General features: G+C 39.0%; 3 protein-coding genes across 5 annotated transcripts; all 3 read right to left on the reverse strand.

Moving 5' to 3' along the window:
* Positions 1-10,290: 10,290 nt before the first annotated feature.
* LOC104231418 (adenylate isopentenyltransferase 3, chloroplastic) lies at positions 10,291-11,434 on the reverse strand. The gene has a single exon (XM_009784416.2). It carries the CDS (start codon positions 11,295-11,297, stop codon positions 10,329-10,331), a length of 969 nt encoding a protein of 322 aa, XP_009782718.1. The 5' UTR covers positions 11,298-11,434; the 3' UTR covers positions 10,291-10,328.
* Positions 11,435-21,975: 10,541 nt separating this feature from the next.
* LOC104244120 (bHLH transcription factor RHL1-like) lies at positions 21,976-37,653 on the reverse strand. Of its 3 annotated transcripts, XM_070155844.1 has the most exons (9): positions 37,412-37,629; positions 34,532-34,847; positions 34,276-34,353; positions 34,055-34,174; positions 26,393-26,458; positions 26,020-26,085; positions 24,638-24,697; positions 24,346-24,523; positions 21,976-22,492 (listed from the first exon to the last, which is right to left on the reverse strand). In XM_070155844.1, exons 2-8 carry the CDS (start codon positions 34,829-34,831, stop codon positions 24,359-24,361), a joined length of 855 nt encoding a protein of 284 aa, XP_070011945.1. In that variant the 5' UTR covers positions 34,832-34,847; positions 37,412-37,629; the 3' UTR covers positions 21,976-22,492; positions 24,346-24,358. The 3 variants fall into 3 exon arrangements, with proteins under 3 accessions (XP_070011945.1, XP_070011943.1, XP_070011946.1); XM_070155842.1 differs by lacking the exon at positions 21,976-22,492 and having other exon boundaries at positions 24,162-24,523; positions 37,412-37,653; XM_070155845.1 differs by lacking the exon at positions 21,976-22,492 and having other exon boundaries at positions 24,162-24,523; positions 34,532-34,850.
* Positions 31,512-34,041, reverse strand: LOC138876846 (uncharacterized). Its single transcript, XM_070155841.1, has 2 exons — positions 32,474-34,041; positions 31,512-32,162 (listed from the first exon to the last, which is right to left on the reverse strand). Exons 1-2 carry the CDS (start codon positions 33,354-33,356, stop codon positions 32,134-32,136), a joined length of 912 nt encoding a protein of 303 aa, XP_070011942.1. The 5' UTR covers positions 33,357-34,041; the 3' UTR covers positions 31,512-32,133.
* Positions 37,654-72,089: the final 34,436 nt, after the last annotated feature.

A 72,089-nucleotide genomic window follows, 5' to 3' on the forward strand; every position in this document is an offset into this window, starting at 1 on the left:
ATATTGTGTATGTCGAGCAGTACTTTTAAACGTTGTTATATCACTTTATTTCTGTTTTAAATTGTTTGTATTCCGCAAATTGGTTTATCTTCCGCAATTTAGGGTTACCTAGTCGTAGAGACTAGGTGCCATCACGATGGTTCACGGAGGGCGAATCGGGGTCGTGATAAGTTGGTATCAGAGCTCTAGGTTCATAGGAGTCATGAATCACAAGCTAGTTTATTAGAGTCTCGCTGATCGGTACGGAGACATCTGTACTTATCTATAAGAGGTTATGTAACCGTTACGAAAATTCCACTTCATTTGATTTCCCTGTCATGCGAGATTTTTGACATCACGAATCCTAAACCTCTGTCTTCCATTCTCTCACATATGGTGAGGACACGTGCTATAAGAGATGATCAGACACCCATACCCCCTACGAGAGCCGTTAGAGATCGGGGCCGGGGTAGAGGCCAAGGACGCGCACGTAGTGCATCCAGAGCACTCGCGCGAGCTGCCATCGAGGAGCCACCAGCAGTTCCAGCCAGAGCCCAGGAACCAGATGCGCCTACTGCTACTACTACTCCAGCACTTCAAGAGACATAAGCATAGTTCCTGAGCATGTTTGGTACATTAGTTTAGGCAGGGTTGATTCAGGTTGTACCAACTACTTCACAGATTGGGGAAGGGACCCAGACTTCCGCCACCCCCACTCTAGAGCAGCGAGTTCTCATTGGTCGGGTTCCAGGCATCATAGTGAAACAGCCTGTGGTCCCAATTCAGCGGGTGGTAAGGACCTCTTGCCAAGTAGAGGACAGGTGGGTCCAGGAGAGAAAGGACAGACGAGGTCAGGAGGGAGAGTATAGGGGAGTGAGTAGACCTCATAGACTGGAGAGACCCACTGGTCCTTATTTTGGAGGAAGAGTATGGCATGGTAGAGGCTTTGTGGGTCAGCCAACTCAGTTTGCATCTCAGATTTCATGCAGTGTTTTAGGTGTTCAGGGGTCTTAGAGTACCCGTACCGCATAGTTCCCACTGCCACGTTCTCCCAGAGCTTGTTTGGAGTGTGGTGACACACGACATGTGGTGAGGGATTGCCCTAGACTTGGGAGGAGTGAACCTCCACAGACTTCTCAGCCACAGCGCGCTCCGTAGAGTTCTCACGCTATGATCACAGCACCAGTTGCTACCCCACCTACTCAGCCAGCTAGAGGGGAAGGCCAGGCCAGATATTATGCCCTTCCTACCCATACCGAGGTTGTCACCTCTGATCATGTCATCACAAGTATTGTCCTGGTTTGTCATAGAGATGCATCGATTTTATTCGATCTAGGCTCCACCTATCCTTATGTGTCTTCTTATTTTGCTCTGCATTTGGGTGTACCTCGGGATTTTTTTGAGCTCCCCTGTTTATATTTCTACTCCTGTGGGAGATTCTCTTGTTGTGGACCATATTTATCAGTCGTGTTTGGTTTCTCTTAGTGGTTTTGAGAGCAGAGCCGATTCATTGTTGCTCAGCATGGTAGATTTGATATTATCTTGGACATGGACTGGCTGTCTCCCTATTTTGCTATTCTTGATTGTCATGCCAAAACCGTGACGCTGGCTATGCCAGGTGTACCGTGTGTTGAGTAGAGGGGTACTTTAGATCACACTCCTATTAGAGTTATTTCTTTTCTTAAAGCTCAGCGTATGGTTGAGAAGGGGCGTGACGCATATTTAACCTATGTGAGAGATGTCAGTATTGATACCCCTTCAGTTGATTCAGTTCCAGTAGTACTGAAATTTTCCGATGTATTTCCAACGAATCTTCTGGGCATGCCGCCTGATAGAGATATTGATTTTGGAATTGATCTGTTGCCGAACACTCAGCCCATTTCTATTCCTCCGTATCGTATGGCTCCTCTTGAGTTGAAGGATCAGTTACAGGAATTGCTTGATAAGGGTTTTATTCAGCCAAGTGTATCACCTTGGGGTGCTCCTATCTTGTTTGTGAAGAAAAAAGATGGTTCTATGCGTGTGTGTATTGATTATCGCCAGTTGAACAAGGTTACATTGAAGAACCGCTATCTTGATGATCTGTTTGACCAGCTTCAGGGCGCACGGGTGTTCTCTAAGATTGACTTGCGCTCAGGTTACCATCAGTTGAAGATTCGGGAGCCAAATATCCCGAAGACTGCTTTCAGAACTCGGTATGATCATTACGAGTTCCTTGTTATGTCATTTGGGCTGACCAATGCCCCAACAGCCTTTATGCGTTTGATGCACAGTGTGTTCTGGCCGTATCTTGACTCGTTCGTCATCGTCTTTATTGATGATATTATGGTGTATTCCCGGAGTTGGGAAGATCATGAGCAGCACCTGAGGACTGTGCTTCAGACTCTGAGAGAGAAGAAATTATATGCTAAGTTCTCGAAATGTGAGTTTTGGTTGGATTCTATAGCATTCCTAGGCCACGTGGTATCGAGTGAGGGTATTCAGGTGGATCCGAAGAAAATAGAGGTCATGCAGAGTTGGCCCAGACCATCCTTAGCTACAGAGATCCGCAGTTTCCTTGGCTTGGCGGGTTACTACCGTCATTTCGTGGAGGGGTTTTCATCGATTGCAGCCCCTATGACTAGGTTGACCCAGAAGGGTGCTCCGTTCCAATGGACGGAAGAGTGTGAGGCGAGCTTTCAGAAGCTCAAGACAGCTTTGACTACAACCCCAATTTTGATATTGCCTACAGGTTCGGGGTCTTATACAGTTTATTGTGATGCCTCGAGGATTGGCCTCGGAGCGGTATTGATGCAGGATGGTAGGGTGATTGCCTACGCGTCCAAACATTTGAAGGTACATGAGAAGAATTACCCTGTCCGCGACCTTGAGTTAGTTGCCATTGTTCACACCCTAAAGATCTGGCGTCATTATTTCTATGGTGTTCTCTATGAGATTTATACTGACCATCGGAGCTTGAAGCACCTGTTCAAGAAAAAGGATCTAAATTTGTGCCAGAGGAGATGGTTAGAGTTGTTGAAGGACTATGATATCACTATTCTGTATCACTCGGGCAAGGACAATGTGGTGGCCGATGCTTTGAGTCTTCGGGCAGAGAGTTTGGGGGGTTTGGCTTATTTACCAGCATCAGAGAGGCCTATGGCGATAGATGTTCAGGCCTTAGCCAGCCAGTTTGTGAGATTGGATCTTTCGGAGCCCAGTCAGGTTCTAGCTTGCGTGGGTTCTTGGTCTTCCTTATTTGATCGTATTAGGAAGCATCAATATGATGACCCTCATTTGCTTGTCCTCAAGGATAAGGTTCAGCATGGTGATGCCAGAGATGTGACTATTGGTGATGACGGTGTATTGAGGATGCAGGGTCGGATTTGTGTACCCAATTTTGATGGGCTTCAGGAGTTGATTCTGGAGGAGGCCCATAGTTCGCGGTATTCCATTCATCCGGGTGCCGCAAAGATGTATCAGGATTTGAGACAGCGCTACTGGTGGAGGCGGATGAAGAAAGATATAATTGGATTTGTAGCTCGGTTCCTCAACTGTCACCAGGTGAAGTATGAGCACCAGAGACCGGGTGGATTGCTTCAGCAGATAAAGGTTCCGGAGTGGAAGTGGGAGCGGATCATCATGAACTTTGTAGTTGGGCTCCCACGGACTTTAAGAAAGTTCGATGCTATTTGGGTGATTGTGGATCGGCTGACCAAGTCCGCTCACTTTGTCATGTATGTACTACTTATTCTTCAGAGCGGTTGGCATGGATCTATATCTGGGAGATTATTCATCTGCATGGTATTCCAATTTTCATCATTTCAGATAGAGGTACTCAGTTCACATCACGATTCTGGAGAGCCGTTCAACATGAGTTAGGTACTCGGGTGTAATTGGGCACAACATTTCACCCTTAGACGGATGGACAGTCCGAGCACACTATTCAAATTCTTGAGGATATGCTCTGTGCGTGTGTGATTGAGTTTGGATAGTCTTGGGATCAATTTCCTGCCATTTACGGAGTTTGCTTACAGCAATAGCTATCAGTCCAGCATTTAGATGGCACCGTATGAGGCTTTATATGAGAGACGATGTAGATCCCCAGTGGGTTGGTTTGAGCCGGATGAGGCTAGATTGTTGGGCACAGACTTGGTTCAGGATGCTTTAGAGAAGGTTAAGGTGATTCAGGATAGACTCCGTACAACCCAGTCCAGATAGAAGAGTTACGCAGACTGGAAGGTTCGTGATGTTTCCTATATGGTTGGACAGCGGGTTCTGCTTTGGGTTTCGCCTATAAAGGGCGTTATAAGATTTGAAAAGAAGGGAAAGTTGAGTCCGAGGTTTATTGGTCGGGCGTGTTGGGGAGGTTGCTTATGAGCTCTCCTTACCTCCCAGCTTGGCGAGAGTGCATCCGATATTTTATGTTTTGATGCTCCGGAGGTATCACGGTGATCCGTCACACGTGTTGGATTTCAGTTCAGTCCAGTCGGACAAGGATCTATCTTATGTTGAGGAGCCAGTGGCAATATTGGACAGACAGATTAGAAAGTTGAGGCCAAAGAACATTGCATTCGTGAAGGTTCAGTGGCGGGGTCAGCCGGTCGAGGAGGCGGCCTGGGAGACCGAGCAGGATATGCGCATCCGTTACCCTAATCTTTTCACTACTTCATGTATGTCTCTAAGCTCGTTCGAGGACGAACGAATGTTTAAGTGTAGGAGGATGTGACGACCCGGCCGGTCGTCTTAAGAATTAATGCCCCGATCCCCTATTAACTGCTTCCCCCGTGTTTATTTTTGCTATTTTGATTTGCCGGGATGTTCGGTTTTGAGTTCCAGAGAGTTTTGGGATACTTAGTCCCTAAATGAGAGTTTAAGTTCTAGAAATTGGACCATAGTCGAAGCAGTGTGAAGATGGCATCGGAATGGAATTCTGTCAGTTCTGTTAGCTCCGTTGAGTGATTTCGGGCTTAGGAGCGTGATCGGATTGTGTTTTGGAGGTCCGTAGCTAATATAGGCTTGGAATGCTGAAAGTTGAATTTTTGAAGTTTCCGGTTCGATAGTGAGATTTTGGTCCGAGGGTCGGAATGGAATTTCGGAAGTTGGAGTAGTTCCATAATGTAATGTGATGTGTGTGCAAAATTTCAGGTCATTTGGACGAGGTTTGATAGACTTTTTCATGGAAAGCGTATTTTTAGAGTTTTGGGATTTTTAGGCTTGAATCTGTGGTTGATCGTCGTTTAGATGTTGTTTTAGGTGTTTTAAGTATTGGTATAAGTTTGGACAGTGGTATTAGACTTGTTGGTGCCTTTGGTTGAGGTCCCGGGGGCCTCGGGATGATTTCGGATGGTTGACGGAAGGATTTTAGAGTTTGGAGCTGCAACTTCAGCTACTGGTTTTCTGTCATAACCGCACCTGCGAGTGTGGGACCTCAAGTGCGGCACCGCAGAGCGGCTCAGCGGTCGCAGAAGCGAAAATAAAGGAGGGGTCCAGGAACCGTAGAAGCGACATAAGTACCGCACCTGCGTGACAGCAGATGCAGATTTTGGGTCGCAGGTGTGAGATAGAGCTTTTAAGTGAGAACCACAGAAGCGGTTCCCGAACGCAGAAGCGGTATCGCAGACGCGATTGTTGGACCGTAGATGCAGGAATTCTGGGCAGAAAATAGAAAATTTTAAAGGTTTAGTTTCAAAAGTTGGAAATTCGATTTGGAGCTCGGGAGAGGGCGATTTTGAGAGGCAATTGAAGAGGAGACCATTGGGTAACAATTCTTTAACCCTTTCTAGTTATATTCCATCAATCTATAATTAGTTTCATCATTTAATTTCGTATTGGAGATGAAAATTGGGGAAAAGTTGGAAGAAAGTTCTTAGACCTAGAATTCGACTTTTGATTGGGAATTTGACCTTAGATTTGGATAATTGTTTTATGCATGAACTCGTGAGAGTATGAGGATTCTGAAAATATAAATTTTACCCGATTCCGAGACGTGGGCCCGAGGGGCGTTTTGGTCATTTATCTAATTTCGCGTATTAGCTTAGAATTTCTTTGTAGAGTAATTTACTTGAAGTGTTATTTAAATTATGCAATTGAATTGAATATATTTGGGCCATTTGGAGTCGAGTACTCGTGGCAAGAGCATGGTTTCGGGTTGATTATTGAGCCGGTTCGAGGTAAGTGGCTTGTCTAACCTTGTGTGGGGGACCTTCCCCTTAGGATTTGGTATTATTGTTAATTGAAATGCCTTGTACGTGAGGTGATGAGTGCGTACTTGTGCTAATTGTTGAAAATCCGGTTTTCATTAATTAATTACTAGTATGTTTTCCTTCCTTGTTTATATTACTTGCACTTTAAGCCTATTGTTAGCTTTGGAAAGAATGTCTAAGTGATTTAATTGTTTTATTTGCTCAAACTGTTTTACCTGAATTCTGTGCAGCATGCTAGACTAGAATTACTTGTTTGCTTTAATATGAAATTGACATTTGCTTAATATTTTTCTGTTGCTGTTGTGTATTTACATTGGGACTACAGATGTGGGATTCCGGTAGATCCCTCTTGTCTGTTCAATTGAGACTACGGATATGGGATTCCGGTAGATCCCCCTGCATAGTTATATGGAACTACGGGACTGCACCCGGTCGATTCCCCTAATACTAGGTATTTATATTTGGGACTACGGATCGGGATTTCGATAGATCCCCGCGCACTGATAGTTGGACTACGGGATGGATCCCGTGAGATCCTTCGGATATATATATATGATGGACTACGGGACGGTATCCCGGGAGATCCACTGGATAGTTGTAATTGGGACTACAGGACGGTATCCTGGAAGGTGCCCCGGTTGTTATCTCTGTGTTGAGCGGTATTTCTTTCCCGTGATTTATTTTGTCTCTGTTCTAGTTGTTGTTGTTCTTTCAATTCTATGTTATTCCTTATTGTTACACTTATTTATACTGTTTTATTTCACACTACTAACCCTTATATTTTATTTAACCTCAGTAGGGCCCTAACTTTCCTCGTCACTACCCGACCGAGGTTAGGCTTGGCACTTACTGAGTACCATTGTGGTATACTCATGCCCTTTCTGCGCATGTTTTTCATGTGCAGATCCAGGTACTTTCACTCTGTCTTATCATCCTTGAGGCGAGGCACTTCTGTAGAGACTTCGAGGTATATTTGCCGCGTCCGCAGACTGAGGAGTCCCTTTCTATCTTTCTGTAATAGTATAGCCCTTCAGTATTCCCCTTTTGTTAGACATTTCTGGAGTCAGAGCTTCTTATGTATCTCTTAGCTTGTGATTCATAGGTTTTGGAAAAATGTATTAGTTTCGAGAATTTATATTGTGTATGCCGAGCGGAACTTTTAAACGTTGTTATATCACTCTATTTCTGTTTTAAATTGTTTGTATTTCGCAAATTGGTTTATCTTTCGCAATTTAAGCTTACCTAATCGTAGAAACTAGGTGCCGTCACGATGGTTCACGAAACACAAACCGGGGTCGTGATAAAATCCATCTAAAGCAAAGGAAGAATGGAAGACAGTCACATTCAACAAAAAGAAGAAGAATCCTTCAATGAATGGGAGCTCAGAAACATCAAAGGCCGCATGTATTAATGCCAGCATTTTTTATGCCACCACAGGTAAGTTTCTTAGCTCATAAAACTTTAACTATAAATCTCGTTCTAGACAGAATACTCCTAGTGAAAATGGTTCTGGGAAAGCTCCCAATAAAGGTGACCTCTTCACAAGCAAAGACAATATTCAAACAAAAAATCACTTTACAACTCTAATGGAGCCGGTTTTGGAAAAACCACAAACCAGCCATCAGAAAAACTACTAAAAATAATTCAAAAACTAATAAGACACACAATATTGACAACTCAATTGGGTACATGTCAAACAAATCAGACTACTCTACCCAAATACATAATAATACTGCTAACAAAAGCTATCAAAATACTTCTAATCACGCCAATTCCGCAAATCACCCAACTAATCCTAATAATTATAATATGCATGCCACAAATGATAAATTATACTTGTCACGCCAACAACCTCCTTCTTTCCAAATGACCAATGCCATGCAACACGTAAACCAAGCTCATTCTACCCCCACCTTCAATAAATTCTATACGCTATCCCCCCCCCCCAAATGCCATGCAAACTGAGCGAACAATCATTGACAAAGATCCTGCAAAAATACAAGGATCCACTACTCTCCCAAATCCTTCTATAAGTACTAACCCCTTAACAATCAATGCCAAGACTATTCATTCCCAGCAGAAGGCGTTATCGTCTCATCTAAATCCTACGCCAACAGCAACCTCTGAACATGGCAAACCAATCACCTCCTCACTCACAAACAATGAACACCCCTATAATCTTCATCCAACCTCCACTGCCGGAGAACCACCAACCATTATCTTGGGTGGAGTTAGGCCTAATGGGCTATGCCATCTCCTTCAACATAATGTTGAATGGAAGAGAGACAATGATCGTGTTACAAAAACTTTCACTACCTAGCCCAGTTAATCTCGGAGGAAATCCGGATGTCGATGAACAACTTTATGAATCATGTTTGGGTGAACAACATATTCCACACCATAGAACCAAACACAACACCCAACATAACCCAGATGATGATGGGGTAGTGGAGTTTGCCACCACACTTTGTCCCGATACAAAATGCAAACCCACTGATGGAGCTCCCATTCTTCACTCTTGAAGTGATGACCAACATCAACCCAATATTTACACATTGGGATGCACATGCAAACCAAGGCCAAGCTCCAAATGCTCAGCATGCACCCCAATTTAATCCCAGAATGAATAATCGAGGATTCAAATCTCGACGAGGTAAAAGTGTTTATCTTCATGGAGACGCAAGAGCAGAGGCAAGTACTCAATTGTCCGATGGCACTTTACAAGTGCACAATGGAGTCCACCGGCAGTTTTAACAGTAGGGCAACATGCAATGATCTTGGTTCCCTTTCATAGAAGGAATCCAATACAGCACCAAGAGTGCTGGAGAATGGGGATCTACACAACTGGAATATCAACATGAATAGAGCTATCTCATTCATTATATGGAACATTCAAGGTGGGAACAATGATAACTTTAGATTAAATTTTAGGAAAATGATTAACAACCATCTACCTTACATGGTCACTCTCTTGGAAACAAGAATGGACAATCATATGCCTCTTCTAAACCCATTTGGTTTTTCTGATATGATTGAAATTCCGGCTCAAGGTCAATCGGGTGGAATGGTCATCTTGTGGGATCATACCCTTGTCAACGTCCACAACTTTGTGTGTAGAAATCATGAAATCAGTGTCGTCGTTGAGGTCATTAATGCACCAGGTGAGGGGCCTTCTACTATGATATAATTTCAGGCAAGGGAATGCAGTAGTTGATGCACTAGCCAAAAACAAAACAAACAATCAATTACTACCTATCTCTCTATGTAATATGCTTAGATCTCTAGGAAATCAAAATATTGTGAGTGACAATAGTTGTTTGTCCAAGGGAATACACATCCCAATGTCACTTTGGCATGTAATATGCAAAACTCTATCTAGTACGTAATATATAAATCTTATTTACTACTCAAAAGGGGGGGGGGGGAGCTTCCCTATCAGAGATTTAAAAGGCATAAACCCGGGACCTCTAATTAAGGGTGAACTGATCTCATCCATCTATCACACTCCTTGATGGTGTATAGAATGATAATAGTTATTATTCCTTCAATTATATTTTATATGATAATTCTCTTCTTTTGGTCTGTTCGAGAAAATGACTAAAAAGAAGAATGTGCAAATTTTTTTTTTTTTTTTGTGTTTCTTAACTTTCACCCGTAGTCAAATACCATTATATAAAATGAAACGAAGAAATAATAAATGTCTGTCAATCCCCACCATCTTTTGTGGTTTTATTTAAAAAATTTGAATAAATAAATTAACTTTACACGACTTAGAAATTTGTGATTAACACAAAAATGATCATAAACTATTCTTGAAGTCTTAACAGAGAAGAACTATATATCGTTCATCCTTCGTTGCAACAATTAACATACAAATTCAGCAGCAACAGCCATTAGAACTTTGTCACTCTTTTTGTCCATGAAAAGAACTAGCACTCTTATTGTCTCTGTCAATTATTTTATGTTCCATAGATCAGAAAGGGTTACACTCTTTATGTAGTTACAATGGTTTAAATTAAAACTCGAAAGTGATTAGTGAAAAACAAAATAAAAAAAACTATTATGCTAAAAGTGGACATATATGAATGTTATCCTCCAAAACTGGCGATCGATTACGCGACTAAGGTACAAAAAAAAGCTCTTCAGATTAATGCACAACTTGCTCTAATATTGAGCTATGGCCGACGCTGCTGCTCTCTTAATGGCTGTCACATCATTTCTGTAAACCATTTTGCTCCGATTATTTTCGCATAAAAATTTACCCACAATCTTTATGCTCTGTCCCATCACCATATTCTTCCAAATTTCCTCGGCTTCTTCCTCTGCATTTCTCTGTTTCCTCCTAAAAACTTCTGTTGCATCTAATCTTTGAATTTTCCATCCCTTAACATTTATGAGTCTCTTTATTTTCTCTAGTTGCTTACTTGCTAGTATACAGTTATTGATCTTCACTTCATTAATAGCTTCTTTTAGTAGCCTCTCGCGCGTCTCCACGTCAACAGAATTTGATAATTCAGCTCGAAAATAACTATCGAATTCTGGTACGCCAATTGCTTTACGTATGCCTTTGGTATAATCTGTGTTTTTTGGATTGAACATGCTTCTTACTTCGTCAGTCATACCTTGCTCCATCATTTTGTCCACTCGTTCGTACAAAAATGAATTTAGTACGTTCATGGACACATCGACCCATAGGAAACAACAATCATACCTCGTACGAAAATTATGAGAGTTGTCGTGGACAAGCGCCTCGATAAACGAATTGGAACCTCCAACGATGATCGGAAGTTTACCGCGGTCGGTTATAGAGTTAACTGCAAGTGAAGCCATGTTGCAGAAGTTTTTGGTGGTGAATTCTTTGTAAGGATCAATTACGCCTAGGAGATGGTGTGGTACACCACAACGTTCTTCTTGTGTGATTTTGTTAGTGGCAATATCAAGACCTTTGTACACTTGTATTTTGTCGGAGTTCACTATTTCTCCTCTGAATTGAGTGGCTAAGTCTATTGACAGTCTTGATTTTCCGGCGCCGGTGACTCCCATCACAAACACAACCTTGTCCTTTTGAGGCAAATTTCGCAAAGTTGGCCATACTTGTTTGCACATTAGTGAAGAGTTTCTCATCCCAATCATACTAGGACGATACCAATTGTGCTTCAATCTCAAACAAGTTCGTCGTAAAATGGGTACGGATGGGAAGTACCTTATAGATGGAAATGCGGCAACTTGACAATGTGTTTGTTATAAGCGCGTTTTGGAGAAAGAAAAGGTTCTTTGAGGCTTTGGGTGGTAATTAATGGTTTGTCAGCCTTATATAATGGCTCTGAGCTTCAAAAAGCTAAATGGAATACTACAAAAAATCACCATACAATGATATACCAAATGATTGATTGATATAAAAAAAAAAAAAGTGTCAATGGTAGGACCCATTGGTTGAAAGTGGGTTTAAAGTAGTCTTTCTGAAAAAATAATAATGTAAAAGAAGAATTATCTTAACTAGTGTCCTCCCAATTGCTTAAATTAAAAAAATAATTGACGTGGGCGAAGTGCACAAACAATCATTTTTAAGGTTGTTATTTAGGAACTGATATTTATGTCCCGAAAATTTAAACTGAAATTCAGAATGAATTGGCTAATTCTTAAAGAGCAGTCCTTTCAGAGTGACTACTTGGTGCAATTTCCACTATATAATCTAGGGGTGTTCATAAAAATCCGAAAACCCGAACCAAACCGAAAACCAAACCAAACCGACTAAAAAAATAGATATTTTTTGGCTTGGTTTGGTTTTGGTTTTGAAATTTAAAAACTGATCAAATTTGGTTTGGTTTTGGTTTTAATTAAAAAAACTCGAACCAAACCGAATATAGGAGTAGCTATTTTAAATTTATTATTACACCTATATGTATGTATACTTTTATACAAAGTTTTAAATTTTTTATAGTAAATATTAATCGTTTGCACTTTTAGTACAGTTCTTTACCTTTACATTCTAGTTTAATTGGTAGTTTTCTTTTGTTAAGTATAAGAATCTATTTCATGTTAAAAATAATATATTTTTAATTGAGTCTTTAAATTATTCATCACTATTCGATTCAATTATCATCAATATATCTTGGTAAATAATAGATTTCTCAAAGGGCAATTAATTTGATAGTGTTACGTTGAAAATGTGGTCGCCGAAATGTGTGTTTGGTAGTGTATGTCTTATATTTAAGAAAAAACCGACAAATAACCGAAAAAATCGAAAAACCGACATAAACCAAATCGAGAAAACCGACTTAATTTGTTTGATTTGGTTCTAATATTTGAAAAATCGACTTATTTGGTTTGGTTTCTTTTTATGGAAAAATCGATCTAAACCGAACCATGAACACCTTAATCTATGTATACTAACAAAGGAAAAGTGAACAGATCCAACCAGCTATTTGTATAAAGATTCCAAAATAAAACTTTTTCACAAATTTATTTTTTAAAATTAAACTAAAATCAAATTCAAACGCCACCCTAGTGTTTCTGCCTTTTCAATTACTACCTTTTTTTCTTTGGCTTTTCGTATTTGAGTTTTTCTTGTAAGAGGCCTTTTTTGGACACTGTGGACGGTGATACAGTAGGTACCTTTATTCTTATACCAAATAAATATTACGAATTTCATATGTAAGCTATTTTAGCCGTGAGTTATGAAAGGTGATATAAAATTAAGTTTGATAATAAATAATTAGTTCTACTTGGAATAAATAATTGTGGAGTAACTAATAGTTGTTGGCAGTAGTAGAATCTATGAAACGCGTAATTTATATGGTTTGAAGGAGTTCAATTAAATTAAGAAAAAAAGAGTCACGCTAAAACTCAATCACCTTATATGTTGGATATTTTGGTTTGATACTGTACTTTTTTACTCGGAACGATTATGATTGAATCCGCCTTGTTTACCTTGGGAAATTGGGCAGAAAACTATTCCAATGCAAAAAATGATCACGATGTTCAGTAGCTTTACGATGGCTTCCCTTGCATTACCATGTATGAGTGATTTTATTGCCGAATTGATAGTATTTTGTTGGAATAATTTAATAGCATCACTAGTTACTGTGATATTGCCATAGATACAACGCCGGCTGAAGGGTAACGCAGCCCAAGCAGTGGTTTAAGCCCCCAAATTTTGGGGGCCCCATTTTTATTAATTTTTATATAAAAAATTGATTATCTTAAAGTTAAAAAGTATAGCTTTTTTTTTTTTTACAAAAAGGAAAAGAAAATTTTGATTTGTTATTGATATTGACCGTTGAGTTTGAATAATTCGAAACATATAAAAAATTCTTTAATTTTTTATTTAGTGAGTAAAAATTGAGATCACCAGATGATAAAAATCTGAAAAAAAATATTGACTTAGTCTTGATTAAAACATAATAGCCACTTTGACATGATAGTTTAGACTTATTTTTTAAATTATATAGCGTTAAAGGAAAGATTACAAGTAGAAGATAAAACTTTAATTGATATACTTAATGAGATAACAAAACTTTTTTTTCTCAATGCTTATATTCCTTATAGAATAAAATGTACTGGGGAAAGAAGTGTTTTCCAAATTAAAATTGATAAAATCTTGTATAGAATCAATAATGTCTCATGAGAAGCTAATTGGATCAGATTAGTAGTATTACCAGTTGAAAAAGAATTATTAGAATAACTCGATTATAAAAAAATTATTAATAATTTACATCTAAAAAAGTTAGAAAAATATACTTCAAATAAAAATAGTATATACTTTTAATTAAAAAAAAAAGGCCTCTCATCAAAATTTTACTTTAGACCACCAATAATATTGAGCCCCTGCATAGATATATATCACATCATGTACGGATCAAGTGAAGGATGCCATAGTGATTTTTACGACTAATTTAAAGGTCATTGACGATAAGTATGGTTACTATAAATAGTCGCAAGGACATATTGTAATCCTTTTCCCACATCCACTCTTTTCCAGATTCTTTCATTATTATCAATTAGTTCACTGATTTAGACATTGAAGTATAAATTCTGGAAGCATCTTTAGAAAACTTACTTAAAATTTCTTGGAACCTACTCAATTTACCAACATAGTCTATGTTATAACGAATAAAAGGAAAAAAAAAAAAAAGAGAGAGAGAGGAGAAAATTAAGAATATTGTTCGAGGTGTGTTGTATAGTTTTTTATGGTGAGAAACTGACAATACAATCAAATGGAAAGGGGAATATGAATTTTTTGTCCTCGATTTTATTGGAACAGGTCACTACTCACCTTTTGGGGCTAAATTTTTTTTACTTAAGATAACTTAAACAATTTTCTTGGAAATTATTTTAATGATAGGTCCAACGGTACGCATGATTCTAAATCATCAAATGGGAGATAAATATTTTATCGTATAACTACTACTACTAGTAAATTCGTACTACTACTAATACTACTAATAATAAGTAGTAATATATTATATGGGAATACATCCACTTAGCTTTTGGTTTAATGAGAAGTCAATTTACTAAATTGGGTATTGTCCTTTTTGTAATAATAAACATAGAACGTGTGGGGGATAATCATAGATAATTACTGCTAATGGAAGTCGAATCATACCTTTTTTGTATTTTTATTTTCAACCTTAAAGTTGACCATAGATTTATCCATGAGATGAGAATTGTGAAAAGACGGATTCGTACGGTCCATTTATATAAGCATTGTCCTTTCTCAATTCAAATCTGATTCCTCAGGCAAGTGGAAAGGTTAATTTAGTCTTTTTAACTATGTAAAAGCAGTCAACTAGTGGAAAGCCTTTACAACATTACATGATAAGTGAATCTACTTTAGTCTTTTTACAGCAATTCAACTTGTGGAGACCTTACATTGCATGATAATGAATCTACTTATCGCTTCATTAAAAAAATATCAAAAGATTCTATGCCTATTTGTTAGTGTATGGTTTTTACTTTAATATATTAACAATGTGAAAAAACATATTATATTATCATAATACTCTTTAAAGCAAATTACAAGTGATTTTATAGTAAATATTGATCGATAACTTGAAAAATAAAATTACTAACCTGTTAAAATTAGCTAAACTATGTTGTTTATGCATATAATTTAGATTCAATTGGATAGCAAGTCATTAGAATCTAGACCCGCAACATTATAATTTAAATTGCGAGTTGTGAGTCTTTGATCGAAATATCAAACGCATAATTTAACATTCTTTTTGAGGTAGATGAAGTCATTTTAGTAGCACTCTATTTTTTTTCAATAAAATTTTGGAGGGGTTATAACCTCTTAATCAAAAGATGAGAATCAAGTTGTATGTGCAATCAAGTCGATAGTCGTATCAAATGAAAGCGTGGGATGGAAATTGGAATAAAACAATGAATGATGAAGTAAGTAATTGTGGATACCAATCCAAGAAGGAAAGGCTATGAATTAGGCCTCGTACCATCAAAAGCTTAAAAAAAAGGTTTTTCACTTAACTAGGCTGTGGTTGGTCCACAAGCCCATTAGTGGAAAATGGGCCCACCATTACATCATCTTTGATGAGTAAAGGATCAATTTGATTTGCATTTTTCTTTCTTTTGCCCTTTTGGTAGTGCCTCAGTGGATCTATCTGTCTTGTTATACCCAAGAATAAAAAGGTTTATAGCTACTTTTTCTGTTTGCTTGGATAGACTAGTGCAGTTGCGTTCAGTATGGTACGGAGAAGGGCCGCATCCTAAGGGTTTATGATGTAGGTAATCTACCCTGATGTAAGTATTAGTGGCTGATTCCAAGGCTCGAACCATGACCTATAGATCACACGGAGATAACTTTACTGTTGCTCCAAGTTTCCCCTTCTTAGATGGACTAGTGCATTGTAAGAAAAGTTAAGAGGAAGAAGCGAAAACACTCTAGTTTTATGAAATCCCTCGGAAAGGAATGAAACGATAGAAAGAAGATTAACATGGCCTTTATGCAAGGATGATAGAGAAGATTAGCATCGCTTTTGTGCAAGAATGACACGCACAAATCAAGAAATGATTTCATGAAAGAATAAGAAAGACTTTTAGTTAGGTCCAGAGCTGCATATTCTAAAGGGGTTCAATTAAATTTCAATAATAGAAAATTATAATGTGCAAACGATTGAATTCTCTCGACAAAAAGAAAGTTTATGGTGTAGCAACAAAGTAGTTCAAAAATTATTTTAAATCACAAATTCAAATATTACAAATGGCATTTTTCTATTTTCTCAATCTTTAATTAAAATTTCTAGCTTGATCACTATTCTCATTGGAAAATCTTTAACCTGATATATTTTCAATCCCAATAGGGTTGCAATCATTTTTACAGTGGTTCTTGAAAAGTTTAGAAGGGAAAACGAAAGTCAGTTTAACAATCATTAGAAATTAAAGTAGTACTATAACAAACAATTTAGATGTCAGCTTATTCATTAATGAGTTGATGGCTCTCCTTCCCGTCATTTATATTCGTGTATCTTTTCAATTCATCAAACCATTAGTGACTAATGATGGTTTATATGAAGAATAAATAATGACTGTTCAAAAAGCAGATGCACTTTTTTTTTCCTTCTTTTTTCTTTGAACGATGGAGGACTGATTTAGCCATCATTTCAGCAGAAACCTAAGTCACGCTAAGAATCAAATAGCCTTTGTTTTCTATGCAACAGATGAGACGCACATTGCACAGTAAATATGTTATGTCATCATATATATGTAGATAGGACTAATTACAGGTGCCTAAAGCTCCGATACATACAATTATTCAGGTCTTAATATATATACACACACGCACACATAGTTCAATGCCTAGAACAATAGGTTTTGTCAATTCCTAAGAACTCGCCCTAAATTCGCCTCTGATTAATTAAGCTTTTCAACTTGGTGTTATTTGATGTTGTATTAGACCTTAGTTGATTAAACTAGATGTATTGTTTAGATACATTTAGAAGTACTTTCAGTTGTCATTAGGTATGATTGATGAGTTTGATATTCAAGCTTAGACAAACAATTGCAATCTATTAAACTTTGCACATTTTTATTAGAAAACTATTGTAGCATAAAATGGGAATCTGGAAATTAAGTCTTTAAGGCAGTCTTTTTCTCTGTAAGTTTGATTTTACGCTCCACCTATTATGGTGTGTAAATACTAAATAGGTTTAGTAAAAGAATTACAATAAGTATAACATACCTAGTGTATTTCCACAGGTGGGGTCGGCGAGGGTAGTGTATACACATACATTACCTTTACCTTATGAAGGTAGAGAAATTATTTCCAATAGACCCTCTGCTCAAAAAAAGCACTATATTTCAAAGCAGGTGGCTTAGCAAAGGAATTAAGTTATATAAATTGATAATGTAAGACCACCTCCAACCCTAACACCAAATTTCATACCAAAATGGTGTAACACAAAATTTACTTCAACCATTACACCATTTTTTACACCAAAAAATAATATTTCTTCTCTCTTCTATATTATATTATTATCTTCTATTTAAATTTCATTTTTTATTTCCTTCAAACAAATACTATTTTTTTCTTTTTTCCATATTCATTATATATAATTCACATTCACCACTTCTATAATCATTTATTACAAAATTATTTTAAAGGATAAATCAACTAAAAGTGAAATCATTGATAAAAGATAATTAAATAAATAATACATCATAATCAAATTTAATTTAAGTACCACATATATATTTAACTTTCGCCTCTATTCTCCCATAAGTGCTCGACTAATGCATTACGAAGTGCGAAATGCGCATCTTTATCCTTAATTCGAGCTAAAAATTGTTCAAATCGGTGACGAACTTGAATTCCATTGACGATCCAAATCTTCGTGAATTTTTGAGACAAGAACAAAAACGAATAATCGATAAAAGAAGTCAACAATTTCAACAACCATAAGCACCACAATCTTCTACCCCGTTCTCTCAGTATTTTGGTAATTTTGGTGCACCTAGAAATGACATAGTGGATTACCAAACTTATGTTTTATGTTTTTAATGTAATTCTATTTTAATGTATCCTCATTTGATGTACTTTAATTATAATATATTTTTATTTTATGTATTGTTAATTTTCGTTTTTAAATTTTAGTTTTCACTTTTCAATTTTAGCAACATTAGATATCTTACATTTGCATTTTTTATTTTTAAATAATGGTTATATTTCTTTTTATACAATTATAATAATAATAAAATTAACTTATAATTTTATATAAATATAATATATACAAAAATTAATATATCAAAAAAATAGGATATAAAATTAAAATTATAAAGATCTTAATATAAAAATTAATTATATACACAATATATGATAAATTAAAAGTCCAAAAAATAAAAAGATGAATAAAATAATAATAAACCAAATTTGGTGTGATGAATAGTGTTGCACTAAATTTGGTGCAACCCTGTTCATGCTCTATAATGGTGCAAGATTCGGTGTTCCATTGGAGCAAAAAAAAATACCAAATTTTGCACCAAATTTGAATTTGGTGCAAAAATTGGTGCAGCCTTGGAGATGGCCTAAAGATAGTTCACATTGCCGATGTAGTTTAACATGTGATAGTAGGTGAATTGACATTTTAACTTGGTTATTTATTAATATGTATTATAGAGATTTACCTATAATGATTTTATTGCGTAAATAATTTTTACACTATCAGTACATAAAACTTAAACTGGTTAGAACATATCCTTTTGAATAGAATGAGGTTCATTTCTGAATTGTGCACACTTGTGAGCATTCAAAGGTGGAATTAGTAGACCGCAAAATTCCTCAAAAAAAAAATAAAAAATAGAAGAATCGTGACTAATGCCCATCACCATCTAAATGTGGAAATGGATTTGGAAGCATGGCTTTACGTACCTAGATACGGCTTAGATGTTTGTTTCATTGGGTCCTACGTAGGGGTAGGGGTGTACATATGTCGGATCGGTTCAGATTTTATAATTACTAAACCAAATTAATTGTGTCGGGTTATTAAATCTAAAAACCAAACCAAACCAATAAAACTTCGGGTTTTTCGCTCTCGGTTTTTCTCGGATTTTCGGATTTTTTTCCGGTAAAATCTTCGTAGAACAAAACATATGAATTGTGCTCAAAGTATTTCTTTAGTCCTAGTAAGATACAACTATATAAAATATTTTCCAAGAAAATAATACAAAATATGTGATATGTCATGGCGTTATCCTAAAATATTCAACAATAAAGACAATAAAATTATGTAATATAAATATTGCTAGTTAAAAAGCCATAATAAAAATAAACATAATCTAAAAGTACTAAGTCATGCTAAAATAAATAGGTTATGCATTTTTATCTAAATTATTACAAAACAAAAAATAGATATTCAGTCCATTCCCGTTCGTAGTATTGGATTGAATGTTTTTTGTTAGCATTAGTATTGATTTAAATTTGGTTTGGGCTTTTGTTAACACTATTTAATTTACTAATGTTAATGCTTATAAAACTTATTGGAACATTCAAAAGTTCTAAGTCCAACCTTGAAATAATACCTCAAAAGATAAAATTATGAAATCTTTTAAGAAATATTTATAAATTACATCACAATAAGTATATTTATATATTAAATATATCTAAAAATTCTATATACGTAATGTCGGGTTGGTTTGGTTTCGGTTTGACTTTCTTTAGTTAAAACCAAACCAAACCAATTATGGTCGGATTTTTTTTTTCCAACACCAAACCAAATCAAACCAAACCATAATCGGGTTTTTTTTTCCTCAGTTTGACTCGGATTATCAGGTTGGTGCGGTTTGTCGGTTTCCTTTGTACACCCCTAGGTCCTAGCGCGCAAATGTGCAAGACAAGTGCAAGAATATAATAGACATGATTCTTATTGCTTTGGACCATTTAAGATTTTGATCTTTTATCCGATTCCTAATTGATAAGATCAATCAATTATGCCTCAATTTCAAAAAGTAATTAACCTTACCCCTACCAATGGTTAAGGTGTACAAACAGCGCGCTTTGACAGACCTCTATCAAGTTCAATATGACAAATGAAATCAGCTGCGCGTGCACTTATAGATAGAATAACTAAAACAAACAATTCCGCAGCCAAGTGTGTTCAGGCTGAGATAAGGTTCCCAGAGTTGAATTTCCCGGAAGAAGATTCACCCAACGAAGAATAAGCGGTAAATATTACTTCTCGAAAGTGAGTGAATCGCTCTTTCTTTATAACTCTTTCTTCCCTTTGCTTTGGTTGTGTTTAACCGCTTAGCTAATAGTAATAGTTAGAGCCAGTATCAGTCTAAAAGCGAACGAGCTAACTAATATATAAGTATATAGAGCTGAGCGAGTAAGCAAGAACTTAATTACATCCAAGGAGTCTTCCTCTTTTTTTTTTTTTTTTTTGGGGCGTTTAACTTAGTAAAATATAGCCTATTTAGGATAGGACATAACGGTTTGATTTAAATTCAAACTAATAATGTTTTCGGGGGTAGTTAACCTCTAACATTTCATTAGTTATGGATTTAATATTAGTGCAGAAAAATAAATTAAAAAAAAAAAGAAATACTAGTTCCTCGAACTTATTCGCAACTAGCGGCGAATTGTTATATTTATGTATCGACCCTAAGGAAGTTTAGTATATTCAAAGCACTTTTCGACTAGCTGGTGCGCATTTGCTTATAAACTCACTAAATGTCCTCTTAGGAATCAACGTGGGACAAAGTCCCAAATTCATACTGAACACAACCTAATTGTTAAGCAGATTACCTCATTATATAAAGTATTTTTTCCACACATACTGTAGTAAAGAAGAGGCGAAAGGTGTTTTCTGTTCTCCTGAGCCGAGGGATGCTCGTGGGACTTGGGTGAGGGTGTCCTACGACGAAACAAGGCAATGAAAGGTTGCTCGCTTTGAAATAGTTGACATGAAATATTTTCCTGTAAGAAAATAGATTGTGGGCTTAATTGAGCAACCTCAAACGTTAACTTATGAGATGACGATTGTCCAAAATCATACAAGGAGTCGGGAGACCAAATAACCCTTTAAAGGTTCTTTGATGGTGACATATATAATAGACATGCAGGCAATTCCCACAATAGACTTGCAACCTTTATCTTGACCAAGATACGGTCTGAGCTAGAGTTGTCTGTTTCATTTGGTCCTAGAAATGTGCGAGACAACTGCAATACAATTGATCCTTCTTTGCAATATTTGAACCTTTCCAGATATTGTCTGATTCTTAGATATGACTTTGGACCACCCCCTCCTTTGAACTGATCCTCCTTGACTCACTATTTCTTTAGCTCCATAACCCTTGCCTCTTTTTTTTTCTCACTATATATATAAAGTAGAGAAGACAAAAGGAGAGAAATATGCATCAAACAAAAAGGTCAACCCCTATCTGGATCTAATTCTGATTAGGACACTTGTTCGGTTCCTATATATTTTTTGGTTTTATATGCTTTTATGTAATATACTTCCTTTATACAGTAGAAAGCTGAAACGGCTAAATTCGACGCCGCTTTCACTCGACATCTTTTTAGCAAATAATGGCAGCAATCAAATTGATATGCAATTATAGCAAATGTAAACCCAAAAGTGGAGTGATAAGTATTCCTCCATCTTTAATTAGAAGATATGAATTCAAGCTATAAGGATTAAGTCGCTTTTGATAGGGAGCGCTTTACCCCCAAATGAGACTTTTCAACGCGAATTCAGCTTAATCGGGCCCTAAAGTAGATACAGGACACCGGGTGAAAATATATAAATGAAAATAAACCCAACACCACGCCATTGCCACAGCTTTGACATAGGCAAATACAAATTTATATGTCAGTTGCCATTCAGTGTACAAAGCATTTTGCATTCACGCAGGATCCGAGAAACGCCGCATCCAAGGGCATAATGTAGGTAGTCTATCTTCCTATGCAAGTGTCAGTGACTGATTGCACAGTTCGAACCCGTGACTTATAGATCATACCGTTATTTATGTGTCAGTTAATACAAAATGACGCTGCATCTACTCTAACCTTGTTGAAGTGCGAACCTTGTAGAAGTGGGCGTGAAATTAGAAATATACGTTCTTTAAAATACTTTCTACTATATATATACGGTTCAAGTTGAAGACAGTGGATAACGGCCATACCTGCTATCCAAATACTACATTTTTCAATGGGCAGCAATAATTGTCACCCCAAGATTGAAAGAGTTGGAGAACATTTCTCACGATCCCGACATTTCCCCTTGGTCTAAAAATTCAAAGCATCCTCTAAAGTTGGCACTAGTGCTCAACTATGTTGACTGATTGCACTTACGACAGCAATTCTCTTCATTGAACTGGACAAAGATATAAGAATCTGGTAAAAAAAATATTCATTCCATTTCCATGTTCACGAATTTTGTGTACGAAAAGTTAAAAAAGAAAAAGAAAAAGTAGAACTCATTGCTGCTTTCATTTTCGATGTTATCACTCGCATATGATATGATTAAAACACAACAGTAGCAGACCTTTCGTCCTTTCTTGTCCTTCATTTGGACCTGATAAAACACAAGATGCTGTTTTGTCAATTTCACAAATGACCCTCTTTTTGTTATTTGGCCACTTACTTTTCTTTAGTCGCTGATCAAGTTGTCATTCTTAGGTCACAGCATAGAGTAACTTTAATCAGGAGTGGCAAGGCGCAGAATGAAGTAATCAAGAAGGAAGCACAACATGACTTCCCAAATCCATGTTAAGGAGAATCTGCTTTCTTATCACAACTTAAGATGGAAAGAAAAGCATACTTCCAATTGAACGAGGAGTTTAAATCACAATCTTTGACATGCAAGTCAAATATCTACAACATAGCAAAATTATCCTTTTAGCTGAATGGTGGTGAGAGTTTCACATGTCTTTTCATTTAAATAAGCGGTGAGGGTCCCAACAAATCATGTCATTAAGGGTAAAATGGAGATACGACAATATATTGTTCTCTTTGGGAAAAAATAGGAAGGAAAGTGATAGATAAATTGGGACATAGAAAGTACTATTAGTAGTAGTAGAAAGAAGAATTTCTTTAAATTTAAGTTCACATTTTACACTTTATCTCTCAAAGGTACCTATCTGCTTCTGGTGCACAGAGGGGTTGAAAAGATGGGTTTAAGGGTAAGGACAGCTGTTTGCACTACTGCCAAATCATGTACATCAATCAATAAGCATCACAATCCCAAAAGTATTTGGGTGCCAAAAGAGAAAAGGTAAGGAAATGTCCCCAAATAAGCTGTTTTCTCTTCGACTACACGACGTTAGGAAAGTGAAGCATCTTATACTCAGCCACATATCAACATGGTTTAGTCAGTCAGTACAGTAGAGAACTTTCCTGGACATTAATTTGACTTTCGTTGTTTAAACTAATGCCAATGTCCACTAAGATCTAAATCTAGCACAAATCAAGTGTGTCCAGTGGTGCCTGGGCAGGAGTTGCAGTCTCCTGGAGAGTAGCAAGGAAGAAGACGGGGGGTGGGGTGGGGTACATCAGTACAATGGGAGCTGAGAGAGAAAGAACGAAAAGAAGAAACAGTAAAGAAGGCTTATATAAGGAACTCTTTTCTTGGACCTCGATTAAACAGATACAATAGATCCTAATGCAGAGGGTTAAAACAGCAAGAGTAGAAAAAAAAAAGGGGGTGGCGGTTGAAGGTGTAATGTGCCAAAGGGACTGAGATTTAAGTAATTCAGTTGTACTCTCTCAATTTCATTTTATACCTCATATTTCTTTTTTAGTTTGTGTTCAAGAAAGAATGCCAACTTTCTATACTGGAAACTCTTCAACTTTAAACTTCTCATTTACCCTTATTACATGCTCTTATGACCATAGAAATGTCATGGTATATTTAAAACCATATGTTCTGAAGGCAATTGGTTGTGCCAAAAGTCCTTTCTTTCTTAGACTCCGCGCCTGAAACAAAGAGAATACCTTCTTTTTTTTTTAATAAATTCGATTGTCCTTTACCTTTGACAAACAAATAAAGCAGAAAATGAGCACCTAATTGATAGTGAAAGTTGGAACAAGCAACCAGCCAGAGAGAAGATATGTACAAAGACAAATCCTCTTGAGCTTTGCTTATACAAAAGCATACCATATTTTTCTTGCCTAATTACCACTTCAGATTTCTCTGCCATAAGAAAACATGAAAAGTTATATGTTGACCTGTTCTCAGTTTCTACTCATGATTATGCATTCCTTCTGCCAGAGCCACAGGCATAAAAAATAGGCCCTTATTCTCCAGCAGTTGAGTTGCCATTGAGGGATTCACTTCCAGCAACTTGCGCAATGTCTCTTCCAGAGGTTCAATCAGTTGTTCATCAAGAATGTAATGTCCACAACCCTGCAAATCAGTCAGAAACTATTACGTTCTCCAAAAATTAGTTTTTGTATGAAGAAAGAGTCCAAAAGTTTGATTAGTAATGTAATTGTTATATATTGGAATCATGAATGGTACCTCAACGAATAAAAATGGGATAGAAGAAGGTTCACCTCCCAATCTGCTCCTACTGAGATCCTGCACAGTCAGGATTGAGTTAATTACAGAATGCTGTTAAGGAAATAAAAAACTACAACGGTTCTTGATGACCTGAAAGATGATACAAAGTAAAGAAAAGAAGTAAAAAGGCAGCTATTCGTCCGTGATACATCAAGATTAATAGCACCAACATTAACATGAAGATCGATCACTTTGAGGCACGGAAATAGGTCACCAGTTAAACCATTATCCAAATAATTGAACTACTGGTTTTAAAAATTGTACTGACACAGTAAGAAACCATAGCTCCTGAGGAAAAAAACTGTAAACTTATAAATATACTAAAACTACTCTAGAGAATGTACAACTATACAAGAAACCACACTCTATACAGTCTTATATATCTATGAGCGACAAGTATAACATTAAATAAGAATCATTATTTTATGCTTGCTTAAAAAACAAAGCAATTTAGGAGCCTAATATGTTCAAACCTAAATGAGAAGGAAGATGATAGTGGAGTTTAAAGGTCTATATAATTCTTTGGAATGATCTTCCAAAGAGGATTTGGCTGGAAAATGAATATAGTATGCACAACAGTGTTCCAGTCGAAGGAAAGTTATAGGCTAGCAGTATGTCTTCGGTTCCATACTAACTGGACAGGCACTTTTTTTTTTTTTTATACACAGCATTCCAGTAGAAGGAAAGTTATGGGCTAGCACTATGGCTTCGGTTCCATACTTACTGGACAGGCACAGTTTTTTTTTTCTTTTTTTCTGCTTTGCTCTAGGCTGTAAACGGCCTACGTTGATGGTTACTGGAGACAAGCCAATTCTTCCTTTTTCAAATGGTTGAACAATTGAGCTAGACTTGCTATGCATCCGGTTTACCAGGTTAACTGGTTGTTTCCTCCTTTCTTAGCTTGAGTTTGTAATGTCAAACAAAAAGAAGCTCCCTTAAACACATCATCACACAATAACGTTCAGCAATATTGATCTTAATTCATCTTCTTTGAAGAAAATTGAGGGATTCACGGTAATAGAAGGCTTCAAGCTCTTATAGCCAAAATTTTCTAGTAATATTAGGAGTGGCATAACTACTACATGGTGTGGCTGTTTGGTGCTTAGTTTGCAATTTTGCGTATGGCTCAATTAGTTAAAATCCTTGTAGGCAGAGAAGCAGTATCAAAGTCAAACACACAACAAATTTATTGTTGCACTAATATGTTTAAAAAGCCAAATCAGAAAATGTTCAGGCATTCGGATGGTTCATCGCTTTAAGAACAGGAAAGTTCTTTGTCCACAGTGAATGCAGATGAGCTTATTTTATTTGAAGGACATTAAATAAGAACATCTATGTACCTTTATCTGGAACTGCAGATTTTTGATGTAGTCGATAACTTCATCCATCAGAGATGCTCTTCCACCCTGCAAAACCACAACTTATCAATTCTTTAATTCATTGTAGCAATCATGCCATTCCTTTTATGGTCTTTTAGTTTATAAGCATGGAGCAAATTGGCATGAAACCAGAACATAAAACTACTGCTTCACCCATTCCTTAGGGAGCAGAAGACCCTATAATGCATAGATGATTCCAGTAACTAATTCTTTGTATTCTCCTGCTTTCTGCGTGAAAAGCTTCACGTGCACAGCTTTTAAAAGATCTGAATATCCTGCATTTTGAATAGCTATGCAATATACATAAAGGTCAAATGCCAAAAGGATGTGTTACCTGTTTAGAGCATGGAAACAATTCTCGGAATGCGTCTATTCTTTCAGCAATTCTCATCTTGCGACGCTGAATACAAAACCAGCTATAATTAGGTATCAGCTAAATGAGATTTTGATGAAGTAAATTAGATTCATTAAAGGGCATCAAGAAGATGCAAAGAGTACAAAAGAGATAGGATAATTAGCTCCATTTACAAAAGCCTATGCTACTATCAGGGAGCTAATGAAATCCACAAAAGTATCAGCACTATTAACAGGGGTGAGATAGCGCCAGCTAAATAAGTTAACTAAACACGCAGCCTTGAGGGAGTAGAGTGGAGTTGATATGCCATCAAAACATCTTCGATTCCTTTCTTTCCAAATACACTAAAAACTTGCAGCCGGCACCATTTTCCAGATTTTTCTAATGGATTTGTCAACTCTCCAAAAATACCAACTTTCAAAAGCTTGCTTTGTTGATTGTGGTATAAACCATTTCAAACCAAAGATAGTGTAGAAGAAGTTCCAAATTTCTTTTGCGACTAAGCAGTGGAGGAATAGGTGGTTTACACTTTCTGACCGTTGTAGCATCTATTAACTAGTGTGATGCTCCTCTTGATTAAGTTGTCTTGAGTGAGACAGGCCCATTTAGAGACAACCATGTGAAGCAAGTCACCTTGGTAAGCACTTTAGTTCTCCAGATGTGTTTCCACGCCAGTTATCTATTATTGGATTCTGATCACAGAAGTGAATGTATCCTTCTTTGACTGTGTACTTGCCTCTCTTAGAATTTCCCCAAATAAGTTTGTCAGGCTGTTGATCTTCGATGTCGTGACCTTCTAGGGAGCTTAACATTGTGAATTTGTGAGTAGGCTGTTGACCTCCCAATCCTGCAAATTTCTTCGGAAAAGTGGGCACCAGCCACCAAGTGCCATTGTCTCTATTTTGAGCAACAGTTTTGTTCAAGGCAATTTGATACATACTGGGAAACATGTCTTTCAAAGGTGTATTTCGAACCATCTATCCTTCCAAAACTTAATACGAGTTCCATTCCCAACTTTGAAAGTTGCATTTTGGAAGCATTCATCCCAGTGGTTGCTGATGTTCTTCCACAGACCAACTCCATGAGGAGTGTTTGTTTTCTTGGAACACCAGTGGTTGTGTGCTCCATATTTAGCAACTATGATGTCCTTCCATAGTCTAGATTCCTCCTGTCCATATCTCCAGAGCCATTTTAAGAGCATAGCTTTGTTGTGTGCTTGTAGATCCCTGATGCCCAAGCCTCCTTTGAATTTTGGTTTTGTTACCTTGAGCCATTTCACTAGTGGAAATTTGTGTGTTTTGCTGCATCCTTCCCATAAGATCTTCCTTCTGAGTTTGTCCATCTGCTTTAGGACTGAGGTTGGAATTGGGAACAAAGACATGTGGTATGTGGGAAGACTGTCCAGTACACTATTGATTAAAGTTAACCTGCCACCCATGGAGAGGTATTGCATTTGCCAAGTCGCAAGCCTCTTTTCAAACTTCTCTAGGACTCCATTCCAAACTTCTCAGCTAAATGATATTACAATTTGATTACTGTAAAGCTTAAGCTTCACCAAAATTATGACAATCTCGTAAATGCAACGGTGGGAGCAGAAAATTTTCTTTGCGGGGCAGTGTCTGGGAGTATCAGCCGTACAAACTTATTAATTCTGATCATATATTCTGTATGCTAAGAATTATATACAACATACTGTAGTGCACATTCAAACATTTACAACAACAATAACAACAAACCCAGTGTAGTTCCACAAGTGGGGTTTGGGGAGGGTAGAGTGTACCCAGACCTTACTCCTGCCTTGAAAATACAGAGAGATTGTTTCCGGTAGACCCTCGGCTCAGACATTTACAATTTAGGGGAATTACTTTGACCTCTCCTTTAGTACTGCTAAATTAACCTGACTTCCCTTCTACTTTGAGAAATACCAAGGACTTCTTCTCGGCTTTGATGTTTCATTACGAAGACCTCCCTTGCCGTTAACGTCCATTAGTAAGAACGTTTAACAGCTATATCAGCTCAAACATCAGGTCTGTTGTAATTTTACCTTCAAACTAATGTAGGAAAAGATTCACTTCAGACCATTCTCCCAACCACCAAGCTCTACCCTCACAGCCTCTCCCCTGCCTAGCTGGGCCAGCCCTTCTCCTAACTACCCCCTATCCCCCCCCCCCCAATCACACTGCTCCTTGTTGTCCCCTACCCATACATATACATATTGTGTTACATGTGTAACATAGTGGATGATAGCTTCAAAATTGCATCTGCTGGTTTATGCTGTTTGTCAGTGGATGTCAAATTAATTCATCCCAAACTATTAAGAAAATTAAGAAAAAGTCATAATTAGAGAGAGTATCTAAACTTCCAAGTAAAGACTCTGTAGTACAAAATGGGATACACGTTTTGACAAATAAATATTCCATAAACAAATGCTGAAGCTCAATATTGTGTTACGCCATACAAAGTACTAACTGTTAATTACAACTCATGATGACTAATTTGTCTGTTTACTAATGGAAAGAGCCTTAGAAATGCACCAACTATTACAAAAACCTAGAGAACACATCTTGATATACAGTTCTAGATGACCTGATAATCATGAATATTTACAAATGTTAGAAACCAAAGAAGTTCTATATTTCATATCTAGAAGAGAAGATTACAAGGCCTATTTATAATACTAATTCACCTAATCTATTAGTTGCCATACACCTAATTACACCTACTATACAATTAATATACATGTGCTAGCTATGATGTAGTACATGTGTATACATGTGCTACACAACTTGTATTACACCTACTATACAACTCATATACATGTGCTAGCTATGATGTAGTACATGTGTATACATGTGCTAGACAACTTGTATGTCAACACTCCCCCTCAAGTTGGAGCATATATATTGATCATGCCCAACTTGTTACAGATATATTCAACTCGAGCTCCATTCAAAGCTTTTGTGAAAATGTCTCCCAATTGATCTCCAGTTCTAACATGACCTGTAGAGATGAGCTTTTGTTGAATCTTTTCACGAACAAAGTGACAATCTATTTCAATGTGCTTAGTCCTTTCGTGAAATACAGGATTAGAGGAGATATGAAGAGCAGCTTGATTATCACACCACAACTTTGCTGGCAATGTAGTTTGGAAGCCAACTTCACTTAATAGTTGATGTACCCATACAACCTCACACACAGATTGTGCCATAGCTCTGTATTCTGCTTCCGCACTAGATCGAGATACGACATTTTGTTTCTTACTCTTCCACGAAATCAAGTTTCCACCAACAAAAACGCAATATCCTGTCGTGGATCTCCTATCGGCTTTTGACCCTGCCCAATCTGCATCTGTGAAACACTCAATGTTAGTGTGTTCATTATTCTTATATACTAGACCCCGTCCTGGAGATCCCTTTAGATAACAAAGAATCTGCTCCAGAGCCGCCCAATGCCTGACTGTTGGGGAAGACATAAACTGACTCACAATGCTGACAGAGTATGCGATATCGGGACGAGTTACTGTAAGATAGTTCAGTTTCCCAACCAATCTCCTATATTTCTCTGGATCTTCGAATAACTCACCGTCTTCTTTCACGAGTTGTGTGTTAGGAACCATTGGCATGCTGCATGGTTTAGATCCCAACTTTCCAGTTTCAGCTAACAAGTCAAGAGTATATTTCCTTTGGGACAAGAAGATGCCTTTCTTGCTCCGTGTAACTTCAACTCCCAAAAAATACTTTAGTTGCCCTAAATCTTTCGTCTGAAATTGAGTGTGAAGGAAAGACTTTAGAGTTGAAATTCCTGTAATATCACTTCCAGTAATAACGATGTCATCAACATATACTACCAATAAAAGAATACCATCATCAGACTTTTTATAAAACACCGTATGATCGCAATTGCTTTTCTTCATCCCATATTCTAGAACAGCCTCACTAAATCTGCCAAACCAAGCACGGGGACTCTGTTTCAGCCCATAAAGAGATTTTCGAAGACGACATACCTTTCCACACTCCCCCTGAGCAACAAACCCAGGTGGTTGCTCCATATATACTTCTTCCTGAAGATCTCCATGTAGAAAAGCATTCTTTATATCAAGCTGATGCAGAGGCCAATCATAAGTAGCTGCCATGGAAATGAATAATCGAACAGAAGCTAACTTGGCGACCGGGGAAAAAGTATCCAAATAGTCGACTCCATAGGTCTGTGCATACCCTTTTGCAACAAGGCGTGCCTTAAGGCGAGCTACTGTCCCATCGGAGTTAAACTTAACAGCAAATACCCACTTGCACCCAATAGCCTTTTTGTTAGTGGGCAGATCGGCCAACTCCCAAGTACCATTCTCATCTAAAGTCATCATCTCTTCTATCATTGCATCATGCCAACCTGGGTGGGACAATGCTTCACGAACAGTTTTAGGTATCCTAGCAGAATCTAATGATGCAATAAACGAGCTAGAAGAAGTAGACAAATGGTCATAAGACACATAAGAAGAAATAGGATAAGTACATTGTTGTGTACCTTTGCGAATGGCAATAGGAAGATCCAAACTAGGATCTGAAACACAGGAGGTTGGATCTACCGACGAAGCAGAAGTAGGTAAAGGATCGGGTTCTGAGGTTTGTTGTCGCCTGGTATACACACGAAGAACAGGTGGCTGCTCGGATGGTCGATCGAGGGAAACGGGTGACTGAGGAAGAGGTGTTGGAGAACTAACTGGATGTGTGACAGTGTAGACCAAAGTATCATCTTCTTCCTCAGGACTGTTATAAACATATGAAGAAAAGAACGGATAATTTTCATGGAATGTGACATCGGCAGACACTAAGTACCTTTTGAGATCTGGAGAATAACACCGATAACCTTTCTGAAGACGTGAGTACCCTAAGAACACACACTTAAGGGCCTTTGGATCTAATTTAGTTACCTGTGGACGAACATCACGAACAAAACAAGTACAACCAAATATTTTGGGTTCAATAGGAAATAATGGCTTAGAGGAAAAAAGAATGTTGTAAGGAATATTACCATGAAGTACAGAAGATGGCATACGATTTATTAAAAAACAAGTTGTAGAGACGGCATCAGCCCAAAAACATTTTGGCACTTTCATTTGAAAGAGGAGTGCTCGGCCTACTTCAAGAAGATGTCTATTTTTTCGTTCCGCAACCCCATTTTGAGAAGGGGTGTCAACACAAGAAGATTGATGTAGAATACCATTTGTAGCCATATAATCTTTAAACAAATCCGAAAAATATTCTTTTGCATTGTCACTCCTTAAATTACGAACGGAAACATTAAAATGAGTTTTTATTTCAGCACAAAAAGCACAAAAAATTGAAAACAACTCCGAACGATTTTTCATTAAATATAACCAAGTAACACGAGAATGATCATCCACAAAGGTAACAAAATATCTAAAACCAGTTTTAGAGATAATAGGACATGGACCCCAAACATCGGTGTGAACTAACTCAAAAGGTAAGTCGACCCGTTTATTGACTCTAGAAACTTTAGGAAGGCGATGGTGTTTAGCAAACTGACATGACTCACAATCTAAAGAGGAAATACTCTGAAACTGAGGATATAACTTCTTCAAACTAGACAAGGATGGATGACCCAATCGACAGTGTACATCAAAGGGAGACAACACAGTTGAACAAGAAATGGATTTCGGCACCTGTGATTCAAGAACATAGAGACCCCCAGACTCAGAACCTTTACCAATAATCTGCTTCGTCGTAAGATCCTGAAAAAGACAATAATTGGGAAAAAATGAGACACAACAATTTAGAGTACGAGTAAGTTTACTGACAGATATTAGATTGAAAGAAAAATCAGGCAAATTTAAGACGGAACTAAGGGAAAGAGAAGATGTTGGGTTAACAGTGTCAGACCCTAAAACATATGAGGTAGACCCATCGGCTAAAGTAACTGTGGAACATTGGGTATGTGACTGAAAAGTGGAAAAGAGTTTAGAGTTACCTGTCATATGATCTGTGGCACCAGAATCAATGACCCATTTGGATGACGAAGAGAGGAGACACTTAGTGGTTTTACCTGACTCGGGGATAGTATTGATAGGAGGAGATGATGACTGAGATGGTGAAATAGTCTCGGAAGTGGCGATGTTGGCATACTGAGATCTTTTGTTCTTATTCTGAAGCTTCACACAATAACGTATGGTATGACCGAGCTCATGACAATAAAAACATTCAACTTCCCCTTGCTTTAGGTCTTGACTATCGCTACTCCGATTGCGATTACTATGACCCCTATTCTTTTGGACGCGGCTAAGCAGAGCACCACTATCGATCGTGGCTGTCGGACCTGGATGAGACTTTTCAGTACGCAACACTCTTGTAAAGGCCTCTTTCAAGGAAGAAATAGCAGTCCCAGATAAAATCTGCGATTTGGCCCCTTCAAATTCGGGAGAAAGACCAGAAAGGAAACTCATGACCGCCAGTTGTTCACGCTGAGCCTGTTGTACCTTCACATCTGGACTAAACGGCAATATAACATTAAGCTCATCATACACCTTCTTAAACTCTGAGAAGTAAGTGGTGAGAGAGCGATCTTGCATGGATGGATGGTAAAATGCCTGGCACACATCATACATGCGAGACAAGTTTCCTTTGCCAGAGTACAAAAAATCTAAATAATCCATTAGATCCTTCACATAATCACAATGAGAAACTAGATCATTTACCTCACTGTGCATCGAATTCTTGATTTGGAGAAACAATTTTGCATCCTCCTTTAACCAGACTGATTTAGTCTCATCCTTGGGTGGATCATCAACCAAGTGGTTCTCTTTGTCGATGCTCCGCAAATAGAGACGGATCGTCTTACTCCAATCCATGTAATTGGAACCCATGAACTTATTCTCCGTAATTTTGGACATAACCGGAATGACATCAACGGTAGGTTTCGTTTCAGTCATCTTGCACCCGAATAATAGCAGAATCAAATAGTCAAGAACAGTGCAGTGAAATTTGAACAGTGCAGTGAACAGTGATATTTGAACAGTACAGTGAACAGTGAATAGTAATATTTGAACAGTGAACAGTGCCGGAACAGTGATCTTGGAAAATGAAAGTTGTCAGGAAAAAAAATTCTGACAGTACCACTTTGGTCGGAATAGTGAGTAGAAAAATCTGTAAAGAAGCGGCCGGGGCAAAAAATGGCCGGAAATAGTGAAATAGAATCAAAGCAGCGAAAGACTGTTCTGAACAAAAATAATTCGAACGGGAAAAAAAAATTCCCAACAACAAACTGATGAAAAAACTTCAATGCTCTGATACCATGTTAGAAACCAAAGAAGTTCTATATTTCATATCTAGAAGAGAAGATTACAAGGCCTATTTATAATACTAATTCACCTAATCTATTAGTTGCCATACACCTAATTATACCTACTATACAACTCATATACATGTGCTAGCTATGATGTAGTACATGTGTCTACATGTGCTAGACAACTTGTATGTCAACAACAAATAACAAAGAGCCAGTAATATTTGTACTACTCTTTAAAGGTGGTTGGATAGGCACAGTCAGTATATAAAAGCTGCAAGAAAATAATCAATCCCCAATCAGACAATGCATACAGCAAGAGAGGATTGAAGGATTTAGGCTTACCTGATCAGACAATGCAGCCCTTGATTTTCTAGAACTTTTGGAAGGATACGATGATCCAGCAGCTAATGCTTCAGCGCAAGGTCCAGAAGCATGCCTGACATCTCCTGTTGGCTCCCATGTCTGCCCTCCAAAGATCCAAAGTTCATGAAATAGTCACATTTCTTTTCTTTTTTTTTTTCCTCCAACTTTGAAGTACAGATTGAAAATAATCTCAACATTACCAAGGCACCAACTTGATGTTCTGAGCCAATTAAAAAGTCGAGTGGAACCCCTTCATGATAAGGACTCGGATATCTTATCTACAGAAAAAGTTAAAATTCCAACTCTCTCATTAGAGATGAATTTAAATAGTTACCACAGTGATGCAAGGAATCTTGACTTGCTAACAGAACATAGTACCCCAAACTCTAATCTCATATCTGGTAAACCAGTTGATTGTCAGTTTTATTGGCTAAGCATGCAGATAAATGGCCATACCTCCTGCGCAATCATGTCAGCAAAGCCATCAACTAGTCTGAAACCAGAAGCTTCTGCGGAAGCATCAACTTGAACCTCAGAGACCAAATTCTCTGCAAGATATTCAACATAATTTTGTGGTGTTTGCTGGTTATGGATCCACTGAGGTGAAGGCACAGGAAGATAATGGATCCCATCAATTCCAACTCCTGCCATGTACTGCTTGTTAAGTTCAGGGCCCGCTAGAAAATAAGAATCATTTGTACTTCCAAGAAATCCCCATTGTGCTTCTAGGGCATTTGGCTGATTCTGCTCTTCCATGATACCAAAGATCAGACTGCTAACTCAAAGCAAAACAGAGATTGTTAAATCGGAAAAACATACTCTTCCCAATAAACAACAACAACAACAACAACAACAACAACGACCCAGTATAATCCCACAAGTGGGGTCTGGGGAGGGTAATATGTACGCAGACCTTACCCCTACCCCGAAGGGTAGAGAGGCTGTTTCCAGGAGACCCTCGGCTCAAAAAAGCAACAGGAGACGATATATTAGTACCATAAAAATGCATAATAAAATAACAGCTTTATAAGAGATATGAAATACAGAATACGAAATACGAAATAGATGGCTGGTATAGTAAAAACTAGCAGGTAAAGTCCTGCATCAATAGACGACCAATGACATTCTTAGTCTAACTCCTAACTGGCTAGTCTCACTCTTTTGTGCTGTAGAAATATTCACAACTTTCCCCTAACCTACAACCTTAATGCTCGACCTCCATAATTCTCTGTCAAGGGTCATGTCCTCAGTAATCCTAAGTCGCGCCATGTCCTGTCTGATCACCTCTCCCCAATACTTCTTAGGTCGCCCTCTACCTCTCCGCGTGCCCACTACAGCCAGTCGCTCACACCTCCTCACCGGTGCATCAGTGCTCCTCCTCTGAATGTGCCCGAACCATCTGAGTCTTACTTCCCGCATCTTGTCCTCCATGGGGGCCACGCCCACCTTCTCTCGAATATCTTCATTCCTAATCTTATCCATCCTTGTATGCCCGCACATCCACCTCAACATCCTCATCTCTGCTACTTTCATCTTCTGGATGTGTGAGTTCTTTACCGGCCAACATTCAGTTCCATATAACATGGCAGGCCTAACCACTGCTCTATAAAACTTACCTTTTAGTAACGGTGGCACTTTCTTGTCACACAAGACTCCCGACGCTAACCTCCACTTCATCCACCCCACCCCTATACGGTGTGTGACATCCTCGTCAATCTCCCCGATCCCCTGAATAACCGATCCAAGGTACTTGAAACTACCCCTCTTGGGAATGACTTGAGAGTCAAGCCTCACTTCAACTCCCGCTTCCGTCGGCTCAACCCCAAATTTGCACTCGAGGTATTCCGTCTTCGTCCTGCTCAACTTGAAACCTTTAGACTCAAGAGCATGTCTCCAAATCTCTAGCCTCTCGTTGACGCCGCCTCGTGTCTCGTCAATTAGAATAATGTCATCAGCAAATAGCATGCACCATGGCACCTCCCCTTGAATATGATGAGTCAGTGCATCCATCACCAGGGCATCCATCCCAATAAACATGAAGTCAAATTGCATATTAAAGAGGGCAGAAGATTTTAATAGTTAATATAAGTATCTGTTCTACTAAAAAAAAAAAAAAGAGGGTAGTAAGATCTCACAATGATATAAGAAAGAGGGCAGTAAGATCTCACAATGATATAAGAGGCGGATCCAGGATTTGAACTTTATGGATTTGAGTTCGAAATTCTACAGCAATCCACTTGATTTACCGGGTTCGAAATCAATTATTTGTACTTATTTTAGTGATTTTTTAACACGTATGCACGGTCCGAGCAAAAGCTACTAGGTTAGGATGAATCTATATCTTACTCTCTACATCATCCCACAACTTCAACTAGAATAGACATTCATTTTCAAATGAAGAGCCACATTTAAGAAAAGTCCAATTCAATCAACAAATATAAGGACTTAAGACACGAGCATAAACTTTTGCATTTCCTTTTCTTCTATAAAGTTTAAGGAATGTGCAACAGAACAAATGCTCAACATTGAAATCTTAAGATCATAAGTTAATACTAGCAAATTGGCGTGATCATTGAAAATACAACACAATAGATTTTGGTGGTTAAATTTAACTATCGAAATTGTTAATGCCTTTTTCTTTCCTACTAACTGACAAATCTTCGAGGGCCAGTAGCTCATGGTATGAGACTCAATGGATTATGGTCTCACTCCTTACCCTTTTCCACCTAAATATCACACTTTTATCATGAAAGGGCTCAATCGCATGATGTGCATCTAATCCACACATCACTCATTGTGCTCTTATCACTAGGCCAAAGCCCCAAGTTGTGGGCTAATCCTTCTCCTTTTTTAATTTATTTTGCTCCCTCCCCGGGGGCCAATAGTTGTTTTTGCAACTTCCCCCGCTTGGCAACTCGACTCAACCTCTCGGTGGGAAGAGGAGTGTTGTTCCACTTAAGATACAGAGTAATTAAATATACCTCTTATAAACGTGAGAAATAACATTTCCAATTTTCATTTCTCATCTCGAAATTCGCCTTTGAACAGTGTACAACCTCTTAGTAACAACAAAATTCAAACAAAGAAAAAAAATTAGACCATAAAAATGGTGTCGCGAATCTGCAAATACAAAATAGAGGGCCTAGATGTAGACAACCATTTTATTTTAGACTAGTGTCAGTGTTAAGTCCATTACAAGAAAAACACCAAACGAATCAATATGCATAAAATCAGATAAACGTGATCGATGACATGAAAAAAAATTATAAAAAAAAATGAGTTTCACGTAAAAGAAAATCACCAACTAAATCGAAGAGTGTGAAGAAAAAGTTGTACCTGAATTTTCGTAAAGAGATGCTGAATGGTGAAAAGATAATGGAGTATGTATGAAATAGAAGAGGCAAACAGAAGATTCTACATTAGGGTTCGTTGGGCTGTTAGCTAACATGCGCTCTATGTAACTGGTACGTACACGTCCATGTAGCTAGCAGAGTATCAGTCTGCCCACTATCGCCTGGCGAAAGTCGTGCTCAAGCAATGCCAAATTAATTTTTTTCCCGAAAAAAACATGAAAGAAAGAAATACATCATTTAATATGAATTAGAATTCTATTCCACAAATTACTATATATTGATAATCTACCATGAAATAATAAGTAAAATCACTCACACATGATAATATTTCTCAACAATTTCATCTCTACGTCTATCACACAACGCCTCCATATTAGTAGAAGATTTGCCTTGCATTTCTAAAGGAACATCAGAAGGCCCAACTCCTTCCTCAATATTTGTAGTAATGTTTTCATTAGCATAATAATTGAATTCCTTATCGGTAGAAGAATGTCGTCGGATGAAATTATGTATAACCATGATAATTGTAATTAGATGATTCTGAGTGTCAAACTTGAAAGATGGCATTGAGCGCGAAATAGAAATAATTTTAAATATATAAAAATATTTTTTTTTGTAAAAAAATAGTTAAGTATGTTTAAATTCAGATTCAACAAGAGTAACTAATTATTAGCAACACATAATGTATAATTTAAGTTTTTCAAAATTTAAATTCAAAAAGAAACTAATTAGTATTACCTAACCTTACTAACTTTGTCCTAAATTGCCGAGTGACCTACTGTCACTTCGCTTAATGTGTGATGTTTTTTCTTCTTCTTTTAATAATATATAAATAGATTATACGATGCAATTGTGAATTTATTACCTATTTGTAGGTAATTTTCACAAATTAGATTTGATAATTGTTTTAAAGATTCGGGAACTAATAGCATATAAAAAAAGAAATTATAGATGGTTATTTGTAGGAAGAGAATTGATAATCCAAAGAAGGATGTAGATAATTTACTTTAGTGTGAAAAAGGAAGAAGATAATTTGGAAAGTTACGAGACATTACACAAAAAAAATCAAAAACAAGAAAAGTCAATAAAGAATTTAGAAAGTTACAATATGATTCATGTATATGATATCATTAATTTTAAAAGTATGATAAAAACTAGAAACAAAAATGAAAAGAAAAAACTTAAATTAGTAAGGGATAATTTGGAAAATATAAATGCATGGTGAGGATAGTTTTGTCTTGAATAAATTAATTTTCTGCTTCTGCTTCTGCTTCTGCTTCTTAGAAGAAACCAGAATTTTCTGTTTTTTCCCAAAAATAGAAAAACTGCTTCTGCTATTGGCCAAAATACTTCTCTGTATTGGTCAAACAGCTTAAATTTTTTAAAAGTACTTTTTTAAAGGAAAAAAATACTTTTGGCTTCCCAGAAGCTTGGCCAAATAAGCTATGTGATAGATTTTAGCCTTTTAGGTAATCCTCCCTTTCATTTTGTACGACTCTTTTTTCTAAATTTTAAAAAAGAACTATGCCTTTTTTATATCTAAAACTCTTAGACTTTTCTTTTTTGAAGGCAAAACTCTTTAACTTTTACATTTGTATTTTATCGTTAATGATATACTTTTATAGTTATAGAAATTTTAAGGCATGTTTAAAATCATAAGTTTTAAGGATTTTTTTTGGTATATGCCAAAAGTATTTGTTTTTTGTTAAATTCTAGGTTAGATTAAATACCGTTATATAAAATAATAATTTAGGAGAATTATTGGAGTTTTAGGAAAATTTCATGACTATTTCATTTTGTTAAAAAAGGGTACAAATCATTCAAAACGTGAACGAGTGTTTATTTTATAACTTCAATTGAATAGCAGCATGCGTCTTTATTTAGAAAATGATAAAACGGTGAATTAGTAAAGTAGAATAGCTTGTGATACATCGTCGATCTTAGGGCGCATAGATTGGATTGTATTTTTTTCCTTCATAAGTTTCTTAATGTATCTTTAGCACTCCATCGTCTCAACTAACCAACCACTCATAGAAGAAGCTAACATAGACAATGATATGGCAATATAATGCACATCCCACCAAAACCACCAGATTGTTAGTTTTTCCAACAATTATGGTGATGTATGGGAGAGGTAAGCAATAATGCAACTCTCCTTAGTGAGATAAGCAATGATGCAATGAGTGGTAGGTGAGATGAGAATATTGCAAATTGATCCTTCTTGGTAGGTGAGATTTGCACTTATGGTCCCTATCTCAAAACTATAAATACCCCCTTCCATTTCATTGTATAACACACCAAAAAAAATATATCAAAACTCAAGAAGAAAGAGTTTGAGAGGGAGAGAGATATAGTTCCTTTAGGAATGTTTCCTAACAGGGGAGTGACAAAATAGTGAGTAGAATACTAGTCGGGTATTTTTCGGGAAACACTTTTGTGTGCGCCACTATTTTGGGTAGAGCTCAGGAATTGTTGTACCTCCAAATTATTGGGGAAGTCTCTCTTTGTATGCCTGCTAAATGTTTTAGTGGAAGTTGGTGTCGGATTTGTGGACGTAGCCTAAACGTTTTAGGTGAACCACGTTAAATATTGTGTCATTTATTTTTGGTTTCGTTGATCATTTATTTTATTCCGCTGTGCAGTAGTGTTTAGTGCCACCGGGTCCTAACAAGTGGCATCAGAGCTTTGGTTAGAGTACTATTCATACGTACGGTACTATTCATACGTACGAGTACTATTCATCCATACAGGCACTATTCATATCCACGGTTACTATTCACCGTCGGAATTTTTTTTAGATTGCAGAAGTCTGTCAAATTCTGATCTAAATGGAGGCGAGGACAAGCAAGATGGTCAACCTGAATGGCACAAATTATCACTTATGGAGAAACAAGATGAAGGATCTCCTGTTCGTGACAAAGATGCACCTGCCGGTGTTCAGTTCTCAGAAACCTGAAGATAAGTCAGACGAGGACTGGGAATTTGAGCACAACCAAGTGTGCGGCTACATACGGCAATTTGTTGAAGACAATGTGTACAACCACATTTCTGGTGTGACACATGCAAGGTCGTTATGGGACAAGCTCGAAGAGTTGTATGCCTCTAAAACAGGTAACAACAAATTATTTTACTTGACAAAATTAATGCAAGTAAAATATGTAGAAGGGACAACTGTGGCAGATCACCTTAATGAAATACAAGGGATTGTCGACCAGTTGTCGGGAATGGGCATAAAGTTCGATGACGAGGTACTTGCTCTTATGGTGCTGGCAACACTCCCAGAGTCATGGGAAACCTTGAAGGTTTCAATCACCAATTCTGCACCCAACGGTGTGGTAAACATGGAGACAGTCAAGAGTGGCATTCTGAATGAAGAAATGAGACGCCGATCACAAGGAACATCTTCTTCACAGTCAGAGGTGTTGGCTGTTACGACCAGGGGGAGAAGTCAAAATAAGAGCCAGAGTAACAGAGATAAGAGCAGAGGTAAATCCAACAAATTTGCAAATGTTGAGTGCCATTACTGCAAAAAGAAGGGGCATATCAAAAGATTTTGCCGACAGTTCCAGAATGACCAGAAGAAGAACAAAGGCAAAAAGGTGAAGCCCGAAGAAAGCAGTGATGATGAAACGAACTCCTTTGGTGAGTTCAACGTTGTCTACGATGACGACATTATCAATCTGACAACCCAAGAGATGACCTGGGTGATTGATAGTGGGGCTACCATTCATGCGACGCCACGGAGAGAACTCTTCTCATCTTACACACCTGGAGACTTTGGTCGTGTAAAGATGGGAAATGCCAATTTCTCAACAGTTGTAGGCAAAGGTGATGTTTGCCTAGAGACCATGAATGGGATGAAGCTACTTTTAAGAGATGTCAGGCATGTTCCAGATATGCGCCTGAATCTGATCTCCGTAGACAAGCTCGATGAGGAAGGTTACTGCAATACCTTCCATAATGGCCAATGGAAGCTCACGAAGGGCTCATTGGTGGTGGCGCGGGGCACGAAGCAGTCAAAGTTGTACGTGACCCAGGCGAGCATCTCCCAACAAGTTATAAATGTTGCGGAGAATGATAGCAATATCAAGTTGTGGCATAGACGTCTTGGCCACATGAGTGAGAAGTCAATGGCGCGTTTGGTAAAGAAGAACGCCTTACCAGGTCTAAACCAGATCCAGTTGAAGAAGTGTGCTGACTGTTTAGCTGGGAAACAAAACAGAGTTTCGTTCAAAAGATTCCCTCCTTCCAGAAGGCAAAATGTGTTGGATCTGGTACACTCAGATGTATGTGGACCTTTCAAGAAGTCCCTCGGTGGTGCCCGATATTTCGTGACCTTTATTGATGATCATTCACGAAAGACATGGGTATACACGCTGAAGACCAAGGATCAAGTGTTTCAAGTTTTCAAACAGTTTCTGACCTTGGTGGAAAGAGAGACTGGTAAGAAGTTGAAGTGCATCCGGACAGACAATGGCGGTGAATACCAGGGTCAATTTGATGCTTACTGTAAAGAGCATGGTATTCGACATCAGTTCACACCTCCTAAAACTCCCCAGTTGAATGGCTTGGCTGAGAGGATGAACAGAACTTTGATCGAGAGAACCAGATGTTTACTCTCTCATTCAAAGTTACCAAAGGCTTTCTGGGGTGAAGCTCTAGTTACAGCAGCCTATGTGCTGAACCATTCACCCTGTGTCCCTCTTCAGTACGAGGCTCCAGAAAAGATTTGGTCAGGAAGAGATATCTCTTATGATCAATTACGGGTATTTGGCTGCAAAGCCTATGTCCATGTTCCGAAAGATGAAAGGAGCAAACTTGATGTCAAGACAAGGGAGTGTGTATTCATCGGCTATGGTCAAGACATGCTTGGCTATAAGTTCTATGATCCGGTGCAGAAGAAGCTCGTCAGGAGTCGAGATGTCGTGTTCGTTGAGGACCAAACAATTGAAGACATTGACAAAGTAGAGAAGTCCACTGATGATTCTGCTGAGTTTGAGTTGCCTCCAACAGTGGTGCCGAGACAAGTTGGAGATGATGTTCAGGATAATCAACCTGAAGCCCCTGATCTTCCTAATGAAGATGAACCAGCAGATACTGAAGGTAACGAGGACAATGGTGATGATGATGCAGACGAGGAGGATCAACCTCAACCACCAATCCTCAATAACCCTCCTTATCACACAAGATCTGGAAGAGTTGTGCAACAGTCTACCAGATATTCTCCACATGAGTATGTGTTACTCACTGACGGGGGAGAACCCGACAGCTTTGAAGAAGCTATTGATGATGAACATAAGGAGAAGTGGATAGAAGCCATGCAAGACGAGATGAAATCCTTGCATGAGAACAAGACATTTGAGCTGGTGAAGTTGCCGAAAGGCAAGAGAGCTTTGAAGAATAAGTGGGTGTTCAAGATGAAGCATGATGAACACAATTCCCTTCCGAGATTCAAAGCAAGATTGGTCGTCAAAGGTTTCAATCAAAGGAAAGGCATTGACTTTGATGAAATATTCTCACCAGTTGTGAAAATGACCTCAATACGCACGGTGCTGGGATTAGCAGCAAGCCTCAACCTGGAGGTTGAGCAGATGGATGTAAAAACCGCCTTCCTACATGGTGATTTGGAAGAGGAGATATACATGGAGCAACCAGACGGTTTCCAGCAAAAGGGGAAAGAGGACTGCGTTTGTAGATTGAGGAAAAGCCTCTATGGCTTAAAACAGGCACCAAGGCAGTGGTACAAGAAGTTCGAGTCGGTGATGGGGCAACACGGCTACAAGAAGACAACTTCAGACCATTGTGTGTTCGCTCAGAAGTTTTCTGACGATGATTTCATCATCCTATTGCTCTATGTGGATGATATGTTGATTGTTGGCCGGAATGTTTCCAGAATTAATAGCTTAAAAGAACAGCTAAGCAAGTTCTTCGCCATGAAAGACTTGGGGCCAGCAAAACAGATCCTTGGGATGAGGATTATGCGAGACCGAGAAGCCAAGAAGTTATGGTTGTCTCAGGAGAAGTACATCGAGAAGGTACTTCAACGGTTCAACATGGAGAAAACTAAAGCAGTTAGCTGTCCTCTTGCTAACCACTTTAGATTGAGCACCAAGCAAAGCCCGTCAACAGATGATGAGAGAAGAAAGATGGAGCGGATTCCATATGCTTCAGCAGTAGGAAGTTTGATGTATGCCATGGTTTGTACACGGCCAGATATCGCTCACGCTGTAGGAGTGGTAAGTAGATTTCTTTCTAATCCAGGAAAGGAACATTGGGATGCTGTTAAGTGGATTCTCAGGTATCTTCGAGGAACCTCCAAACTATGCTTATGTTTTGGAGAAGACAACCCTGTGTTGGTTGGCTATACTGATGCAGATATGGCCGGAGATGTTGATTCTAGAAAATCAACTTCAGGATACTTGATTAACTTTTCAGGGGGAGCTGTGTCATGGCAATCAAAGTTGCAAAAATGTGTTGCATTATCAACTACTGAAGCTGAATTCATTCGCAGCAACGGAGGCTTGCAAAGAATTGATATGGATGAAGAAGTTCTTAACTGAACTTGGATTTTCGCAAGACGGTTATCAGTTATTTTGTGATAGTCAAAGTGCTATCCACCTTGCGAAGAATGCCTCATTCCATTCCAGATCCAAACATATTGATGTGAGATATAATTGGATCAGGGATGTGTTGGAGAAGAGGATGTTGCGGCTTGAAAAGATCCATACAGACGAAAATGGATCGGACATGTTGACCAAGACTTTACCGAAAGGGAAGTTTGAGTTCTGTAGAGAAGCTGCAGGGATAGTGGATCCACCATATAGTTGGAAGGGGGAGAATTGTTAGTTTTTCCAACAATTATGGTGATGTATGGGAGAGGTAAGCAATGATGCAACTCTCCTTAGTGAGATAAGCAATGATGCAATGAGTGGTAGGTGAGATGGGAATATTGCAAATTGATCCTTCTTGGTAGGTGAGATTTGCACTTTTGGTCCCTATCTCAAAACTATAAATACCCCCTTCCATTTCATTGTATAACACACCAAAAAAATATATCAAAACTCAAGAAGAAAGAGTTTGAGAGGGAGAGAGATATAGTTCCTTTAGGAATGTTTCCTAACAGGGGAGTGACAAAATAGTGAGTAGAATACTAGTCGGGTATTTTTCGGGAAACACTTTTGTGTGCGCCACTATTTTGGGTAGAGCTCAGGAATTGTTGTACCTCCAAATTATTGGGGAAGTCTCTCTTTGTATGCCTGCTAAATGTTTTAGTGGAAGTTGGTGTCGGATTTGTGGACGTAGCCTAAACGTTTTAGGTGAACCACGTTAAATATTGTGTCATTTATTTTTGGTTTCGTTGATCATTTATTTTATTCCGCTGTGCAGTAGTGTTTAGTGCCACCGGGTCCTAACACAGATATTACTTGCCACAACACTACATACACAACCCCAATGTCATTTAAGGATAGAACTCACTCCTAGTCAGTGACTCCTTCCAGCGTCAACAAATAATAGAAGATGAAGCTGAAGAGTCCACATTTGAGAACGAGCCCCAGGTAAATACATCCATTACGTATATCTCCCTTACACAGGAGTATAAACTGCGCATGGAAATACTCTCTTATAATTAAGGTGATTGGTAAATGATTTCTCCATCAATACTTAAATATTAAAGTACAGCTCCTCTGGAGAGCATTAAAGCACTTCCTGCTAATTGATATGGGCGATGACTACTTCATTGTCAAGTTCATAAAAGCAGAAAACATGGTTAAAACTCTGCAAAATGCTCCATGGTTCATTAATGGATACTATATCTATCACTAAGAAAATGGGAACCCAACTTTGTGATAGGGAAAGCTAAACAGATGCCACACTGCTATTTGGATTCAACTCTCCCAATTGCCAACATACGGTGCTATCTTAAAAAGGATCAGCAACTCATTGGGACGACTACTAAAAGTGGATGCATGCACTAGCTCTATCTTGAGGGGGGAGATACACTCGTCTCTGTATTGAAGTACCGATAGATACCCCTGTGGAATCATCCCTGTATAGGAACACATATTCAAGAGATTGTCTATGAAGGGGATAATTTTATGTGCAAGAGTTGTGGCCGGTTAGGTCACACCTTACAACACTGCCCCATAATGTACCACCACCCAATCAAGTTTTAAAGCAGGACATCGATCATGCCAAGCAACAACTCATGTATAAAAGCCAAGAGGAGGAATGGCAAATTAAACAGTTTCTTTGCAAAGAAAAGGAGGCAAGGAAAACAGAAACTTGCCCCTAGCTACTATGCCTACTTCTCCACGCTCACAGAACACATGTATTAATATTACTAACATTTTCGAGTCAACATCAGGTAAGTTCATTAAAACTCAAAAGCTTGTATTTAAATCTAATAACATTGACCTTAGGCCTCCTACTATTACTTCGATTTCCACAACTTTCTCCAACACTCCATCCCAAACTAATAAATTTTTGGGTGATGCTAAACGGCCCAACTGGTGTCACCCAACCTTGGCTACACCAGTGAAAAGACATCAAAGACCCCCTAACTGATTAGCTTACATTTTTCCTTCCAAAACACAAAATTAAATTCCAAGCCTTGAAGTATGCGAAAATTAAATGTTGGGAGATGAAGAATCTTGTGTATTATATTTGTATTTATGTGTATTTTATACAAATTATACGTTTTTTAATTTTTAACAAATTATTATATTTTCTTCCTTTCTTAAAAACAAATACGGTATACCATTTTGTATACTCCTCCTTATCAAACCCTAAACCAACGGACACTTTCTCCTTCTCTAAAAATGGATTCAAACCAAGAAAATTTGGCGGTGCAACAAAATATGAATCCAAATGAACATAACACAAATACAACAACCATGAATATCAACCAAGATAATAGGTTTGATCGAGTTAGGGACGAGTTGTACAGATCTTTAAGGATGACATCGGGCGATAGTTTGTTGATGAATACGAATGAGCCGATGTTGATTCTCGCAGCAGTTTCAACAATGTTGTGCACTTAGATGATGATGATGATGAAGAAGCCGATAGAGAATATCATGGAGAAGCTAACGATGATGAGGAGCAGGTTTTAGGAAATGAGTTAGAGTTATGTGATGTTGATCGAAAAATGGAGAATGAATTCAGTGAAGAGGATGTGGTTATTGGTCCAATCTCTGGAATCCAATTTAGAGATAAAGATACTTTGTTTGCATTCTACAAAGAACATGTACGACTGAAAGGATTCTCCGTCATCTAAATAAATTCCAACAAGAAGGGTGGTGACACTGCCAGGTACATAACTTATTGTTGTGATAAGGCTAGGATTCACAAAACCAAGTTTACCACCAAGAGTAACAATTATAAAGCTAGGCTAGCTACTGTTTTGGATGATTCTGGTTGTTGGCGCGTCTCTAAGGTCGTTCAGGATCACAATCATGATTTGCTCCCATCCATATCGCGCCTGATGGTTGTACATAGGTCCGTTTGTGATTCTTTGAAGAGGGATCTTGTAGCTCACGATCGATCTGGCATTAGACCCTCCAAGAATATTAGACTTGCTGAGGTTCAACGTGGTGGACCGCAAAATTTAGGTTGCACTCCAAAGGATTGTAGAAACTTTATTTTGAAGAGTAGGAATTTTGAAGTGCAAGAAGGGGACGCACAGCCGCTGCTCAACTTTTTTCGTGAAATCCAGGTAAAGGATAGGGAGTTTTTCTATTCAATCGACATTGATAATATTGGTAGGTTGCGAAATATGGTATGGGTGCATTCACACTGTAAGACAACGTATGAGAAATTCTATGATGCGATATGTTTTGATACGACGTACCTTATGAATCGATATAATATGCCATGTGCTACATTTGTTGGCATCAATCACCATAGACAGTCCATCTTACTAAGATGTGCTCTCATGTCTCATGAAGATATCGATAGTTACAAATTAGTTTTTAGAACTTGGCTTGATGCCATGGGAAATGTTCATCCAGATACGATCATAACTGATCAGTGTCAGAGCATTAAGGTAGCCATTGCTGAAGTGATGTCAAATACAATACATAGGTATTATATTTGGCATATATTCTCAAAGTTGCCTCTTTACTTTAGTGGTTTTTGATCACGCCCAATTCTAGTCCTAAAAGGGATAAGTGGTCGCTGCAAATATAATCCGGTCTAAAAGTCCGGAGTCGAATCCCACAGAGAACTAAGGCTTAGCTATATCTGTTTAATATCACTAAAAAGATAAGTTTGAATAATTTTCTAAATTATAAAGATTGAGATTTATATTTCTAACTAATTAACTAGCAAATACTAGAAAGCAGTAAAATTATCAACTAACGAGACAAAGGGTTGGAGACTAAATTAAGGAGGTCTAGAGTTATGATTTCCCCAATTGCCGGAATCCTTCTAGCTATGTTCCCTACAATTTTACCAATGTATTCTCTACCGATCGTGAGCACTTTAGGTGCCGTAATTCTCTTTCGATCAACTACAATAATTTACTAGACATATTCTCTCGAACTATGCTAGTTGGCTTTATCTAACTGCTCACTATGACCACGTTAAGGCCTTGTTATTTCTAAACCTGCATTTAAACCCACTATATTGGTTTCTCACATACGTTAGGAGTGATGTTGTTCAACAACCACCTAAATATGTATCATTTCTCAAGCAACACATAATAAATAGGCACAGTCAATCGATGGCCATTCAATCAACAACAATAAACACGTAGTTGAACAAGTAGAGAAATCCAACGGCTCAACTATATAAAAACATAACAAGAATTTATCCTACAAAAGGTTCCATCAAAACCCTAGATAACAAATTAGCTATTCATAATAGTATGTAAAACTACAATACTAAAATTCATAACCAACAATGAAAAATAGGAAGAAGAAAGAAAAACTCGTAGAAGAATTCCCCGCCTTGCTCCTATTATGTCTCTGCTTCCTTAGGTCGAATCTGTGTCAAAAGTATGTCCAACCTCTTAAAATACCATTTTTCCATGTATATATACCAAGTAGGGTCGGGCCCAAATAATTATACCTTCTCCTACGCAAAAAAGGACAATATTTCAGGTCTGGACGCTAGCGGTTGCTGTCCGGGCGTAGTATTTTCCCAGTGCACTGCCTTAGTCCGCGTCCAGGTCCGCGGTTGCGGTTTCGAACGCATTTTTCACCATGTTACTTTAGAATCTAGAAAAACTTAAAACATAAAAGTTGTATCACTTTGAGTTAGCTTTCCAACCATATATTATATAGCCTAAATGAAGTTCTGAGGGAAAAGTTATGTGTATCTTACTAGACAGTGTGTAATATGCCTACTCGATTCTTTGTTTCGTTGCTTTATCATCCGTTGATCCCCGAATACGATCCCAGCTTAATTCTTTGGGCTTTTACTCAGACTTCAAACCTTCAAATCTCTTGAACTCATTCCATAACATCTACACAACTCGGAATCACTCCTACAAGGCATAAAACACACAATTAGTGCAAAATAATAGCGATTAAAGCGCAAACTCAACTAAGGTGCAGTAAATTAGAGCGTAATAAGTGACTAAAATATGTAATTATAGCCGATCATCAGTGTTTGTCCTTCTAAAATTGCACGTGGAGAATTTAAATCCATGGTCCTTGATAGCATTACTATTGAAATTTTTAAGAGAAAATGGACAGAATATATTGCAAGGTATAATTTGCATACAAGGAATTGGTTCAACAAGCTTTACTCTGATAAGGAAAAATAGGTTCCTATGTACTTTGATGTGTATTTTTGGGCTGGTATGCTATCTACACAAAGAAGTGAGGGGATGCATGTGTTCTATGATAGATATATTACTCGTCAAAGCACTCTTAGAATGTTTGTTCACCAGTATGAGTTAGCTATAAGAGCTAAGCATGAGAAAGAGTTGGAAGCAGAATACAGGTCAAAGGGCTTTCAAATTGTATGCGAGTAAATGTTCAAGTGGGAGGAGCAGGCAATTCGGTGTTATACGCGTACAATGTATGAATTTTTCAAGACACAACTAAGGAAATTATATCATTGTGAAGTCAGCAGCCCCGATGATCATCAAGTTGTCCCTGGTGTTGAGAAAATCATCGTTAGTGATTATTCAGTTATAAAGAAAAATGATGGAAATCCAGTTGAGTACACTGTTGAATATATACCTATCGGTGATTATTTTAGTTGCAACTGTAAATGGTATGAGTCTAGAGGGATACTTTATTGCCATATACTCAAGATCTTGTTGCACAAGAAGATTGATAAAATTGATGAAAGGTATATACTAACAAGGTGGAGAAGCGATGTTACTAGGCCACACTTGAATCGATTCCATCAAGTTGGTTACCCAAACATGACTCCTGAGTACAAGACATACAGGAGCATGTTGAAGTGTTTTGACATGGCTTGTGATATAGCACTGGGCACTAGCGTGAAGGTTCAATAAGTTAAGCATAATTTGAAGAAGATGGTGCATGATCTTCAAAACTGGGACGACGAAATGATCGTGCAAAACCCCGACCAGGATGGCTCAGATAAAATTGAAGGCACAAATCTACGAGATCCCTAGTACACTAATTCACGTGGCAGGCCGCGTTTGAATCGATATAGAGAAAGAATTGAATACTACTTTACAAGTTCACAACCGCATGGTGTATTTGGAGCTAGTAATGATGCAAGAACTAGTGTTAGAGGGTGTGGCAGGGGTGGCGGCAGGATTGGTGGCACATGGTGGTAGAGGTGCCGGTAGAAGTGGTGGACGCAGGGGTAGGGGTAATGGGCAAGGCAGAGGTACAAACATTGAGCATGATGCTTCCCTAGGTATGAATGAGGTATAATTTTGCGACTACATTTGATTTATTACTTAACTTAAACATATCATCATTTCTTGTAGTGTTTGTTTGATTTTAATTGCCGCAAATTGACACTACATAATCGCAATCAAGCTTGTTTGATCTAAATGCCGAACCAGACTTGGAACTATAATAAAGAATATTGCCGAAACTTAGAGTTCTCAGTAGGCCTAATTGCATTGTTATTTTATTTGGTCCAGAACATTGTGAAGAAATTTTGCTTGTTTGTTATAAACTTTGGTGTTTAATGATTTATGAAACTTAAATATAATAATTTTTTTCTTATAGTATTTGTTTGATTTTAATGGCATTTTAGCTACTACATTATTGTTGTTATCTCTCCCCACGATTTTGGATTATTTACGTTGTATTCTAACAAAGAGAGGTATTTGAAATATTGATGCAACTCACATAATAAAGGTATTACTAATATTGAATCCAACCAAAAATGACCATAGACCCGTTGGTTGATCAAATATCCAATTTCTCTCCCTTTCATACTCACACACACAAGTTCGAATCCCGACTGCAACATTGTTCTTTCCCTTTTGTTTTCATTCGAAAAGTCTATAGTTGGTTGAATTGTGTAACGACCTGACCGGTCATTTCATGAGTTATCGCTTCGTTTTCCCCATTTCTGCTTCTTATTGTCTTGTTCAGCTGTATTATGTGTTATCGGGTTGGTTGGCTCGGGTTCGGAGAGGTTTTGGTAAGGTTTGAAACACTTAGTGTCTTTTGAGTAAGCTTAAGTTGGAAAAATCAACTGGATGTTGACTTATGTGAAAAAAGACTTGGATATGAATTCCGATGGTTCAAATAGCTTCAGGAGGTTATTTGTGACTTAGGAGCGTGATCAGAATGTGTTTTGGAGGTCTGGAGTAGATTTAGGCTTGAATTGACGAAAATCAAAATTTTGGCGTTTTCTGATTGATAGGTGAGATTTTGATATAGGGGTCAGAATGGAATTTCGGGAGTTGCAGTAGGCCTATTGTGTCATTTGGGATGTGTTTGCAAAATTTTAGGTCATTCGAACGTGGTTTGATAGACTTTTTGATCAAAAGCAAAATTCGAAAGATGTTTAGAACCTTAGGCTTGAATCCGGCGTTATTTGGTTGATTTGATGTTGTCTGAGGTGTTTTGAAGATTGATATAAGTTTGGATAGTGGTATATGACTTGTTCATGCTTTTGGTTGAGGTCCCGGGGGCCTCGGGGTGATTTTGGGTGGTTAACGGGAGATTTTGAGTTGGGTTTGATAGCTGAAGTTTTCTATTGCTGTCATAACCGCACCTACGGCTTGGGAACCGCAGGTGCGGGCTCGCAGAAACGCCCAGAGGGTCGCAAATACGGAATTGGCCATGGGGAGCTGGAACCGCATAAGCATCTATTTGAGCGCACCTGCGATAGCACAGGTGCGGGTGTTTTATCGCAGATGCGGAACTTGGATTTTTAAGTGAAAACTGTAGATGTGGTGCTCTGGCCGCAGATGCGTTACCGCAGGTGCAGTATAGGGACCGCAGGTGCAAGAAGTTTGGGCCAGAAATTATATAAACCCTCCTTCGCGATTTTCAACCTTTCTTCACCATTTTTAAATCGATTTTAGAGCTTTTGGGGGGATTTTGAAGAGGGAATCCAAGGGAACTTCATTGAGGTAAAAAATTTCACCATAAAACTCGTCCCTATGGTGTTATTTCATTGATTAGGCTTGAAATTTATGGAAATTTGTGGGTAAATATTGAAGAAACTAGGGCTTGAGATTGGATACCTTTGATTAAGGATTTGAGGGGTCATTTGTGGGCGAATTTTGGTACTTTTGATATGAATGAACTCATAGGAGGATAAGGAGTTTATTGATGTAATTTTTATCGAATTCCGAGGCTTGGGCCCGGGGTCGGGTTTGGTAAATTTCGGGATTTGTGTAGTAATTTAATTATTTTCGAGTGGGCATTGTTCTCTTAGTGTATTTTGATGATTATATACTGATTTTGGTTAGATTTGGAGCATCCGGAGGCCGAGTCGAGAGGCAAAGACATCGCGGGCTAGAGTTTGGACCGGATAGAGGTAAGTAATGATTGTAAATATTGTCCTGAGGGCATGAAACCCCGGATTCCACATCGTTGTGATGCATTTGAGGTGACGCATACGCTAGATGACGAGCGTGGGGTTGTAAACTATTGGGGATTGTGACTCAGTCCATCCCGTATGACTGTTTAACAGCGTATTTGATTGAAAACTATTTGCTATCCTCATGTTTTGGGTTGAATGTCATATTTGGGCCTCGTTCCAACTGTTTTGGACCCTTAAGGGATTTTTACTACTATTCCTCAATGTTTTGACTTCGTATTTGTACTCAGTCATGCTATATTCTACTGTTTTCACAACTCAGCCACCTTATTTTTGATATTTTAAATGATATTTTGGGCTGAGCATCATGTTTTCCCTGTTGCCCAAGTGGCTTGTGAGTTTTTGACTGGGTAAGGCCGAGGTCGTGTGTTGTGAGGATATTATGGGATCGGGCTACGCGCCGCAGCAATGTGATACTGATTTATGATTATGAGGCCGAGAGCCTAATTTGTTATGCCACGAGGTGGGTTGATATAAGGCCGAGAGCCTGTTTGATTATGCCACGAGATGGCTTGTTATTGCGCTTGGGCCGTAAGGGGCCCCTCCTAGAGTCTGTACACCCCCAGTGAGCACGGGTACCCACTGTGAGATGTGATATAGCCCGATGGGCTGATTCTGTTGGTACTTTGCCCCTCGTACCTATCTTTTCTCCCTGATTTCATCTACTCGTTTAAACTGCTAAAAGATGTTTTAAAAAGGTTTTTACTGAATTAAGGTGTTTCTACGAGCTTTTACTGTCTTATTGCATTACTCTGTTTTTATACTGCTTGTTTGTAGCATCTTGCTGTGATTTACGTATTTTCTTATCGCTCAGCTGCTTTTACTCTTTTTACTTACTGAGTTGGCGTACATACATTACTCCCTGCACCCTGTGTGCAGATTCAGGAGCCTCGGGTCACGCTAGCGAGGGCTGATTGCTTTCCAGCAGGCTGTTCAGAGTTGACTAGGTAGCTTCTCGGCGTTCGCAGCCCAGTGCTTCTCCTTCCTATATTTACTTTCCTTTGTACTAGCTCTGTAATAGACTGTGTAGTTTTTTTTATACTTTTAGACGGATGTTTAGATGCTAATGACTAGTGACACCCGATGTCGGGCTGTATTATTTCCGCAATTGTTCTATTTCACTCCTTATTTTGGGATTTGTAGTTTATTTATGACTTAAAATTAATTATTATAACTGTCTTAAATGGTTTGAGGGTTTGTGTCCGCTGACCTTGTTTCACGATAGACGCCATCACGATCGAGTCTGGTTTAGGGTCATGACAAATTGTATTTAATATTTCGGTCTGCAATACTTTGAATCACAATTTAATACAACTTTTCGTTATTCGTGATGACCTTTTCAATTCTCTGTGACCAAATTGTATTAAGATTTTCTTTTCTTTTTTTTTTTAAATTTTTTTTGTTGTGGGTTCTATTACGTCCGAAAGAAGATGAGGAGGTGTAATTTCCAGTCCTCTTCCAAGTCATTTATTATTTAGTCATTTTTTTTCCTTATACTAAATGTATAAAATAATTTTCATAAACATGAAAAAACTATAACAAGCAAAAATCACAGACAATAATTCCACTCTCCTTAAAATAATAAGTATGACAATAATACAAGGAAAAATAACAGATAATATTATAAGAAAATCATATTAATCCATAAATACTTTAATGACAAGGGTAGAACACAGGACATACATGAAAAACCTAAGCATTAGATGTTCCTATCCTAGCACTTCAACAACGAATATCACATGTCACGACCCAAATTTCCTACCCACGGGAGTCGTGATGGCACCTATTAGTGACGACCCCGGTTCGCCCTCCGTGAACTATCTTGACGACACCTAGTCTCTACGACTAGGTAAGCCTAACAATGCAGAATATAAACAACAATTGCGAAAGAAATAATTAAAAACCGAAATAGTGAAGTAAAATAGTGTTTAAGATACCTCCTAACACATAACAGTACAAAATCTCAACCTAACACTCCCAAAATCCAGAACCCCATGAATCACAAGCTAAGAGATACATAAGAATCTCTAACTCCAGAAATGTCTAACAAAAAGGAAAACTATTGAAGGGCTATACTACTACAGAAAGATAGAAAAGGACTCCTCGGTCAGTGGACGCGGCAGATATACCTCGAAGTCTCTACAGAAGCGCCTCGCCTCAAGGATGATAAGACTGAGTAGAAGTACCTGGATCTGTACATGAAAAACATGCGCAGAAAGGGCATGAGTACACCACAACGGTACTCAGTAAGTGCCAAGCCTAACCTCGATCGGGTAGTGACGAGGAAAGTCAGGGCCCTACTGAGGTTTAATGAAATATAAGGTATAACAGTATAAGATAAGACGGTAAAATCAATTGCAACAGTAAGAAATAACACAGGATATAAGGTACAACACAGCTACAACAGTAACAAATAAATCACAGGAAAGAGTACAACTTAACACAGAGATAACAACCGGGGTACCTTCCAGGATACCGTCCTATAGTCCCAAATATAAATATCTAGTGGATCTCCCTGGATACCGTCCTGTAGTCCATCATATATATCAGAAGGATCTCCCGGGATCCCGTCCCGTAGTCCAACTAACAGTGCGCGGGGATCTACCGGAATCCCGATCCGTAGTCCCAAATATAAATACCCAATACTGGGGGAATCTACCAGGTGCAGTCCCGTAGTTCCATATAACTGTATAGGGGGATCTACCGGAATCCCACATCCGTAGTCCCAAATAAACAGAAAAGGGGGATCTACCGGAATCCCACATTCGTAGTCCCAAATATAAATACACAGCAACAACATGAAAAATATTCAGCAAATGTCAATTTCATATTAAGGCAAATAGGTAATTCTAGCCTAGCATGCTGCACAAAAATCAGGTAAAGCAGTTTGAGCAAATAAAACAATTAAATCACTTAAACATGCTTCCCTAAGCTAACAACAAGCTGAAATTGTAAGTAGTAATAACAGGATGAGAAAAACACGATTTTAATTACTTAGCCAAAACCAGATTTTCAACAATTAGCACAAGTACGCACTCGTCACCTCACGTACAAGGCATTTCAAATATCAACAATACCAAATCTTAAGGGGAAGTCCCCTACACAAGGTTAAGCAAGTCACTTACCTCGAACCAACTCAAAATCAATCCAAAACTACGTTTTTGCCACGCGTACTCGACTCCAAATAGCCCAAATCTATTCAATTCAATTGCATAATGTAAGTAATACTTCAAGTAACTGATTCTACAAACAAATTCTATGCTAATACGCAAAATTAGGTAAAATGACCAAAATGCCCCTCGAGCCTACGTCTCGGAATCGGGTAAAATTTACATTTTCAGAATCCTCATACTCTCACGAGTCTAACCATACCAAAATTATCCAAATCCAATGTCAAACCCCTAATCAAAACTTGAATTTTTGGTCTAAGAACTTTCCCCCAATTTTCATACAATTTCCGAAATTAAATGATGAATTCATGTTTAAATTAATGGGTTACAAGCAAAAAGGAGTTTAGAATTGTTACCCAATCGATATCTCTGAAATTCTCTCAAAACCTCGTTTAAATCCGAGCACTCAAGCTTAAATTTTGATAAAAATGGCCAAACCCTCATTTTTGAACTTAAAGTTTCTGCCCAGACATTCCCTTCTTCGCGAATGCGACCACTATCTCGCGTTCGCGAAAAACAAAATCACCGACCAATTCAACTCATCTTTCGCGAATGCAAACATCTCCTTGCGAACGCGATGCTCAAACTTTCCAAGCCTTCATAAACGCGGCTCTACCTACACGAAGCACGAAGCTCCTGGGATCCCAACTGCCCCAAATACTCTACGCGAACGCGGAACTTGACTCGCGTTCGCTATGCACACTATGCCATACCCTTCGCGAATGCGGGAGCAACGTCGCAAATGCAAAGGGAAACTTCTCCCGCCTCACACCACATACCTTCACGAATGCAAGTGTCCTCTTGCGAACGCGAAGGCCAAATCTTTGCAACACAGAACTGAAGAATCTGCAACTTTCAAAACAAGAATTTGGTCCGTTTAACCACCTAAAACTCACCCGAGGCCCTCGGGACCTCAACCAAATATGCCAACATATCCTAAAACATCATTCAAACTTATTCCAACCTTCGGAATGCTCAAACCAATATCAAAACACCAATTTAACATCGGATTCAAGCCTAAGAACTCCAAAAACTCTCAATTTACTCTTTTGATCAAAAAGTCTATCAAACCTAGTCCGAATAACCCGAAAGTTTGCACACTCGTCACATTCAACACTACGGAGCTACTCCAACTTCCGAAATTCCATTCTGACCCTTAGATTAAAATCTCACTATCGAATCGGAAACTTCAAAAATCAACTTTCGGCATTTCAAGCCTAACTATGGACCTCCAAAACACAATCTGAACACGCTCTTAAGCCCGAAATCACCCAACGGAGCTAACGGAACCAATGGAATTCCGTTCCGAGACCATCTTCACAATGCTTTGAATACGGTCCAAATTCTAAATCTTAAGCTCTCATTTAGGGACTAAGTATCCCAAAACACTCCGAAACTCAAAACTAAACATCCAGGCGTATCAAAATAGTAGAAACAGACACGGGGAAAGCAGTTAATAGGGGATCGAGGCATTGATTCTTAAAATGTCTGGCCGGGTCATTACATCCTCCTACACTTAAACATTCATTCATCCTCAAACGAGCATAGAAACATACTTGAAGTAGTGAAAAGATGAGGGTAATGGCTATGCATATCCTGCTCGGTCTCCCAGGTCGCCTCCTCGACCGGCTGACCCTGCCACTGAACCTTCACTAATGCAATGTTCTTTGACTTCAGCTTTCTAACCTGCCAGTCCAATATTGCCACTGGCTCCTCAACATAAGATAGATCTTTGTCAAACTAAACTGAAATCCAATACGTGCGATGGATCACTGTGATACCTCCGAAGCATCGAAGCATGAAATACCGGATGAACTCCTGCCAAGCTGGGAGGTAAGGCAAGCTCATAAGCAACTTCTCCAACACGTTACAATATCTCAAAAGGACCAATAAACCTCTGACTCAACTTCTCTTTCCTCCCGAATCTCATAACGCCCTTCATAAGAGAAACCCGAAGCAGAACTCGCTCTCCAACTATATAGGAAATATCACGAACCTTCCGATTCGCGTAACTCATCTGTCTGGACTGGGCTGTACAGAATCTATCCTGAATCACCTTAACCTTTTCCAAAGCATCCTGAACCAAGTCTGTGCCCAATAATCTAGCCTCACCTAGCTCAAACCAACCCACCGAGGATCTACACCGCCTACCATATAAAGCCTCATACGATGCCATCTGAATGATGGACTGATAGCTGTTGTTGTAGACAAACTCCGCCAGTGGCAAGAACTGATCCCAAAACCCTCCAAACTCAATCACACTCGCACAAAGCATATCCTCAAGAATCTGAATAGTGTGCTCAGGTTGTCCGTCTGTCTGAGGGTGAAATGTTGTACTTAACTCCACCCGAGTACCCAACTCATGTTGTACGACCCTCCAAAATCATGATGCGAACTGAGTGCCTCTATCTGAAATAATGGAAACTGGAATACCATGCAGACCAACAATCTCCCGGATCTAAATCTCTGACCAAACGCTTCGAAGAATAGGTGGTATACACAGGTATGAAGTGCGCAGACTTGGTCAGCCGATCCACAATCACCCAAATAACATTGAACTTTCTCAAAGTCCGTGGGAGCCCAAATACAAGTCCATAGTGATCCGCTCCCACTTCCGCTTCGGAATCTCTATCTGCTGAAGTAACCCACTCGGTCTCTGGTGCTCATACTTCACCTGCTAACAATTGAGGCACCGAGGTACAACCCAACTTTATCTTTCTTCATCTGCCTCCACTAATAGTCACATCCCTGGCATCACCGTGCTGAACCTTATCCTTGTGGGCAAGAAAACGAGGGTCATCAAAGTGACGCTCTCTAATACGATCAAATAAAAAAGATCGGGAAACCACACAAGCTAAAACCCGACTAGGCTCCGAAAGATCCAATATCACAAACTGGCTGGCTAAGGCCTGAACATCCATCGCCATGGACCTCTCTGCTGCTGGTATATAAGCCAAAGTCCCCAAAATCTCTGCCCAGCGACTCAAAGCATCGGCCACCACATTGGCCTTGCCCGGGTGATACAAAATAGTGATATCATAGTCCTTCAACAGCTCTAACCACCTCTTCTGGCGCAAATTAAGATCCTCTTGCTTGAACAGATGCTGCAAACTCCGATGATCAGTATAAATCTCACAAGACACATCGTACAAATAATGACGCCAGATCTTCAAGGCATGAACAATAGCAGCTAACTCGAGATCATGGACATGATAATTCTTCTCATGTACCTTCAACTGTCTGGACGCGTAGGCAATCATCCTACCGTCACCGCTCCAAGGCCAATCCTCAAGGCATCACAATAGACAGTATAAGACCCCGAACCTATAGGCAATATCAAAACTGGGGCTGTAGTCAAAGTTGTCTTGAGCTTCTGAAAGCTCGCCTCATACTCTTTCATCCACTGGAACGGAGCACCCTTCTGGGTCAACCTGGTCATATCACTCATACTATTTAAACAAGCCTAGATGGTTGAAAACCTACTTCAAACGATTAGTTTCATATGGACCAGTTTAAGTGAATTTTCAATTCCATTTCTGGCTTTTGAAATTTCTGTCTTTAATGGACATTGAAAATTAAATGAAGAAGGGTATTTCAGATGAATGACAGGAATGATCGGGTCTTGCATTGAATTGTTTGGCAACTCCTTAAATTCTCCTTACTTACCTCATTAATTCAGTAGTTGAATTCTCATTAAAACAATTCATGTACTTGGAATTGGTTCAAAAAACATAAGGAGAAAATTGTTTACATGAGGTGTAAAAAATGTCATGTAATATGATTTGGAAACCCATATGATTTTAGTATAATTTGATGAACCAATATATAGTTGCTACGAAATTAACATTAAAGCCTTAGTCAATTGAATTATATAGTTGCTACGAATAATTAGTGGCCAATACGTATGACCTTAATGAATAAAATTATATATCAGCTACTACATATATATAGACGTTCAATATAACTATAAAGAGGAAAAAATAAAATTAACATTAAAGCCTTAGTCAATTGAATTATATAGTTGCTACGAATAACTAGTGGCCGATACATATGACCTTAATGAATGAAATTATATATCGGCTATTACATATATATAGACGTTCAATATAACTATAAAGAGCAAAAAATAAAATTAACATTAAAGCCTTAGTCAATTGAATTATATAGTTGTTATGAATAATTAGTGGCCGATGCGTATGACCTTAATGAATAAAATTATATATCGGCTACTATATATATAGGCGTTCAATATAACTATAAAGAGCAAAAAATGAAATTAACATTAAAGCAATTGAATTATATAGTTGTTATGAATAATTACTGGCCGATACGTATGACCTTAATGAATGAAATTATACATCGGCTGACGTTCAATATAACTATAAAGAGCAAAAGATGAAATTAACATTAAAGCCTTAGTCAATTGAATTATATAGTTGCTACGAATAATTAGTGGCCGATACGTATGACCTTAATGAATGAAATTATATATCGGCTACTACATATATATATATATATATATATATATATATATATATATATATATATATATATATATATATATATATATATATATAGAGAGAGAGAGAGAGAGAGAGAGAGAGAGAGACGTTCAATATAACTATAATGAGCAAAAAATGAAATTAACATTAAAGCCTTAGTCAATTGAATTATATAGTTACTACGAATAATTAGTGGTCGATATGTATTGTAACGACCCGGCCGGTCGTTTCATGAGTTACCGCTCTGTTTCCCCCATTTCTGCTTATTATTGCCTTGTTCATCTGTATTATGTGTTATCGGATTGGTTGGCTCGGGTTCGGAGAAGTTATGGTAAGGTTTAAGTCACTTAGTCTCTTTTGAGTAAGCTTAAGTTGAAAAAGTCAACTGGATGTTGACTTATGTGAAAAAGGACTCAGATATGAATTCTGATGGTTCGGATAGCTTCGGGAGGTGATTTGGGACTTAGGAGTGTAATCGAAATGTGTTTTGGAGGTAAGGAGTAGATTTAGGCTTGAATTGGCGAAATTGGAATTTTGGCATTTTCCGGTTGGTAGTTGAGATTTTGATATATGGGTCAGAATGGAATTCCGAGAGTTTTAGTAGGTCCCTTGTGTCATTTGGGATGTGTGTGCAAAATTTCAGGTCATTTGGACATGGTTTGATAGACGTTTTGATCGAAAGCGGAATTTGGAGGATTTTGGCATTCTTAGGCTTGAATCTGATGCAAATTTGGTGTTTTGATGTTGTTTTTAGTGTTCTGAAGGTTGGAACAAGTTTGAATGATGTTATGGGATAGGTTTTCATGTTTTGTTGAGGCGCCGAGGGCATCAGGTGAGTTTCCGGTGGTTAAACGGACCATTTCATGTTGAAAAAGATTGCAGAAAATCTGGTATTGATGTTGCAGACAGCTGTGCTTCGCGTTTGCGAGTGGATCCTCGCGTTCGTGAAGTGTTAAGATGGGAGGCTGTGAAGTTGGCCTTCGCATTCGTGAAGGAGGTCCCGCTATCGCGAAGAGTTGAGCTCAATGGTCATCGCGTTTGCGTGTGTTAGTTGTGTTCGCGTAGAGGAAAAGCTAGCAGCTGGGTCCAAGTCAGATTAGCCTTTGCGTTCGCGAGTGGGTGGCCACGTTCGCGAGGGGTTGTGAAGCTACAGGTTCGTGTTCACGTGAGTTTGGTCGCGTTCGCGATGAACGAAAAAGTGGTCAACATCAGGTTGTGCTTCGCGAACGTGAGGCGATGACCGCGTTCGGGATAAAGGATTTTTAAGTGCTGGGCAGAATGTTTAAAAGACCCATTTTCGCGATTTTGGATCTAAGTTCCTCCATTTTTTGGCGATTTTGAAGCTTTTTGAAGGGGATTGAAGAGGGAATCAATGGGGAACACTTGGAGGTAAGATTTATGGACTAAATACTCAATCCTAGTGTGATTTCTACCTAATTAATCATGGAATTTGTAGAATTCAAGCCTAAATATTGAAGAACTATGGCTTGTAATTGGAGACCTAGATTTTGGGATTTGAAGGGTCGTTTATGGTTGGATTTTGTTGCTTTTGATATGAATGAACTTGGGGATTGATAAGGAGTCTATTAATGTAATTTTTATCGGATTCCGAGACGTGGGCCCGGGGGTCAAGTTTGGCCAATTTCGGGATTTTTGGTATAATATGATTATTTTCGCATGGGCTTCATTCCCTTAGCATATTCTAATGTTATGATTCTGATTTTGGGTAGATTCGACGCAAGTTGAGGCCGAGGCGAGAGGCAAAGGCGTCGCGGAGTAGTATTTCATCCGGTTTTAGGTAAGTAACCATTGTAAATCTGGAATTGAGGGTACAAACCCCGATATTTCGCATTATTTTGATAAATGAGGTGACGACATGCTAGGTGACGAGCGTGTGGGCATGCACCGGTAGGGATTGTGACTTGGTCTGTCCCGTAGCGACTATTAAGCCGTGTAATTGACTTGAAATCTTATTGATATCACGTATTTTAGAGATTGATATTATATTATGGGTTATATGCCATGTTTGGGGCCTCGTGCCGACCTGTTGAGACCCTTAGGGGCAGTTTTACTGTTTTTCTCACTCTATTTGTTTGAAAGCATATCCTCAGTCATGTTTTATCTATTTATTTTTAAACCTGATTTTTATCACTCTAATTCTTAAAATGTGAAAACTGTTTGGGTTGAGTTTCCCTGATTTCCACTGTTATGCCTGAGTGGTTGTGAGGTTAATGGCTGAGAGAGGTTGAGGACTTAATGGTGAGTATTATACATAGATTATGGATCGGGCTGCATGCCGCAGCAATACTATATGTATATATTATGGATCGGGCTACACGCCGCAACAATACTTATATGGATCGGGCTGAACGCTGCAGCAATATATATATTGGATCGGGCTACGCGCCGCAGCGATATGACGCTTGCACTGTAGGAGCCCCTTTGGAGTCTGTACACCCCTAGTGAGCATAGTCGACTATAAATTATGGATCGGGCTACACGCCGCAACGATTATTACAATTATTACTATTATGAGATATTATTGAGCCCAAGCGCTGAGTGTGAGTACTGAATAATGAGAGCTGAGTCACGAGTGACTGAGAGGCTTGCCCAAGAGGCTATACTTATGAGTGATACCTTGCCCGATGGGACCATTTATGATATCTTTGCTGATTTCACTCTTCTTTTATAATGAGCCTCTGGAGAAAGCTGCTAAGTAAATTATTTCAAATTATTTCAATTGAAACTGAAGTTTTTATGAAGTAACTGACTTTTAAACTAGGCGTAATGGCTTACTGGCCACTTAAACTTGTAGGGCTTTTGAAAGCCGATACACGAACTTTAGATTTTCCCATTTGAACACTCCAACTTGAAAAAATGGGTAATAATAAATACATCCACCAGAGCGTGTACATCAATTGCGCTGACATGTACAACACATCATGCTAAGCTATTTATTACTTGCCATGTGTTATTTGTGGGTCCCATTTTTAAATACAAAATCAGAAAAAAGTTACAAATACAAAAAGGAAAAAAATGCTTGAAACATAGTTCGACAATTCCACCGTGGGAATCGTCCCCTCTGACGAGCAGTAGAACTCTGGCGAGGCAAAAATGAATGCGCAAGGTGTTCCAGGTATCCAAATTGGAAAAGAAAGGTACCAAAATGTTCGCCTTGATGAGGAGAATGCTCCTACACTTCTAATTTCACATGGTTACCAACCAATTCCTCCAATTTTACAATCCAAAAGCTTAAGCAGTCCGGTTGAGCAAGGTGCTCGACAAAATGCCCCTATCAATTCTGGGCTAATTAGAGACCAATTTCCAATTGGAATCCCTTCTACTACACCCATGGATCCTCTATGCAAATATTCAGCTCAATCCATTCAAGAAATCAACCATCACCACCAAGTTGAAAACTCAAAACTTCACCTGTTGGCCGAGCAAGGTGACCAGGCAAACCAAAAGACTCAAAACCAATGCCAAACTACTCCTGCTCCTGAGGAGAATGTTTCCAAACCTTCAAACCATACCTTACATGAGCCAAATCTTTCGAATATCCAAAATGGTCATTCTGCACATTGTTCATATAACAGTGTTCGACCAAATGCCAATGCACCCTCCAATTCTACTCAGCCTCTTTCACTAGGATTCTGAACTTACATGCTCCGGCATGGTCTGGTGAAGTTCATAGCATCACTTACTCATATGATAGCATCACTTAATCCATGGTGGACACCTGGGAAGATGAAAAAATTGGAAAGGTCTTTTTTTTCTTTTTCATTTTTCTTTTTTATTTATATTTTATTCTAATTCTAATTTTTTAAAGTAAAAACAATACTATTCACGTGTCTTGGGAGCGTGATTTGCACACAGTTTAGCCATGTCAGTTGTAGTGCTTCTACATAGGCATGGTCAACGGTCAAATGTGTTTATTATTACCCATTTTGTCAAGTTGGAGTGTTCAAATGGGAAAATCCAAAGTTCGTGTATTGGCTTTCAAAAGCCCTACAAGTTTAAGTGTCCAGGAAGCCACTCAAACTTATATATGATTTTTAACTGCTTGTCACTGCACTCAGACCTTATTTACTTTAGTTACCTACTGAGTTGGCGTACTCACATTACTCCCTGCACCTTGCGTGTAGATCCAGCTTCCCGAGCGGCAGAGTGAGGGTCCCCAACATTTTTTTGGAGCTTACCGGAGACTGCAAGGTAGATGCATGGCGTCTGCAGCCCTGCTTTCCTCCTTCCTATCCTCATTTTTTTGCATTTTTAGACTTGTTATTAATGGACAGTCGGACTAGTTGTATTTAGAGGCTCTAGAGTCGTGACACCAGATTGTTGGACTATGTTGGTTTGATGTTTTTACTGTTTCCGCACATTTGATGATTTAAATATTTCTTATGAAAAATTGAGACTTAATTAATGTAAGAAAAATGTTTTTATTAAAAGAGATTTACTATGGATATTTGATTGGGTTGACTTGCCTAGTATTGTGACAGGCGCCATCATAACCGGGTAATTGGGGTCATGACACGTATGAACTTAATGAATAAAATTATATATCGACTACTACATATATATAGATGTTCAATATAACTATAAAGAGCTAAAAATGAAATTAACATTAAAGCCTTAGTCAATTGAATTATATAGTTGATAGGAATAATTAGCGGCCGATACGTATGACCTTAATGAATGAAATTATATATCGGCTACTACATATATATAGACGTTCAATATAACTATAAAGAGCAAAAAATGGAATTAACATTAAAGCAATTGAATCATATAGTTGTTTTGAATAATTAGTGGCCGATACGTATGACCTTAATGAATGAAATTATTATAATGACCCGTCCGGTTGTTTTAAGAATTTAAGTCCCGATCCCCTATTAAATGTTTTCCCCATATTTGTTTCTGCTGTTGTGAGTTGTCGGGGGGGGGGGATATTTGGAGTTTCGGAGAGTTTTGGAACACTTAGTCCATAAAAGAGAGCTTAAGTTCTAGAAATTTGACCGTAGTCGGAACAGTGTAAAGACATTCGAGTTTAGGAGCGTGTTCGGATGGTGTTTTGGAGGTCTGTAGCTAATTTAGGCTTGAAATACCGAAAGTTGAATTTTCGAAGTTTCCGGTTTGATAGTGAGATTCTGATCCGAGGGACAGAATGGAATTCCAGAAGTTGGAGTAGCTCCATAGTGTTGAATGTGACGTGTGTGCAAAACTTTAGGTCATTCGGACGAGGTTTGATAGACGTTTTGATCGAAAGCGTATTTTGAGAATTTTTGAAGTTCTTAGGCTTGAACCTGATGCTAAATTGATGTTTTGATATTGTTTTGAGTGTTCCTAAGATTGGAACAAGTTTGAATGATGTTTTAGGATTGGTTGGCATGTTTGGTTGAGGTCCCGGGGGCCTCGGGTGTGTTTCAGATGCTCAACGGGGCATTTTGGAACTTGTTGAAATTGCAGAAAAATTGCAGTAGCCCAGTTCTAGTTTCCTTCTTCGCATTCGCGAGTAGGGTCTCGCGTTCGCGAAGAGGAGCTGGGGCTGGGGAAGAATTAATGCTTCGCATTCGCGAAGCTGGGAGGTTTCATACCTACGCGTTCGCGATGGTGTTCCCGCGTTCGCATAGGAGGAGGAGGCTTTGCATTGCGTTCGCGTCCTGTGTATCACATTTGCGATGAAGGAATCTGGGCCCAAGAAAATTTGTGCTTCACGAACGCGAGGGGCCTTTCGCATTTGCGAAGAAGGGAAATCTGGGCAGTATTTAAATAGCCCATCTGCAACCCTTCTTCATTTTTCTACCATTTCTGAACGGGATTGAAGCTTTTAAGGGTGATTTTTGAGGAAACCAAAGGGGAATTACTTGAATGTAACAGTTTTGACTTCGTAACTCATTTATATGTGATTAAACGTCTAATTAGTGGTGAACAAATTGGGGAAAATGGGTAATTAGGGCTTGAGATTAAGCGACCTTAACATGGGTATTTGAGGGGACAATTGAACTCCGATTTCAATGTTCTTGTTATGTATAGACTCGTGAAGTATGAGGATTCTGAAAATGTAATTTTCACCCGATTCTGAGATGTGGGATCGAGGGAAATTTTGGTCATTTTACCTAATTTCGCGTATTAACTTAGAATTTATTTGTAGAATCAGTTACTTGAAGTGTTATTTACATTATGCAATTGAATTGAATAGATTTGGGCCATTTGGAGTCGAGTACTTGTGGCAAGAATGCAGTTTCGGGTTAACTTTTGAGCCGGTTCGAGGTAAGTGACTTGCCTAACCTTGTGGGGGGGGGGAGGGGGAGGGGACATTCCCCTTAGGATTTGGTATTGTGGTAATTGAAATGCCTTGTACGTGAGGTGACGAGTGCGTACTTGTGCTAATTGTTGAAAACCCTATTTTCACTTAAGTAGCTTTATTTGTGTTTTCCTTCCTGCTTACTCTACTTGAAATTTAAATTTGCTGTTAGCTTAGAAAAGCATGTTTAATTTCCTTAATTGCTTTATTGCTTAAACTGCCGTAATTGTATTATGTGAAACATGTTAGGTTAGAATTACCTGTTTTACTTGGTACAAAATTTAGCTTAATTGAGTATTCCTTGTGTTGTTGCTGTGTGTTTTACTTTGGGACTATAGGACGACATCTCGGAAGATCCCCTGTACGTATTTATGATTTGAGTTGAGGTGCGGGGTACTGAGAGATTCCTAGAATGTATATTGAGGATACCAAGAGATCCTCGGGATACTAAGAGATCCTGGGGATACCAAGATATCCCTGGCATATATTGAGGATACCAAGAGATCCTCGGGATACCAAGAGATCCCTGGCATGTATTGAGGGTACAAAGAGATCCCCGATTATTATATTTGAGAAGAGTGGTATTCCTAGTGATTGTTTCTGTTTCTGTTTCAGTTTTAGCTATCCTTATTATCATGTATTGATTCTTATTGTTATCTTGCACCTGTACTGATTTATCTTATACTGTCTTATATTTCATTTAATCTCAGTAGGGCCCTGACCTTCCTCATCACTACCCGACCGAGGTTAGGCTTGGCACTTACTGAGTACCGTTGTGGTGTACTCATGCCCTTGCTGTGCATGTTTTCCATGTGCAGATCCAGGTACCTCCACTCAGACTCATCACACTTGAGACGAGGTGCTTGTAGAGACTCCGAGGTATATCTGCCGCGTCTGCAGACCGAAGAGTCCCTTTCCACTCCCCCTTTTTAGTATTAGCCCTTCTGTATTTTTCCTTTCCTTTGTTAGACATTCTGGAGTTAGATACTTGTAGACATTCAAAGGCTTATGATCATGAGATTCTGGGTTTTGGGAAATGTATTCAGATTTTGAGAGTTGTTATTGTGTATGCCGAGCGACACCTTTAAACACTGTTTTATTTCACTATTTCATTTTTATTATTTCTTCCACAAATTGGTTTATTTTTCCGCATTGTTAGGCTTACCTAGTCGTAGAGACTAGGTGCCATCACGATGGTTCACAGAGGGTGAACTGGGGTCGTGACAAGTTGGTATCAGAGCTCTAGGTTCATATGAGTCATGAATCACAAGCCGGTTTATTAGAGTCTCACTGATTGGTACGGAGACGTTTGTACTTATCTACGAGAGGCTATGTAACTGTTAGGAAAATTCCACTTTATTTGATTTCCTTGTCATGCGAGATTTTTGATATCACAATTCTAAACTTCTGTCTTCTATTCTCTCACAGATGGTGAGGACACGCGCTACCCGAGATGATCAGGCACCCGCACCCCCTACTACAGTCGTCAGAGGCCAGGGCCGGGATAGAGGCTGAGGATGCACACATGGTGCAGCCAGAGCACCTGTACGAGCTGCTACCAAGGTACCACCAACAATTCCAGCCAGAGTCCAGGCGCCTGATATGCCTACTGCTACTACTACTCTAGCACTTCAGTAGATTGTGGCATAGTTCTTGAGCATGTACACCACTTTGGCTCAGGCAGGGTTTCTTCCCCTTGCTGCAGCTACATCTCAGGCTGGGGGAGGAGTAGAGACTCCTACCGAGGATAGGGCAGCAGTTTTAGAGGATGAGCAGTGGAGGCTTGAGAGGTTCAAGAAGTATGATCTTCATGTATTAAGTGGGTTAGCTTCATACGATGCCCTGGGATTTCTGGAGGAGTGTCATAGTATCCTCCACACTATGGGTATATCAAGATCAAGTGGGGTGTCTTTCACTACCTTCCAGCTTCGAGGAGCCGCCTATGAGTGGTGGCGCACCTATGAGTTAGAAAGTCTGGATAAGGCAGCTTCACTAACTTGGACTCGATTTTTGGATATGTTCCTGAGGGAGTTTGTTCCTCAGCGCCTCAAGGATGCATGGCACCAAGAGTTTGAGCATTTGCACCAGGGTGCTATGACTGTCTCGGGGTATGTTGTCCGTTACACCAGTTTGGCTAGACATGTCCCAGCCTTGGTTTCTACTGTTCACAAGAGGGTTCGCCGGTTTATTGAGGGGCTTATTCCCAGCATCAGGTATAGCATGGCTCGTGAGTTGGAGATGGATATTTCTTATCAGCAGGTGGTGAGTATTGCTAGGAAGATTGGGGGTATGCATTCTAGGGAGAGAGAGGAGAGGGAGGCCAAGAGGTCTCGACAATTGCGCCATTTTTCTGGTGCCCGTGCCCTAGCTGCAGGTCGTCATGGTAGGATTTATATGAGTCACCCTATTCATTCAGCTCTTCTAGCAGCTAGTGGTATTCCAGCTCCTCCTAGGCCTCAGGAGCCTTATTATGCACCTCCGGTATCTAGCACGCCTCCTGCACGGGGTGCTTTCAGAGGTCAGTCTAGCAGACCTGGCCCGAGCCAGTCATAGCCGCCACGTCCTCCTAGATCTTGTTTTAAGTGTGGTGACACACGCCATGTGGTGAGGGATTGCCCTAGACTTGGGAGGAGTGAGCCTCCACAGACTTCTCAGCCATAGCGTGCCCCGCCGAGTTCTCAGGCTATGGTTACAGCTCTAGTTGCTACCCCACCTGCTCAGCCAGCTAGAGGTGGAGGTAGGGGAGGTATAGGTTGCCCTAGAGGAGGAGGCCAGACCCGATACTATGCCCTTCCTGCCTGTACTGAGGTTGTTGCCTCCGATTCTGTCATCACAGGTGTTATACTAGTTTGTCACAAAGATGCATCAGCTCTATTTGATCCAGGCTCCACTTACTCTTATGTGTCTTCTTATTTTGCTCTGTATTTGGGTGTACCTTGGGATTCTTTGAGTTCCTCTGTTTATGTTTCTACTCTTATGGGATATTCTCTTGTTGTGGACCACGTTTATCAGTCGTGTTTGGTTGCTCTTAGTGGTTTTGAGACCAGAGCCAATTTATTGTTACTCAGCATGGTAGATTTTGATATTATCTTGGGCATGGATTGGTTGTCGCCCCTCTATGGTGTTCTTGATTGTAAAGTCAAAATCGTGACACTGGCTATGCTAGGTGTACCGCGTGTTGAGTGGAGGGGTACTTTAGATCACGCTCCCAGTAGAGTTATTTCTTTCCTTAAGGCTCAGCGAATGGTTGAGAAGGGGTGCGACGTGTATTTAGCTTATGTGAGAGATGTCAGTATTGATACCCCTTCAGTTGATTCAGTCCCAATAGTACGGGATTTTCCTGATGTGTTTCCAGCTGATCTTCCAGGCATGCCGCCTGATAGAGGTATTGATTTTGGCATTGATCTGTTGCCAGGCACTCAACCCATTTCTATTCCTCCATATCGTATGGCTCCTCTTGAGTTGAAGGAGTTGAAGCATCAGTTACAGGAACTGCTTGATAAGGGTTTTATTAGGCCCAGTGTATCACCTTGGGGTTCTGTTGTCTTGTTTGCGAAGAAAAAGGATGGTCCTATGCGTATGTGTATTGATTATCGCCAGTTGAACAAAGTTATAGTGAAGAAACATTATCCTTTGCCTCGTATTGATGATCTGTTTGACCAACTTCAGGGCGCACAGGTGTTTTCTAAGATTGACTTGCGCTCAGGTTACCATCAGTTGAAGATTCGAGAGCCAGATATCCCGAAGACTACTTTCAGGACTTGATATGGTCATTACGAGTTCCTTGTTATGTCATTTGGGCTGATCAATGCCCCAACAGCCTTTATGCATTTGATGCACAGTGTGTTCCGGCCGTATCTTGACTCATTTGTCATTGTCTTTATTGATGATATTCTGGTGTATTCCCGGATTCTGGAAGATCATGAGCAACACTTGAGGACAGTGCTTCAAACCTTGAGAGAAAAGAAGTTATATACTAAGTTCTCGAAATTTGAATGGTTGGATTCCGTGGCATTCTTAGGCCACGTGGTGTCGAGTGAGGTTATTCAGGTGGATCCAAAGAAAGTAGAAGTAGTACAGAGTTGGCCCAAACCATTCTCAGCTATAGAGATCAGCAATTTTCTTGGCTTGGCGGGTTATTACCGTCGTTTTGTGGAGGGGTTTTCATCGATTGCAGCCCCTATGACCAGACTGACCCAGAAGGGTGCTCCGTTCCAGTGGACAGAAGAGTATGAGGCGAGCTTTCAAAAGCTCAAGACAGCTTTGACTACAACCCCAATTTTGATATTTCCTATAGGTTTTGGGTCTTACACTGTCTATTGTGATGCCTCGAGGATTGGACTTGGAGCGGTTTTGATGCAGGACAGTAGGGTGATTGCCTACATATCCAGACAGTTGAAGGTTCTCGAGAAGAATTATCCTATCCACGACCTTGAGTTAGCTGCCATTGTTCACGCCCTGAAAATCTAGCGTCATTATTTGTACGGGGTTCCTTGTGAGATTTATAATGATCATCGGAGCTTGCAGCACCTGTTCAAGCAAAAGGATCTAAACTTGTACCAGAGGAGGTGGTTAGAGTTGCTGAAGGACTATGATATCACTATTTTATACCACCCGGGCAAGGCCAATATGGTGGCCGATGCCTTGAGTCGCTGGGCAGAGAGTTTGGGGAGTTTGGCTTATTTACCAGCATCGGAGAGGCCTATGACAATGTATGTTCTGGCCTTAGCCAGTCAGTTTGTGAGATTGGATCTTTCGGAGCCAAGTCGGGTTCTAGCTTACGTGGTTTCTCGATCTTCCTTATTTGATTGTATCAGGGAGCGTCAATATGATGACCCTCATTTGCTTTTCCTCAAGGACAAGGTTCAGCATGGTGGTGCTACAGATGTGACCATTGGTGATGACGGGGTATTGAGGATGTAGGGTCGGATTTGTGTACCTAATATTGATGGGCTTTGGGAGTTGATTCTAGAGGAGGCCTATAGTTCACGGTATTCCATTCATCCGGGTGCCGCAAAGATGTATCAGGATTTGAGACATCACTACTGGTGGAGGCGGATGAAGAAAGATATAGTTGGATTTGTAGCTCGGTGCCTCAACTGTCAGCAGGTGAAGTATGAGCACCAGAGACCGGGTGGGTTGCTTCAGCAGATAGAGATCCCGGAGTGGAAGTGGGAGCGGATCATCATGGACTTTGTAGTTAGGCTCCCACGGACTTTGAGAAAGTTCGATGCTATTTGGGTGATTGTGGATCAACTGACCAAGTCCACACACTTTATTCCTGTGTGTTCTACTTATTCTTCAGAGCAATTGGCGGAGATTTATATCCGGGAGATTGTTCGTCTGCATGGTATTCCAATTTTCATCATTTCCGATAGGGGTACTCAATTCACATCACAATTCTGGAGGGTCGTTCAGCATGAGTTGGGTACTCGGGTGGAGTTGAGTATAACATTTCACCCTCAGACGGACGGACAGTCCGAGCACACTATTCAGATTCTTGAGGATATGCTCTGTGCGTGTGTGATTGAGTTTGGAGGGTCTTTGGATCAGTTCTTTCCATTGGCGGAGTTTGCCTACAACAACAGCTATCAGTCCAGCATTCAGATGGCACCATATGAGGCTTTATATGGTAGGCGGTGTAGATCCCCAATGGGTTGGTTTGAGCCGGGTGGGGCTAGA

The sequence above is a fragment of the Nicotiana sylvestris genome, chromosome 9 (genome assembly GCF_000393655.2).
Source record: "Nicotiana sylvestris chromosome 9, ASM39365v2, whole genome shotgun sequence".
Lineage (NCBI taxonomy): Eukaryota > Viridiplantae > Streptophyta > Magnoliopsida > Solanales > Solanaceae > Nicotiana > Nicotiana sylvestris.

What these genes read in the sequence shown, in the direction of transcription:
- LOC104231418 (XM_009784416.2), bottom strand. Translation starts at nt 11,297, where the DNA reads ATGATTGGGATGAGAAACTCTTCACTAATGTGCAAACAAGTATGGCCA.
- LOC138876846 (XM_070155841.1), bottom strand. Translation starts at nt 33,356, where the DNA reads ATGACTGAAACGAAACCTACCGTTGATGTCATTCCGGTTATGTCCAAA. An exon ending in CAATACTATCCCCGAGTCAG is followed by an intron (nt 32,163 to 32,473) that starts GTAAAACCACTA and finishes TGTCTTTTTCAG; the next exon opens with GATCTTACGACGAAGCAGAT.
- LOC104244120 (XM_070155844.1), bottom strand. Translation starts at nt 34,831, where the DNA reads ATGGAAGAGCAGAATCAGCCAAATGCCCTAGAAGCACAATGGGGATTT. An exon ending in AACATCAAGTTGGTGCCTTG is followed by an intron (nt 34,175 to 34,275) that starts GTAATGTTGAGA and finishes TTTGGAGGGCAG; the next exon opens with ACATGGGAGCCAACAGGAGA. An exon ending in GGGCTGCATTGTCTGATCAG is followed by an intron (nt 26,459 to 34,054) that starts GTAAGCCTAAAT and finishes TTTTGTATTCAG; the next exon opens with CGTCGCAAGATGAGAATTGC.